This window comes from Thamnophis elegans, chromosome 7 (assembly GCF_009769535.1).
Source record: "Thamnophis elegans isolate rThaEle1 chromosome 7, rThaEle1.pri, whole genome shotgun sequence".
In the NCBI taxonomy this organism is placed as follows: Eukaryota; Metazoa; Chordata; class Lepidosauria; order Squamata; family Colubridae; genus Thamnophis; species Thamnophis elegans.
Window position 1 is genome coordinate 77,937,402 of NC_045547.1, and position 66,171 is coordinate 78,003,572.

Consider the following 66,171-nt stretch of genomic DNA (forward strand, 5'->3'; position numbering starts at 1 on the left):
AAAAGAATCGTTGGCTTTTAAACATCAGATACCTTTCAAGGATCTTCGGCAAGACTTCCCGGCGAGATCAAACTTTCTTCCACCACTTGCTCCGTTATACCGTCCACCAGGGAATGTTTGGTTTGTTCGTAGTCTTTTTCCCCCCGAACTCCTCCTCCCATGCTCACGGGTGCCGCCATTGTGCTGTATCGACGTTTTTTCAGTTTCTTGGGCGAGGTCAATTCACACCACTGACTACGTAACCGAACCCTAGAGGCGGTTCGTCGTCGTTATATTCGTATTTGGAGCCTCGGGGCGTAATTTGAGACAGCCAGTCTGAAATAAAAATGCGTGAGATGCCACAGGTGGCACACGGAGCTATCTCTGAGGGCGCGCGAGCTGTTGTTGTAGGTCACTGCAGAGCACATGTGCACGCCAGCCAGCTGATTTTTGGCCTTCAAAGAGCCGAGGTGGCGCAGTGGTTAAATGCAGCGCTGCAGGCTACTGCTAGATCAGCAGTTCACGGTTCAATCTCACCGGCTCAGGGTTGGCTCAGCCTTCCATCCTTCCGAGGTGGGTAAAATGAGGACCCAGATTGTTGGGGGCAATATGCTGACTCTCTGTAAACCGCTTAGAGAGGGCTGAAAGCCCTATGAAGCGGTATATAAGTCTACTGCTATTGCTATTGCTATAAAGGGCCTTCGAAGAGCCGGGGAAAACAGTTTTCACCCTCCCCAGGCTTCAGGAGAGCTTCTGAAGTCTGAGGCAGGCAAAAATGGACCTACCGGAAGTTCGGAAATGGATGGTTTCAGCTTCGGAGGGCCACCGGGGGAGGCTGTTTTCTCCCTTCCCAGGCTTCAAGAGGGCGGGAGGGTTGTGCACGCAAGTATGGGGAGAGCAGCGGATGGGTCATGTGTGCATGCACGGGGGTTGTGCAGGGGGGATTGAATTATGGGTATGGGCATGCGTGCACGCTATTGCATGCGTATGCACGCTTTCGGCACCCAGCCAAAAAAGGTTAGCCATCACTGCTCTCGAATATGGATCTCGCCGGGTTGTTAATCACAAGTAGCCCTCGACAACAGCCATAATTGAGCCCAACATTTCGTTGCTAAGCAACCGTTATTAAGTGAACTTTGCCCCGTTTGCAGCCTTTCTGACCCACTTGTTAAGTGAATCGCTGCAGTTGTTACGTCAGTAGCAACAGTTGCGAAGTGAACCTGGGTTCCCCATTGACTTTGCTGGTCAAAAGGTCACAAAATGGGATCAGTCGACCTGCAACTGTCATAAGTACATCCCAGTTGCCAACTGTGTGAATTTTGATCACGTGACCCTGGGGATGTTGCAATGGCCAGCCGTGTGCAGCAGCTGCCAAAAAAGCCAACACAGTTCTAGGCTGCATAAACAGAGGGATAGAATCAAGATCACGTGAAGTGTTAATGCCACTTTATAATGCCTTGGTAAGGCCACACTTGGAACACTGCGTCCATTTTGGTCTAGGGGGCTGATGTCGCGGCGATACGACGCGTGATCATGATGTGGAGACTAGAAAGTGCAGAGAAGAGCAACGAAGATGATTAGGGGACTGGAGGCTAAAACATATGAGGAACGGTTGCAGGAACTGGGTATGTCTAGTTTGATGAAAAGGACTAGGGGAGACATGATAGCATTGTTCCAATATCTCAGGGACTGCCCCAAAGAAGAGGGAGTCAAACTATTCTCCACCTATTCTCCAAAGCACCTGAGGGTAGAACAAGAAGCAATGGGTGGAAACTAATCGAGAGAAGCAACTGAGGAGAACTGAGGAGAAATTTCCTGACAGTGAGAACAATTAATCAGTGGAACAGCTTGCCTCCAGAAGTTGTGAATGCCCCAACATTGGAAGTCTTTAAGAAGATGTTGGATAGCCATTTGTCTGAAATGGTGTAGGTTTTCCTGCCTAGGCAGAGGGTTGGACTAGAAGACCTCCCCTTCCAACTCTGCTATTGTATTAATGTTGGTGGGCATGGTGTGCTTGGTAGGTTGGCTTGGTGAGCATGGCAGAGGAAGGATTGCAAAAACTCCACTCCCACCCCACTCTGGTGCCAGCCAGAGGTGGCATTTGCCAGTTCTCCGAACTACTCAACATTTCCGCTACCGATTCTCCAGAACCTGTCAGAACCTGCGGATTTCACCCCTAATCTAAAAGGATGTTTTTGTTTGTTTAGGGAATCTATACATTTGTCTCGGAGAACCTCTTACCGGGTAATAGCTACGCAGTACAACATCTTAAGTGTTCGGAGCTGCAAGCAACCTTTCGCCAAGTATTTTAGTGCTTTGTCGGTAACATTTCTGCAACCTGAAATATCCATAATGCAGGAAATTGCACCCTGAAGCTATTAACTGAATCCCTGCGTCGTTGACCTGTCAACCAAGCAAAACATTACCCAGAATTAAAAGCTGTTGGTAAATGATTTTCAAAAGTCAACATTGTGGAATAGGAAATCCTTGATTTTAGGGAGTATTTAATCTACAAGAATGCATCTCTGTTTTTCAATTCGATCTCTGTCTCGATATAGGAAGAGCACTTAGACTTATATACCGCTTTGCAGTGCTTTACAGCCCTCTCTAAGCGGTTTACAGAGTCAGCAAATTGGCTGAGTCAACCTTCAGCCTGGTAAGATTGAACTGCCAAATTGCAGGCAGCCGGCAGTCATCAGAAGTAGCCTGCAGTACTGCACTCTAACCACTGCGCCACCGCGGCTCATAACTGAAGCTTTCTGGCTGAATGGATATTCTCCTACCAGTTTCAACAAATGCCTTAAGCTAACTCTTCATAGTACGCGTGGATCTTGCAAACAAGACGCTTTCCCTGCTTATAGAGAACATGAATACTTATCTGTTTTTCAAATTCGATCTCTGTCTCATAATTGAAGCTCTTCTGGCTGACTGGGAATCGTCCTACCAGTTTCAAGATATGCCTTGTGCTAACTCCTGAGATAAAGAGTGGCTCTTTCCCCTCTCTTCACAGAACTTTTGTTTAGATTAGGGAAGGGGCGTCAAACTCAATGCAGAAAGTTACAGGAGGCCATCGCCTAAAACAGAGCTCACGAGGCCCACATGCGGAGCTCGTGAGCTCCATTTTTGCTAGCAGAGGGTTACAGGAGGCCATCACAGGCTAAAACGGAGCTCAGGAGCCCATTTTTGGCTGGCGGAGTGCTCGGGCCATCACAGGGGCCCCCAACATGAATGATGTCATGCTGGCCATGCCTCCCCGTAGCCATGCCCCACCCCCGACGTCAAACACAACCCTGATGCGGCCCTCAATGAAATCGAGTTTGACACGCCCGGATTATGGTATCTCATCTTGGCAACTTTAAGATCTGTGGATCTCAGCTCCCAGAATTCCCTGGAGTTGAAGTCCAAAAATCTTAAACTTGCCAAGATTGGACATCCCTGTTTTTAGAAAGAAGGGGCGAACCACAATGTCTCACATTCCCATGATCTACATCAGTGGTGGATTCCTACTTGTTCGGCCAAAATGGTAGTGGTATGGCGGCCTGGGTCTCTGGAACTGGCAGCGACCCAGGCCTGCCACACTCCCGAACCTGTTCTTCGGTCTCTTCTGCTATCACTGGTGTTTCTGCGCATGTGCAGAACAGTTTTAAGTCAACTGCGCATGCGCAGCAACACGTGGCGGTGCACGTGAGCGAATTGTGCAGCGCACGCGCAAAACGCCCTCTCAGCAAACTGGTAGTAAACCGCTTAGCAATCCACCACTGATCTAGATTCAACCACAATTTTTGGCAAAACATGTAGAACCAAACGTGGACTCAACAATAATATTGTCACACAGGAATCTCTACCTGAAAAAAAAGAGGAATTTACAAGAATCTCCATGTGCCAAAATTATTAGTAACAAACATTTCTTAATCACTCTGGATGGGGCAGACTTGACAAAATTCTGGAAAGGTTTTTTATTACTCGTGACATATTCAAAAGGGAAAAAAGGTATTAGTTATCGTAGTTTTTCTACATACCTTGAAACAGCCTACCAGTATGAGACATGTGATTTTGCGACAATTCAATGACAAATATTTTAATGTAGAATTTGATATGTGCCGGCAGAAAGACAAATCGAGGTAGTCTAGTTTTTTCAAGTCAGCGCTCAATATCTGGAACATAAGTTACAAAGACGTATGATTTAGATGTGTTTGTATGTAATTACTAGAGATCTTATGAGTTATGTTCATTAATGCATCCTTTAAAATAACTGGCTTTCTCCTGATATACATATATCAAATATATACCTTTTAGCAAATCCGTGGTAGTAAGATGATATCTGAGGATTATTTCATCTCTCATAAACGATGCTTTCACACCCCCACAATTCGATGCATTTGATCAATTTGATTTGATATATTAATTCATGTTCTATGTTTTAAAACTGTAACTAGACCCTGGACAGATAATTTCAAAATTACTAAACCAGCTTAGATACTCGCATCAAAACACAGTGGGAACACAGACTTGACCTGATGGATTCATGGCTTCCCCCGCCCTGCCCCCTAGTTATTCTGTGGTTGAAAAAAAAATGACATATCAAACTTGCAATTAGTAAACAACAACATAAAACAGTTTATAAAGAACCCAGTCACATCTCCTTGCTCCTTAAAAAAAAATGCAGGAAGTAACATTATTTCCAACTATTTTTAAGAATAACACCATATAGAGTAGTTATTACTTCTTAAATATAATAATTAAGTATTTTTCAGAGTATAGATGCTCCAAAAACAGAGGTGTGTTGCTACCAGTTTGCATCGGTTCAGGTGCTTTGGAGAATAGATCATCCCCTCTTCTCTGTGACAGCTTCTCAAATATTGAAAGACACCTTCTTTTCATTAGACTAGATATACCCAATCAGGGGTGGGTTTCAACCGGTTCGCGGCGGTCCCTGCGAACCGGTTGGTCGGCGAACCCAGAAGTAAGTAACTTCCGGGAACGGCAAAGGCCCCCCCCCGCCCCCGCAGTCCTTACCCGGTTTTGACGAGTTCTGCGCTTCCCCGCATGCGCAGGACACATACAGCGCCTGCGCGATCCTCCAGGAGCAGCTGGAGCGTCATGCAGACACTAGTACGCATGCGTGCACCGCGCGCGTGCACAAGGACGCTGCCGGCCCCGTTCCAACCGAACCGGTTGGAACGGGGCGAGAAACCCACCCCTGTACCCAATTCTCAACATTGTTAAGAAGAAACTGGACATCCATCTCTTGAGGATGGTTTGATTGGTCTTCCTATGCAGGGCAGAGGGCTGGATTAAACAATCTATGTAGTCTGTTTTACCTCCACCCTCCTAACAATAGATTGTATGACTTCATAGAACATTTCCAATTTAAATTATTGAATTAAATTTAAACATTGAGACAGATAGAATCGTCTGGTCTACCAGATCTCATCCTGGCTTTCTAAAGCAAGATAGGGATGAATTTGAGTGTTAGAAATTCTGTTTATATATCAGCACAGAGCAAACAAAGAGTACAGTCACCATGTGCTTTACTGCTCAACTGTAACAGGAAACAGGAAACTCTACTTAGAACAAAAGAGGATAGAGTATATACCACGGATCCAAACTTGTAAACACTGCCATCTACTGGTTGAATATTTCTGTAGTTGTTGCATAGAAATACCTTCCAACAGTGAATTTCAATATTCAGTCCCATAGATAGCAAGCATAACACTTGAATGACAAGGAATTTTATGAAATGAAACCTCAACGTATTAATACAGAAAATTCAAAAGTCATAGATGTTACACCTGTATGTTATTTTACCTTCATTCCTGTATCAGTAATCTGCTTACACTCTGACAGAATAATCTCCTTTATTTTCAAATGCTTGCCAAGGCTCTCCAAACCCTATAAACATTTTAAAGCAATGTTAACATACTAGCAGTCTAATATTTTTTTTAAATGGTTAAGCTGATTGAATTGTAAAATACACCCCAACACTGTAAATTGGGGAGGGGGGAGGAAATTGGTGTTGAAATTAAAAAATGGAAATGGGCAGGAACAGGTACAGAATTAGATTGAATTTTTTTTTAATATTCTCAAAAAGGGGAAAAAAGGTTGTCTGTGACAGAAGACCCACAATACACAATGCTACTGATGAAAGAAACGTCCTGCTGGTTTCGGCTCCAAGTGGGGAAGAAGATACTGGAGACATGGAGGCTGCTTGGAAAGATGGTTTATTGGTGGATAGGGCCACATGGCTTGAGCCCTGAACAGAAAAGGTGATCACATGCTTCAATGTTGGTGGAGAAGAAGAGAAGGACTGAAGGAGGGGCTTGCTAGGCTTTTTATAACCTGTTTAGTCCCACCTCTCTGTTTCCTGTTCCTGTGTAAGAAATGTATTCTGATTGGTTGTCAGACTCCCATGGGGCCATGCAGGGAGCTACTCTCTAGGCTGTGTTTTGAATCCAGGTATGGATGAGTTCTCAGATGCCATGTGGTCAGTTGAGTAAAGTTCCAACATTATCATGCCTTTACTCCCATCCCCCCTGGGGCTGCAGTGGAGAGGTCTTTATTATGTAAAGTGGACTAGCCTGGCCTTCTCAATGGCCCATTGACAAAGTGGGGGGGCAGGAAGCTACAGGCAACTATTCTGTGTTTTAAAACATGTTTCTTTCTTTTCACATCCATACTGTATTGGCCAACTGTGATCCGACACACAGGAAACATTACGATGATCATCAAAACACGTGCATCTTCACGAAAGCACACCTAGCGATACATTTCCAATCTTCTGGGTCCTCACCTGATCAGAGATGCCTGTTCCGGACATATTGAGGTAGGCTAACGAAGCCATCGCTGTCATAGCATGGATCCCAGTATCCGTCACAATTTGACAGTTACACAAATTCAAATAAATTAGATTTGGGCACCTAAAGACAGGATAAGAAATGTTGAAATGTTTCTTACTTCCCCAACTCACAAACACACTTTGAGCCCCATGTTTCTGTTGCTAAGTGAGATGTGGGTTAGGTGAGCTTTGCCCCGTTTTGCGTCCTTCCTTGCCACAGTTGTTCAGTGAATCACAGCAGTTGTTAAGTTGGTAAAACACCACTGTGGCCCCACGCACACGTCCCCCCCCACCCCCGCAACTGTGCGAGCGGCCCTCGCATGCCCCACGCCCTGCGCATGTGCATGTTCCCCCTCATTTCCCCCCATCCCAGGCATTCAGGTGTAGGCCCCATACATGCCCGTCGCGCATGTGCACTCCCTCACACATGCCCTGCCCCCCCCCCCGCATGTGCGTCAGAGACCTGACAACCAACTGGCTGGCGGGAGGCGTGCGCATGCTCGGTGGAGCTGAACTAGGGCGACGACTCCCGTGCCCCCAGAGGATGCTCCGTGTCACCTGTGGCCCGTGTGCCACGCAGGGGTGCGTTCCGGCTGCCGCTACTGCTGGTTCGCTCAGGGATGCACCCCGCACGCACGCTGCATGTGTATACTCAGTGCAACAAAAATTGATCTGGCAAAAACAAGATGGCGCCGCCGAGAGAACCGGTTCAGAGGCGTGGCAGGCCTGGGTTGCCCGGTGCAGTGATCCAGGCCAAGTTACTACTAAACCATCTGTTTTGCTGAATTAAAGATAACTCAGTTTAAAATCCTGAGTGACAGCCTGGCTTTGTGTATGTGAGGTCTATGCTATTTTGCAACACTGAGGCATCTTTGTGTGCTGCCAGTGAAGCGTCACGGAATCATGTTGAGTTCAATGTTTTCACAGCTAGAGAGAGAGAGAGAGAGAGAGAAATGTTTAATGCCCACGATCGGTGTAAATGATGCCAGGGCTACATGAATGGCTTTCATTCAGTTTTCTGCTTCCATCTTGGGAGCGATTCAAAACTAAATATCTGACGGCTTCATTAAGCCCCCAGCCAGTTTTGTAAAATAGTTATGAACTCTAACCCCGAGCATGGTCCTTGTTGACTGGGGTGATGACCAATCTGTCAAGGATTTCTGGAAATGAAGCCTCGCTATATTTTTCTATGGGAGAGAGACTGTCTGGCTCCTCTTGGTGAGATCTGTCCAATATGGTGGAATGTGTGGCATTGATCTTAACTTCCTCAAACCATGCAATCATGCGAAGGTAGTGCTTTAGCAGGGAATTCTCTCCCTGCCTCCCTCCCTATCCATCCATCCATCCATCCATCCATCCATCCATCCATCCATCCATCCAGCCTTCTTTAAAAATTCCTATGTTAAATACCAGCAAAAAAAATTGTGATACCTTTCAGATATTTTCACCAGGGCAATGTCGGAAACATAGCAACAATTAGCCAAGTTGAGTTCTTTTAATTTTGAAGCTGACTGACCATCAACAAATGCTTTTATTCCCGAATCACTGATTCTGAAACATGAATAGAAAATATTTATTCTTATTTTAGTCACGATTCTAAAATTAAATGTTAATAATTTTAGCATTGGAATGCAAGGCTGATAAACACTTTGAATAGATAGCAACCGACGTCAATCTTCAGAGATATAGATTTCTAAAAGAAATGCTACCAGGCCAATTTTTATTAATATTTCAAATAAGTTGGTCTACTTTATAAACTAAACATAAAACTGATTGGAACTTTATTTAGCCAGATTATTAACAGCTTGATTCATATTTATTAAACAGACAACCCTGCTAATCCCATTTGCTTTCAGGGAATATTTAAGATTGCAGCTACAGACCTGTTTCATTAAATCTTTAGAGGACAATGTAATAAAATACCATTAATTTCCCCCCACAAAAGCTAATTGTAATTGCATGTAGCAATCAATAGCCAAAATTCAGTAAGCATAACCAAAATGTCACTCTGTTGCTATTCTATGAAGACCACTCAAAATCCTGTATGTAATTTAGGGTCAATTTAATTATCACGTAAAGATCCCCTCGCCTGGAATATTTATTTTTAACATAGCATTCTTGTTAACTAGGGATAGGAAAACTTATAACTATGTGTAGACCTGTTATGTAAAGAGGAGGAGAATTTATCAACGATTGATTGATTAATTGATTGATTTTTAGCATCCAGTTGGGGTGCATTCTACCGTGACCCGTCAAAAGCGCGTTCCACAAAAGCGTGGTCGACGAAATCGCGTATGTGACGTCATCACAACGTGACGAAAAAGATCGAAAAATTGAAATAAAAATTAAATTACAGCAAGCCGATTCACATAAAGGTAAGGGTTAGGGTTACAGCGTTACGTTTAGCATTAGGTTAAGGGTTAGCGTTAGGTTTTTCGTTACGTTAAGGGTTAGGTTTAGGGTTAGGTTTAGGGTTAGGTTTGGGGGGGTTAGGGGAAGGTTTTAGCTTTATTTTTACATTTTTCGATCTTTTTCGATCTTTTTCGTCGCGCTGTGATGACGTCACATACGCGCTTTCGTCGACCGCGATTTTGTCGTCCGCGGTTTTGTGGTAGAACCGCATTCTACATGTTTAATGTTAAATTTATTTGATGTAGGGGTCATTTTTCCCCTTTTTTGTACACAATTTTTTGTTGTTAGTGTTGGAGGTAAGTTTTTTCTGTTTTGCATATTATTCTTGTTGATAAAAGTTTGTGTGTTTGTGTGTGTCTGTGTGTGTCCTATAAATTTATTTTAAATGAATATCCATTGAGCATGGCATTCAGGTGATGTATATTTAGTAGTCTTGCATCTTTTGCTCGGTGAAATTGGTGCCCTACATTGGATGAAATAAGGTTCTAAGGATTTAATCTTGGTGTCCTGTTGTGCTGAATCAGTATTTGTTTATAAAATAAGAACTGATGATCTGCCCTTCATTGTAAAACATCCCCAGGTTAGTACTTCGGTATATAAAAGGCAATAAAACTTCCCCATGTATTTAAAAACCCAAGAAAGGGAAAACAAAAAGCATTCTTTCTTTCTTTTTATCTATCTATCTATCTATCTATCTATCTATCTATCTATCTATCTATCTATCTATTATTCCATCTATCTATCATCTATCTATCTATCTCTATCTATCATTCATCCATCCATCATCTATCTATCATTCCATCCATCCATCCATCTATCCATCCTTCATTCCATCCATCCATCCATCCATCTACCTATTATATCTACTATATCTATCTATCTATCTATCTATCTATCTATCTATCTATCTATCTATCTATCTATCTATCTATCTATCTATCTATCTATCTATCTATCTATCTATTATCCATCTATCTATCTATCTATCTATCTATCTATCATCTATCTATCTATCTATCTATCTATCCATCCATCCATCCATCTATCTATCTATCTATCTATCTATCTATCTATCTATCTATCTATCTATTATCCATCTATCTATCTATCTATCCATCTATCTATCTATCTATCTATCTATCTATCTATCTATCTATCTATTATCTATCTATCTATCTATTATTCCATCTATCTATCTATCTATCTATCTATCTATCTATCTATCATCTATCTATCTATCTATCTCTATCTATCTATCTATCTATCTATCTATCTATCTCTATCTATCATTCCATCCATCCATCCATCCATATCTATCTATCCATCCATCCATCCATCCATCCATCCATCCCCATCTATCTATCTATCTATCTATCTATCTATCTATCTATCTATCTATCTATCTATCTATCTATCTATCTATCTATCATCTATCTATCTATCTATCTATCATCTATCTATCTATCTATCTATCTATCTATCTATCTGTCTGTCTGTCTGTCATTCTATCAATCTGTCTATCTATCTATCCGCACTCCCAACAGTCTGGCAAATTGTATATTTCTCTGAAACATAATCCTTTTTTTAGAATAGAATAGAGGTGGAAGGGACCTTAGAGGTCTTCTAGTCCAACCCCCTGCTCAAGTAGGAGACCCTATATCGACTGGCTGTAGAGTTTCAAAAACTTCCAGTGTTGGAGCCTTCACAACGTCAGGAGGCAAGTTGTTCCACTGATTAATTGTTCTCACTGTCAGGAAATTTCTCCTTAGTTCTAGGTTGCTTCTCTTTGATTAGTTTCCACCCATTGCTTCTGGTCTTCTGGTGCTTTGGAAAATAAATTGACCCCCTCCTCTTTGTGCAGTCCCTCAAATATTGGAATACTGCTATCATATCCCCCGCAGTCCTTCTTATCTCTAGACTAGCCAAACCCAGTTCCTGCAATCGTCTTCACATGTTTTAAGCTGCAATCTTTGAGAAAAGTGCAGAAAAGACCAACAAAAATGATTAAGGGACTAATTCTCCAGTCCCCTAATCATTAAATTGTTCTCCTCTGCATTTTTTCCAAAGTTTCAACAAAACTGGATGCAGTATTCCAAGTGTGGCCGTTTTATAACGCTTCACGTGATTTTGATTCTATGTTTTATGTAGGGCTGACTTGCAGGCAAACTGTTTTGCATATTTTGGCTTTATGAGTATCCTGGGTTTTTTATACAATTGTATCACAGCGGCCAGTTGTTTCGCCGGATTTGGCATTGGTTACTAGTCGGGGCCCCACCCAGGGGCCTAGGACGTCGTAACGTATTTTCGTAATATGCGTGCAGATCCAAGCAGTGCGGCTTTTTGCATTTGACTGATGGTGATTTTGTCAATTTTTAACTGTTTTAAATGTAATTCCAGTGCTTTTGGAATAGTACCCAGTGTGCCAATTACCACTGGAATTATCACTGCTGGTTTGTGCCATTATATTATTATTATTATTATTATTATTATTATTATTATTATTATTATTATTATTCTTTCTGACCCAGATGTAATGCAACGACCTCCATACTTTGGAATGAATAAAAAAATTAATTCCGTTCAAACGAATGATTTCATCGTCTAACCATACCTTGTGCATCCGGATAGATTGAGGATAACGATATGCTCCAAAGGTGCAATTAACTTGAGAGATACATCTGTTATTTTCTGGCAATTGACCACACAAATATGATTTAACCGGGGCCAGAATTTGCTCATGATTTTGAAACTGACATCCGTAATCCAGTTATTCCCTGTTGGCACAATGAATCATCAGGTTACTCTAACCCAGCACGGAAGAAGTAGTTCAACCCACTATATCCGTGATGGCAAATGTATGGCACCCCTGATCCAACGCAAAAGGAAACGGGAAAGTTCTTTACAAATGACATGCTTTTTATTGCTACGTTTTTATTACTACATGACTGTTCTTACGACTAGTTTAGTTTAGTTTAGTTTATTTGTCTTGTATGCAGCCCACTCCCGAAGGACTCCGGGCGGCTCACAATAGACAAGGGAAGGGGAGATAAATAGACAAAGACAACACTTTAAAAACGCAACATTCACAATTTCCGTGGGGCTAGATGTTTCACAAGCCCCCCGGCCTGCTGGAGCAGCCAGGACTTGGTGGCTTTGTGGAAGGCCGGGAGGGGTCCGGATCTCCACGGGGAGGTCATTCCAGAGGGCTGGAGCTGCAACAGAGAAGGCTCTCCCCCGGGGGGTCGCCAGCCGACATTGGCTGGTAGATGGAATCCGGAGGAGACCTAACCTGTGAGATCTTATCGGTCTATGGGAGGACTAGGGTTACGACTATGTTTTTCACCAACCTTGAATCTTCATTTTAACAAGCTGACAGGCGTTGAATGCTTGGAGACCAATGTCGGACAGGTGGGGAGATTCATTGAATTCAACCGACTGAATCCTTTGGCACTTGGTCACCAAAGCCTTCAAGAGAGGAGGAAGCCGTTCAGTAAACACATGACATCCTTTCTTAAAACGCCTTTGATAAAAAAAAAAAAATCTATATATAAAAACGGCTCTGTGTGTATGTATGTATGTATGTTCCAGCATAACTCTGGAACGCCTCGAGCAATTTCAACCAAACTTGGTACACAGATGACACTCTCTGGAAAAAAAAATACTGCGGGGTTAAGACACCCCTAGAACTCCTTGGGGTGTGTGTTCTGTTACGATACAGCCTGTTGTGCCATAAAATGGCTTCTACTGTGCAGCGCAGTGGAGTTGCCATAGTAACAGCTTCACACTACTCCACAAGGGGGCTCCCTCTGGTAAGGGGGAAAAGCCAACATTAGAAATTAGACTGCAGGCAACCGGAATTAGCCCACAGTACTGCATTCCAGCTGTTACTTGTCCTCACTGTTAGATACAGCCTGTTGTGCCATAAAATGGCTTCTACTGTGCAATGCAGTGGAGTTGCCATAGTAACAGCTTCACACTACTCCACAAGGGGGCTCCCTCTGGTAAGGGGGAAAAGCCAACATTAGAAATTAGACTGCAGGCAACCGGAATTAGCCCACAGTACTGCATTCCAGCTGTTACTTGTCCTCACTGTTAGATACAGCCTGTTGTGCCATAAAATGGCTTCTACTGTGCAGCGCAGTGGAGTTGCCATAGTAACAGCTTCACACTACTCCACAAGGGGGCTCCCTCTGGTAAGGGGGAAAAGCCAACATTAGAAATTAGACTGCAGGCAACCGGAATTAGCCCACAGTACTGCATTCCAGCTGTTACTTGTCCTCACTGTTAGAAAGTTTCTCCTTAATTCCAGGTCGGTTTTTCTTCTTGATTCGTTTCCATCCATTGCTTCTTCCCCCTGCCTTCTGGTGCTTTGGACCAGCAGTAACTGACCGAAAAGAGTTTTTTTAAAAAAAGGCAAAAATACTGTTCCTAAAGTTTCCAATTATGTCCTCGGGGATGTTTGACGGCATCCTTCAAACATTCCTTTCGGCGTGCCCTGGAGCTTTGGAGCTAAGGCTTTAAATAAAGCTTGAGGTACACAAGGGATTTTTGAATGTGGAGAAATCACTCACAGGAAATGGCAGGCGCTGCCGTTCAAACTTTAAAAACAGGCTCATCCGAACCAAAGGTCTGTTTAATATCCAGCCTTCTTTTTCTACAGAGGTCAAGAAAACCTGCATAACCATTGCTTTTTATTCCTGGCATCTGTCAACAATTGGCATTGAGAAATATAACCTATCTGCCTATCACTGCTTCATCTGCTATTAATTTGCTCGGTTCCTTTCTAAAATCTTTATTTTACATGTGTGTGTGTGTGTGTGTGTGTGTAATACAATAGCAGAATTGGAAGGGATCTTGGAGGTCTTCTAGACCAACCCCCTGCCTAGGCAGGAAACCCTATACCGTTCCAGACAAATGGCTATCCAACATCTTCTCAAAGACTTCCAGTGTTGGGGCATTTATAACTTCTGGAGGCAATTTCTGTTCCACTGATTCATTGTTCTAACTGTCAGGAAATTTCTCCTCAGTTCTAAGTTGCTTCTCTCCTTGATTAGTTTCCACCCATTGCTTCTTGTTCTGCCCTCAGGTGCCTTGGAGAATAGTTTGACTCCCTCTTCTTTGTGGCAACCCCTGAGATATTGGAACACTGCTATCATGTCTCCCCTTGTCCTTCTTTTCATTAAACTAGACATACCCAGTTCCTGCAATCGTTCCTCAGGAACTCTGGCATTGAAGCACACAAGTCTTAAAGCTATCAAGTTACAAGACCCTTGCACCTCTAACCCTTTAGAAAAGAAAACCCAGGGGTTTTCAAACTTGACAGCTTTAAGACTTGTGGACTTCAACTCCCAGAATCCCTCCTCTCGCTCTTCATCTTGATGATGTGCGGAGGGGCAGGGGGGAGGGAGCTGGAACCGGTTCTAAACAGCACAGTAGATTTGGGGAACCTCTTCTATAGGAGAGGTTAGAACTGGCAGGAACCCACCCCTGGTTGAAGGACAATGGATGGACACATGTTAAAAAGATCAGGTGCATGATTCAGTTAACAACTGCGGTGATTCACTTAACGACAGTGGCAAAAAAAGTTCGTAAAATGGGACGCAACTCACTTAACCTCTGTCGTGTGTAGCAAGGGGAATGTGGGAGTCAACAGTGGTCGTATATCAAAGACCCTCTGTATTTCCAAGGCCAGCCCCCCCTCCCCCCCCCTCAGTTCACCAGCAAAATTCTTTGCATTCAACTCTCACCACTCTTTTGTAGCTAAGACTTTCGGGCTAAAAGCCAAATTTAAAATTGTTAAAATAAGACTTTCTTACTTGAATGCATCTGTCGGTAAAGGTAGGCATTTCGTTAATTGTCAGGTATTGGATCCTGCTGCAGCTGTTAGCAATATTACTGAAGCCTTCCACGGTTATCTGATTTTTTAAAAAAGGAAATTAATTATAAGCAATTTGCTGGAATGCATTAAGCAAGAATCTAGAAACAAAATATAGGTAGTCTATTCTACTTTCATTAGGACGCGGTGGTTCAGTGGCTAAGACCCTGAGCTTGTCGATCAGACATTTCGGCAATTCGGCAGTTCGAATCCCTAGCACCGCGTAACGGAGTGAGCTCCCGTTATTTGTCCCAGCTTCTGCCAACCTAGCAGTTCGAAAGCATGTAAAAAAATGCAAGTAGAAAAATAGGGACCACCTTTGGTGGGAAGGGAACAGTGTTCCGTGTGCCTTTGGCGTTGAGTCATGCCGGTCACATGACCACGGAGACGTCTTCGGAAAGTGCTGGCTCTTCAGCTTTGAAACAGAGATGAGCACCGCCCTCTAGAGTCTGGAACGACTAGCACATTTGTGCAAGGGGAAGCTTTACCTTATTCTATTTTCCCGTACAATTTCTGTTTGCCTTCCTTTTTGGTTGCTACAGGTAATCCTCGACTTATGACCATGGGACACTGCAACGGTCATAATTATGAGCCCGATGCCAAGCGTCCGAATTTTGATCACATGACCTTGGGGAATGCTGCAATGGCTGTAGGAGTGAACAACGGTCATAAGTCACCTTTTTCAGTCCCGTTGTAACTTTGGACAATCATTAAATGAACTGTTGTAAGTTGAGGACCACCTGCAGTTATATCCCAGAAGTGAGTACATCCCCTCACATTTTTTTGCCAATAGTTTAGACAGTAATGGCTGTGTGTTGTGTTATTTTGGGGGCACAGCACATTTACATTTTTATATAAGTTGTCTACTCACTACTTTACATTGTAGCCAAGTGTCATTTCTTCAGTGTTGTCACATGAAAAGATATAGTAAAATATTTACAAGATGTGAGAGGGTGTACTCACCTCTGTGATATACTGGTATATTAGATTTTACTACTATAATCAAGATTCTTAATAAAAAATTATATGCATGCATATGTGTATAATAATATCTAGATATCTTTACATCTATATATCTAGGTCTAGATAAGATATAGCTATAATACCTATAAATATACGGAATATACAATACAATACAATAGCAGAGTTGGAAGGGACCTTGGAGGTCTTCTAGTCCAACCCCCTGCCCATATTTCTTACACCCAAATGTAGTCCTAGTATTTATAACAACTTTTTTACGTGGCAAATCCGTTTCACCTCTTTCAGGCATTCTGCGTCAGTAAAATACAACACCCCTCACAGGCCTCTAGGCAAAAGTGAAGTTAAAGCAGAGAAAAATACGCATTTATTTATGCCACCTCTTCCAGATCTGTGGGCAGAATACATGTGCATTTTTTAAAGATGAACCTCTCGTTGAAAGGATGAGGAGACAAATTCCGTGAAGTTGAGCTGTTCTTTTCCTAATGTCAAGGGAACAGTGAAAAGCTTAATGCAAGTGCTTAATTAGACTTAATTAGATTAGGGGACTGGAGGCTAAAACATATGAGGAACAATTGCAGGAACTGGGTATGTCTAGTTTAATGAAAAGAAGGACTAGGGGAGACATGATAGCAGTCTTCCAATATCTCAGGGGTTGCCACAAAGAAGGGGGAGTCAAGCTATTCTCCAAAGCACCTAAGGCAGGGATGGGTTCCAGCTGCTGCTACTACCGATTCGCTTAGGGACTCGCTCCGTGCATGCTTGAAGCACACTATGCATGCTCAGTACTTTAAAAATGCTTCTGCGCATGCACAGAAGCAAAAATAAACCAAGATGGCGGCGCCTATGGCGCTGCCGAGAGAACCGGCTCAGGGGCGTGGCAGGCCAAGTTACTACCTACTCAGCCAAACCGGTCCAAACCAGTAGGAACCCACCTCTTACATGAGGGCAGGACAAGAATCAATGGATGGAAACTAATCAAGGAGAGAAGCAACCTAGAACTGAGGAGGAATTTCCTGACAGTTAGAACAATTAATCAGAGGAACAACTTCCAGAAGTTGTGAATGCCCCAACATGGAAGTCTTTAAGAAGATGTTGATAGCCATTTGTCTGAAGTGAGGTAGGGTTTCCTGCCTAGGCAGGGGGTTGGACTAGAAGACCTCCAAGGTCCCTTCCAACTCTGTTATTCTATTCTATTCTATTCCCAGACTTAAAATGTCAGCCTGATTATATTGCACGAACCCACATTTTATGCTTCTAACGTACACAAACAGGACCACAATGTTTTGAAAAAGCTTAATGCTGGATAAAAATAGGCGAAAGACGTTCATCAACTCTGCTCTTCCTGCCAGAGAAATGTTGGCTTTTCGGAGGCGTCGGAAGAGCAGAGGCTGAAAACTGTTTGAGCAAACAGCATGCGCTAAATAATCTATATATCTGTTAAGTCCCTCTGGAGTCTCCTTGTCAGATCAGAAGTGCAGATTAGGCAGAGATGCTGACTCGACACTACCGTCCGTCTCTGGCCATTTCTTCACGGCGGTTAATGATTTATAATGGCTTGGAAAATGGCTCAGCCCTTGCCATGACAAGGATAAAGCTTCCCTGATTTATTTCTGAAGCCAAGTCGCTGGGAGAAAATGCTTCACATCTGTTGGATGATCCAAGCTCCGTTTGGGGAGCAACCACCCATATCTGAATTACAGGTAGACTTTTGACTTATGGCCACAATTGAGCCCCCAAACATTTACGTCACTAAGCGGAGCCGCCGTCGGGTGAGTTTTACCCCATTTTACGAGCTTTTTGCCACAGCAAATCGCCACGGTTGCGAATTCCACCGCCGTTAAGTGGATATGGCTTGTCTGAAGCCACAAAAGGTGACACCCATCAGAGGTGGGTTGCTCCTGGTTCGGCCTGGATCGGGCGAACTGGTGGTAGCAGCGGCTGGAGGCTCCGCCCATCCACCCGAAAACTTCTGCGCATGCGCAGAAGCATGCCACGCCCGCCCAAACCGGTAGTAAAAAGATTGGCAACCCATCACTGACACCCATCGATGTCACAAACACATGCCAGCTGCCAAGCGGCTGGATTTGTGACCATGTGGGGGAACGCTGCAATGGCCGTTAAGTGAAAAACGGTCCGTAACTATTCCCCCGTGCTGTTGTAACAAAAATCACTGAAACGGGTGGCTGGTAGCCGTCAATCGAGCTCTTCTTTCACCTTCCCCACTTTGAAATACTGTTTCGATCCCAGTGAATAAAACAGTCTCTCTACTTGCTAACCGTGTCCTAAAATATATTAAATTGGTAATGTCTCAAAACATCAACTGCACATTCTAATGAGCTGTGTGACTCAGTTCCCTGGAAATAATTGGTAATGATGATTTAACTAGATTGGAGTTAGATTATACCAAGCTGGAGAGAGTGCAAGGTTTTTTAAAAAAAAAAATAATAGGTGAACCAAAATCTGTCATTGACCATATCTCCAGTAACCATTTCTAGTTGATAATTTTTAAAAAATGGATTTTTAATACACAAAGCCTAGAAAGAACCATTGCGGCAATTGGTTATGTCAATACTGAAAAGAAGGACTAGGAGTGACATGATAGCAATGTTCCAATATCTCAGGGACTGCCACAAAGAAGAGGGAGTCAAGCTATTCTCCAAAAGCACCTGACAAGAAGCAATGAATGGAAACTAATCAAGGACAGAAGCAACCTAGAACGAAGGAGAAATTTCCCAACAGTTAGAACAGTTAATCAATGGAACAACTTGCCTCCAGAAGTTGTGAATGCTCCAACACTGGAAGTTTTAAAGAAGATGTTGGATAACCATTTGTCTGAAGTGGTGTAGGGTTTCCTGCCTAGGCAGGGGGTTGGACTAGAAGACCTCCAAGGTCCCTTCCAACTCTGTTATTCTATTCTATTCTAAAACTGGATGCAGTATTCTAGGTGTAGACTTAATTCCCATAATTGCTCACTTTGACCGGGTGACCAGCTCTTGAAAGAGTCCTGGTTGCGCCTAGAATACTGACATCCAGTTTTAGAATAGAATAGAATAACAGTGTTGGAAGGGACCTTGGAGGTCCTCTAGTCCAACCCTCTGCCTAGGCAGGAAACCCTACACCACTTCAGACAAATGGTTATCCAACATCTTCTTTAAAACGTCCAGTGTTGGATCTTATAGAGGCTCCTGTGCTCTTAAGAACCTTCGGTGCAGCAGAAATTTTACTGTAGCCTTCCCCAGATCTGTTCCTCGCAATAACCCTGCCCGTGAGCTCTATGGGTAGTTCCTTCGACCTCTTGGCTTTTGCTCCCCCACATTATGGATTGTCCGCTGTGATGCCTTCTGTAGAGACGTCTGTGTGTGTGTGTGCCTTTCCAAATCACGTCCAATCAATTTAATTTACCAACAGGTCGACCCCATTCAAGGTGTAGAAATGTGTCAGCAACGCTCAAGAGAAATGGGAGCCACAGGAGCTAACTAAATTTCACGTGTTGTTGCAAAAGGTCTGAATACTCATGCCAATCTGATAGTTCAGGTTTTCCCCCCCTTTTTTAAATAAGTTACAGACATTTCTAAAATTCTCTTTTTGAGTCCAAATTGAAGGTAATGATTCATTGGGGGTGGGGGGTGGGGGGGGAATGAATGTCAACTGCCAATTACCTCCACTAGACCGATAAGATCGCATAGATTAGGCCTCCTCCGAATTCCATCAGCCAGCCAATGTCGGCTGGCAACTACCCGGAGGAGAGCCTTCTCGGTGGCTGCTCCGACCCTCTGGAACGATCTCCCTGTGGAGATTCGTACCCTCACCACCCTTCAGACCTTCCGCACTGCCCTTAAAATCTGGCTGTCCCAGCAGGCCTGGGGCTAAAGACCCTAACCCCGCCTGAATGGTATACTGTTGTGCTTTCTTTTAATAATGTATTGTCTTATGTCTATAACTTGTTTGTTATCCCCGTCCCCCTGAATTGTGAGCCGCCCTGAGTCCCCTCAGGGAAAGGGCGGCATACAAATAAACTAATTCCAATTCCAATTCCAATTCAACCACTGCAGAATCAAACCCAGCAGCACTGACAAAAGTGAAGGGGCGCTGAATACTTTCTGGATGCACTGATATATACATCTGTGTATTTCCAGCCTCTGCATAGCTGGAATTTCCAACTTTGTAACCCAGGGAAGTCGTGCATCAAAAAAAATTTAAAAAATTAAAAAAAAAATAGCACGCCTGTTTCAAATCCACTGCACGAAATAATCCATGCTTTCATTATGCAACTAGGGGTTTGTTTATAGTGAAGACACCCACTGGGAAGGGGGCCAAAACCCTATAGTGTTATCCCTCCGGAAAAATTAAAGCAGCTGTGGTAATGTAATTCAAAACCTCTCAAGTTTGCAGCGAGAGCTTGTACTCCTTTAGTATAGCATGAGTCGTTGGGTAACACAAGTCCTCCGAAGGATGGTTTTTGCCCACTGCAGCATGAGAAGGAAAAGCGAAATGGAGACCTGGAGGCAGCCCGAAATATCCAGAGACAGGAGCTTGTGACATCCTCTTCCATTCCCGAGGTAGTGTACCCTTTATCTGTGAAGTTTCTGCAGTAAGCGAGGCTTAAAACTGGAGATTGGGGAAGCACCTTGATCGGAAGGAAAGAGAGAGAGAGAGAGAGAAGTGGGAGAAAAAACAGCTTTTGCAATATTCTGATGCAATCTGATACTCTTCATTGGAAGACTTTTTAACAACCGGAAAGGATGCTAAGACTTTAATGGGCTTTTTTCTCCTCCTCCCCTCAAAATGCTTCTTTTTTCTTTATGCTTAAACTGCTTTTTTAAAAACAAAACAAAACACAACAATGCTATAATCCTGCACACGTTGCTGTTCAGAAACAGCAGAGTTTTTGTAGCAAATATATATATATATATGCCTAAATGTGCTAGAAAGGGTCATGAAATCGGGACGGGAAAGTTACTTTTAAGTTTGGCCCCGAACCAAAAACGCGTCCTAAAATTAGAAAACGCATGAATCACCCGGCGATTTCGGGGATAGAGTTGTAACGTTAACTGGACGAGGGCACTGCGAAATATAATGGCAGTCTGAAACCAGACCTAAATCAAAAGAAATAAGAAGCACGCAGAAAGTTAAAGCCCTTTTCTGTAGCTGCACAGCCTCGAAGAAGGCGACGCTTAATAACAATGCAATCGTGTAAGATTAAATTACATTGAATTATGGAAGGCTGAATTAATGCTGTTGATGTTATCTAGAAGTACGTCCCACTGCTTGTGGTGAGTTTTATTGCTGAATCAACGTATATATAACCTCGCGGGGAGTGACAATCTGCAGAAAATGAAGGACTGTAATCAAATGGGAAACAGTGTAGATAAAATTGGACAACATACAAGGGAAACATTGAGTTCCTAGACACTAACCCCTTCTACAACTGGGTTGCATTTATTTTTACACTCCAGATATAGGCGCTCTCATGCTGAAAACTATTGATTTGATGCAATTATGGTGTAGCTTGGGAGGGAAAAAATTACATACCTCACAATAACCAGAAATGAAAGCTTGCAAAAAGTTAATCACCATCTATTATTAGGAGTAAAGACATTGTGTTCTTAATAGATTTTATCCATTATCCACAACATTTTATGGCAATTTCGTCCAGTCAGCAAAAGCTAAATCAAAATAAACCAAAAGCCGAAAGGAGATTGGACAACCAATTGTTTGCAGTGATGTAGGATACTCCTGCTGGAGCAGGGGGTTGGACTAGAGACCTCCCAGGTCCCTTCCAATTCTATTATTCTATGTTCTATAAATCAGAGGAACTAAAAATCATCCAAAATGAAAGAAAGCATGGACATCATTAGGTGAAGATTTTCCCCCCTTTCTTTAAATGAGAACACAACTCAGATGCAAAGCTTAAATTGATTACATCTTACCATGTTTCCCCCCAAATAAGACAGGGTCTTATTTTGTTTGAGCCCCTGAAATAAGCGCTTGGGCTTATTTTTGGGGAGGTCTTATCATTTTTGAGGTGCAGGAGGCGCGTGAGCGTGGTCACCTAATGGCTGCTGCGTGTTGCAATATTTCCAGGGAGGGCTTATTTTTGGAGGAGGGTTCACTTTAGCGCATGCGCTCAAAAGCCCGATTGGGCTTATTATCCGGGGAGCAGTGATGGATTCCTACTGGTTCGGACCGGTTTGGACTGGCTTGGGCGAACCGGTAGTAGTTTGGCAGCCTGAGTCGCTGGAACCTGCCACGTCCCTGAAACTGGTTCTCCGGGCACCACCGTAGACCCGCCATCTTGATTTTTGCTTCTGATTCTGTGCGGAACAATTTTTTATTGCACCGCGGAGCACCCATGAGCGAACCGGCAGTAGTGACTGCCGGAACCCACCCCTGCCGGGGAGGTCTTATTTGGGGGGAACCAAGTATTTAAATGTAAAGTAGCACTTATGTAAAAACTACATGAAAGTAAAAATGTAAATAACATTAGGGCAAAGTCATTGTAAGAAAGTCAGCGATATGAATATAATATGCACATACTTGCCTTACGCTAAGATTATTTTAAATTTCACAAACTGTATTTTTGCACGCGCACTTCGATATGTTTATAAAGTTACAACCTGTTGGAGATACTTCTTTAATTACTGTAATGCACTCTACATGGGGCAGTTGGTCCAGAATGCAGCCGCGTGAGCGATATTGGGTGAACTTAGATACACCATGTTACACCCATCCTCCGCGAGCTGCACTGGCTCCCCATTGGGTCTCCAGACGTGCTTCAAGGTGCTAGTCGTTACTTTTAAAGCCCTACATGGTTTAGGACCTGGCTACTGAGAGACCGCCTCCTGCCACTTACCTCCCAACGATCAACAAGAGTCGCCACAGATTGGGCCTCCTCCAGGTGCCGTCGATCGGACAATGCTGGTGGCTCCCCGGGGGAGGGCCTCTCTGTAGCTGCGCCGGCCCTGTGGAATGATCTACCCGTAGAGATCCAGACCCTTACCACTCTCCCGGCCTTCCGTAAAGCCCCCAAGACCTGGCTGTTCCCGGCAGGCCTGGGGCTGTGATCAATATCCAGCCCCACTTAGACAGATGGATGGTGTAATTTTAATAATTGCATCTTATTTTAATTTTTAAATGCTTCTTTTATCTTGCCTGTAAGCCACCCAGAGTCCCAAGGGAAGTGGGCGGCATACAAATTTTATTAATTGAAATTGAAATTGAAATTAATGACTATTCAGGAAACATGTTACTCCCTAGAACTGAGCTTATTCTCTACAGTAACACTAAATCTGGCTGGCTATATGAGCTGCCAACATACAGGTAGTCCTCGATGTACAACCGTTCATTTAGTGACCGGTTCAAAGTTATAACGGCACTGAAGAAGTGACTTACGACCGTTTCCTACACTTATGACCATTGAAGCATCACCATAGTTCTGTCATTTAATTCATATACCTGTAGTCCTCCACTGCGTCACACAACTGAATCCAACATTTCTGTTGCATAGTGAGACAGTTGTTGGGGAGTGAGCTTTGCCCAAATTTTACGACCTTTCCTGCCTCACTGTTAAGTGCATCGCTGCACTTTCTCAGTACAAACACGGTTGTTAAGTGAATCAGGTTTCCCCATTGACTTGCTTGTCAGAATGTGGCAGAAAGGGGATTGCGTGAGCCTGGGGCACCACCACCGCCGTAAAGTGAGTCAAGTGGTCAAGCATTCAATTCTGATCATGTGACCACAGGGATGCTGCAATGGTCTCTAAGTGTGAAAAATTGTCATAAGTCACGTTTTTTTCAGTGCCGTTGTAACTTTAAATAGCTTATTTTATTTATTGCTATGGGTAGCAAGTAAACATTGAATTTACTTGACTTTGTCAATACTCAATGCAGTTTTTACTGGCAACAGTGGCAAGTGATTTTTTCCCCCCCATTGCCTATTTTGGGAGAACGTTGCCCCGTCAAACTGACATCCCTGGATTCCTGGTGTCTCCCATCCAGCAATAAAATATAACCTAGCTATGAAGTTTCAAAAAGATGCCCTAATTTAATTCCCTGACTATTATCAAGTTGACACTAGCCATGGAATAAACCGGGAGCGGGGATTTCTTGAAAGAAGCTCTATTCCTGAAGCTAAACAGTAAACAGTAACAGAGTTCGAAGGGACCTTGAAGGTCATCTAGTCCAACCCCCTGCTCACGCAGGAGTACAAAACCTCCCCTTTGCCCAATGTAGAATCCATCCAGCCATGAGGTGACCACTCTCTTCACTCTCTTTTTTTTTTAGATAGATAGATGGATGGATGGATGGATGGATGGATGATAGATAGATAAGATTAGATATAGAGAAAGATAGAGAGAGAGAGAGAGAGAAGGAGGAGAAGAAAGAAAGAAAGAAAGAAAGAAAGACAGACAGACAGACAGACAGACAGACAGATAGATGATAGATAGATAGATTAGATATAGAGAAAGATAGATATAGAGAAAGAAAGAAAGATAGATAGATAGATGATAGATAGATAAGATTAGATATAGAGAAATAGAGAGAGGGGAGAGGAGAGAGGATAGAGAGAGAGAGAGGAGAGAGAGAGAGGAGAGAGAGAGAGAGAGAGAGATGAGGAGAGAGAGAGAGAAGATTAGATATATAGAGAGATATATCCAGTAAGGGTATGGCTAGCTGATGAGAGCTAAATAGCTTGAAATAGATCTATACTAGTCTCCCTTTATTTATTTATCAGCACAAATAAAAAACAAAGATATATATATATATATATATATATATATATATATATATATATATAGAGAGAGAGAGAGAGAGAGAGAGAGAGAGAGAGAGAGAGAGAGAGAGAGAGATGAGATAGAGAGAGAGATGAGATAGATAGATAGATAAGATTAGATATAGAGATAAGATAGATAGAGATAGATAGATAGATAGATAGATAGATAGATAGATAGATATAGATATATAGATATAGATAAGATAGATGATAGATAGATAGATAGATAGATAGATAGATAGATAGATAGATAGATAGATAGATAGATGGATGGATGGATGGATGGATGGAGTTTAACGATAGATAGATAGATAGATGATAGATAGATAGATAGATAGATAGATAGATAGATAGATAGATAGATAGATAAAGAGATAGAGATAGACAAACAGACAGGCAGACAGACAGATAGATGATATAGAAATAGATAGATAGATAGATAGATAGATAGATAGATAGATAGATAGATAGATTAGATAAGATAAGAGATAGAGATAGAGATAGATAGAGAGATGGATAGAGATAGAGAGATGAGATAGAGATAGAGATATGCATGATATAGATTAATTATACATACATCTATACAATTAAATACAAATCCAATGCGAATAGCCGTGCATATTTACAATGTGTCTGTAGTTCATTGGTCTCAATTTGGCTGCACTTCTAAAAATATTTATCTAAAAGGAAGTTCAGTTGAAATCGGGGGTGCTGGGCTCTGGATAAACATGGTTAAGAACACGCTTGCAAGTTCTCGAGGAGAAGGCGAAATTAAATAAAGAGCAAACTAAATATTTGTCTCTACGTGACTTTTTTTCTTAGTGACAATCAACGTCCTCCGGTTTAATGAATCTGTTGATGTAACTCCAGAGATGGCCAGAAACTCAGGGCTTCCCTATTTCATTACTGTCAAGTAATAATTCAGGGTTGTTTTTTTAAATTTGCTGACACACGATAAACAAAATCTTGCTAGTCTTAACATTTACTGCTTTTGGGAGAACAGCCAGCTGGTATGGTGGCAGGGGTGTCAAACTCAAGGCTTACGGGCCAGTGGCGGGCCAGCGGGCCAGCCTGGAAATAGCATAGGATCGGCACTCAGTGCCTCTGGCAGCTAAAACGGTTTCCACCTGGATGGCCTCCTGCAACATTTTGCTGGCCAAAACGGGGCACATTCCCTCCCCTGCTTCATTTTGGTCCGCAGATTGCTGGAGGCTGTCCAGGCCGAAAATGGGGCACAGGAGGGGGGGGCCACACGAACCCCCACGTACCTTGTTTTGGCTGGCAAAGGGTTGCAGGAGGCGCTCTGGGCCAAAAAACATGCCATGAGGGGCCCACACATGTCCCCCCGGGCCCCGTTGTGACCAGCAGGGTGCTACAGGAGGCTGTCCAGACCAAAAATGGGACGGGAGGGGGCACACGAGACCCTACACAAATGGTTTTGGCTGGCAAAGTGTTGCAGAAGGCCATCCAGGCCAAAAGTGTGCTGCGGGGGGACCACACGTACCCCCCATGCCCCCGCTTTGGCTGGCAGGTGCTGAAGGAAGCTGTCCAAGCTGAAAACGGGACACAGGGGGGCACACAAGGCCTCCTGTACCCCATTTTGACTGGCAAAGTGTTGCAGGAGGCCATCCAGGCCAAAAACGTGCTGTGGGGGGACCACACGTGCCTCCCCCGTGCCCCGTTTTGGCTGGCAGGGTGCTGCAGGAGGCTGCCCAGGCTGAAAACGGGGCACAGGGGACACACACAAGGTCCCATGCACCGTTTTGGCCGGCAGGGTGCTGCAGAAGGCGTCCAACCCCTCTCCCCCCTGCCCCAGCCCAACCCACAGAGAAGAACTATAATGCTGATCCGGGCCTTGAAGAAATCCAGTTTGACACCCCTGGCCTAGTGGTTAAAGTATCGGGCTGGAACAGCAATGGCAACCTTTTTTGGCTTACATGCCATAAGTGGGGGGAGCGCAGGAGGGTCGTGCGTGGGCATGCCGCACCATAATGCAATGCGCGACATACCCCAGCGTGCATGTGTGCATGACAGGTGTGACCCCTCCCCATTTATTGCATGCTTTTTCACCCTCCCCAGGCTCCAGAGTTTTATAGGACCTGGGTTGGGCGAAAACAGCCTTCCCCGCTCCCCCGGAGGACCTCCGGAGGCTTCAGGAACTTCCCCTGAACGACCTACAAGCAAACCGGAAGTCACTTCCGGGTTGCTTGTAGGGCCGATTTTAGCCCTCCGGAGTGTTCAGAAGCCCTCAGGAGGCTTCCCTGAAGGCTCCGGACAACTAAAAACCGCCCTACGAGCAAACCGGAAGTCACTTCCGGTTTGCTCGTAGGGTTGTTCTTTGTCCTCCGGAGGCTTCGGGGAAGCTCCTGAAGCCTCCGGAGGGCGTCCAAGGGGTTCGGAGGCGGCTGTTTTCACCCTCCCAAGGTCCTATAAAGCCTCTGGTGCCTGGGGAGGGCAAAAATGGATTTTAAAAAGGCTGAAGTCAGCTTGGCAGCGCTCCTCGTGTGCCCTGACAAATGGCTCCGTGTGCCACCTGTGGCTCCGCGTGCCAGAGGTTCGCCATCCCGGGGCTAGAAAGTGGGAGATGGTGAGTTCAAGTCCAACCATAGCCATGAAATCTAAATGGGTCTGTCTTCTCCCTTCCTCCCTCCCTCCCTCTCTCTCTCTCTCTCTCTCTCTCTCTCTCTCTCTCAATAAATGTTATTTAATTTATTATTAAATAAGAAGTTATTAATAAATAATTAACAGAAATTAATAAAGGCGGGATAAGAATAAAGAGCAGACATACCAGGCAGTCTGTGACTTACAACCTTTCTGTTGCTAAAGGGAAACGTTTGTTAAGTGGCATTTGCCCCATTTTACCACCTTCAGTTGCCGCAGTTGATAAAGGGACTCACTGCAGTTGCTAAGTTAGTAACATGGTCGCTAAGTGAATCTGGCCTCCCTATTGATTGTCAGAAGATCACAGAAGGGGTGGGGGGTGTCACAGGACCTCTGCAATTGCATTTGTCATTTATAAATTATTATTTTTCTGCAGATTTCTTGCCAAAGATATTTATCACTGTACGTTATAAATATTGTTTCTGTTTATTAAAGCAATGTCTTCCCTGCTTTGGGATTAACCATAGTTGGGCATGCTTTGTATATTTTTGCAGAAAAATTAATACAGACTTGTAATCTTTCAGTGACATCTCTAAGTAAGAGACTCTTAAAGTGGAACTGAGTCATACTAATCATTCAAAGGGCAGGAGTTGAATTTATATTATAAGACAGAGAAGGCACACTGAATAACAGAATAAGAGACTTGGAAGGGACCTTGGAGGTCTTCTAGTCCAACCCACTGCTCAGGCAGGAGACCCTATGCGATTTCAGACAAACAATCTCTTCTTAAAAACCTCCAGCGATGGAGCACCCACAACTTCTGGTGGCAAGTCGTTCCACGGGTTAATTCTTCGGTCAGCAAATTTCTCACCTTAAAGACAAGCCAGCTGCCAAGAGAGCTAACATAATCCTTGGTTGTATTAAGCGGTAAAACCGCGGCAGTCCGTACAGACTATTGCTTTTCAACGTAAATACGGTATTTTATCTCTGGATATTACCTAGGCAGCAGTGTTAAAGTTCCGTTTGAAATGTCCGTGTGAGATAAATCCAATGAAGGAGAGCCGAACAGCTTTCTGCCATAAGTCTGATTAACTTATCCTGTTCGGGAAGAAAAGCCAGATTTGGTTTTATTTTTCAAAGTGGGATACAAACATATCAATTATAGCTATAGCCGTTAGAAATAGCAGTTAGACTTATATACCGCTTCATAGGGCTTTCAGCCCACTCTAAGCGGTTTACAGAGTCAGCATATCGCCCCACAGTCTGGGTCCTCATTTCACCCACCTCGGAAGGATGGAAGGCTGAGTCAACCTTGAGCCGGTGAGATTAGAACCGCTGAACTGCAGATAACAGTCAGCTGAAGTGGCCTGCAGTACAGCACCCTAACCACTGCGCCACCTTGGGTTCAAAAATTTTAGCAGCCTGTTCTCTGCCCGGTAGCTGAGTGAGCGTGGCCATGGTGGGTGTGGCCTACTTGGCCTCCTGCACCACAGGGGGGGGGGCTTCACCCTCCCCAGGCTCCGGAGGTTTTCCTTGAGCCTCCGGAAGGGCAAAACTGCCTCCCCTGGGCCCCGGAAGGCCTCGGAGGCTGGAAACAGGCCTGTTTTTTTGCCCTCGCAGAGCCTCTGCATCGGCCCTGCGCTTACCTGGCATCCAAAACAGGCCGTGTGGAGACTCCGGGAAAGGGATGGGAGGGGTGGACGTGGCCAACCAGTCCCTTGCAACTACTGGTTCAGCGAACCAGATGTAAAATTAGCATCTAGTTCACCTGAATCGGTCCGAACCGGCTGAATCCCACTTCTGGATCCAACACTTTAATCCTAAGAAATATGTTAACACACACACACTCACTACTACTACATTTTGAATTAGAATCAGAGTAGAGCTGGAAGGGACCTTGGAGGTCTTCTAATCTAGCCCCCTGCTCAAGAAGGAGATCTTATACCATTTCAGACAAGGGGCTGTCCAGTCTCTAGGCCTTGAATCATCTTAGTTGCTCTTCTTTGCACTGTTTCCAAAGTCTCTATGTCTTTTTTGTGATGTGGTGATCAAAACTGGATGCAGTATTCCAGGTGTGGTTTTACTAAGGCTTTACAAAGTGCTAGTAATGCTTCATGTGAGTTTGATTCTGTGCCTCTTGTTGATACAGCCAAGGATTGTATTAGCTTTTTTGGCTGCTGCCTCACACCCCTGGCTCATGTTTAAGCGGAGAAATTTGCTGGCAGAAGAATTAATCAGTCGAACACCTCTAAGACTTACGACCATTTTTCACACTTGCGACCACTGCATCATCCCCATGATCAAAATTCAGATGCTTGGCAACTGAGTCACATTTATGATGGTGGCAGTGTCCTAGGGTCACACATTCCGCTTTTGCGACTTTCTGACAAGCTAAGTCAATGGGGAAGTCAGATTCACTTAACAACTATGTGACTAACTTAACAGCTGCAGTGATTCACTTAACAACTCTGGCAAGAAAGGTCATAAAATGGGACACAATTCACTTAATAAATGTATTTCATTTTGTAAGCCGAGGACTACCTGTTATATGTATAAAAACGATTGTTCCTGTCTATCTATTGTATCGCAGTTCTCTTGATTATATGGTCAGTTTTTACAGGAAATTGTTTCACTTAGCAACAGAAAAGTTGGGCGCAATTGTGGTCATAAAACGAGGACTACCTGTTTACGTATAAAAATGATTGTACCTATGTTCTAGAGACGCGGTGGCTCAGTGGCTAAGATGCTGAGCTTGTCGATCAGAAAGGTCGGCAGTTCAGCGGTTTGAATCCCTAGCACCGCGTAATGGAGTGAGCTCCCGTGACTTGTCCCAGCTTCTGCCAACCTAGCAGTTCGAAAGCGCATAAAAAATGCAAGTAGAAAAATAGGAACCACCTTTGGTGGGAAGGGAACAATGTTCCGTGTGCCTTCGGGAGTTGAGTCATGCTGGCCACATGACCACGAAGAGGTCTTCGGACAGCATTGGCTCTTCGGCTTTGAAACGGAGATGAGCACCGCCCCCTAGAACCACTAGCACATATGCGCGAGGGGAACCTTTACCTTTACCTATGTTCTATCTATTGTACCTAAGTTCTCTTGATTAGCACATATGGTCAGCTTTTGTACCCAAAGCATATTTCACAGGATTTCTGCAGACTTCCAAATTCTACATAAATTCTGCAGAAATCAAAATTAGAACTTCAGTTTTCCGCCTTGACATTTCTAACTTCCTTGTACATTTGTAATGGTAATACTTACATTTAATCCTTCATATTTGGAAACATTTAACTCTTGCAAATTCATACACTGGCCTAAAAACAGGAAAAAAAATCTGTTCTATGAAACCAATCTCCAACTGGGCAGTGTGAGAGATATAAAACAATATAAATTTCCCTTACTGAAAAGTATGAGTAATCAAATTTGACCCGAGAAAGGTTTATATTACATTATTTAGAGGACGATCTATTTTAGGCATCAACAGTAGAAATTATTTAGTGTTAGTTATTTAAGGGTACTTACCATAAATTGGATACAGATTTAGCTTGGCTTAGAGAAAGAACAGCGAACGCCTATGCTATGCATTTTTTTCCCCTTGAGTGAATCTGCATATGTGTTCACTTAATTAAATCAATTGGAAAGAAGAAACACAACAGATTACTCCAACAAAGTGAGTGTTCTAACCTAGGCTTCCTGATACAGTAAAAAGCACACGCTTAGTCCCAAAAACACTCTTTTTATTTCAAAGGCTGTTCATTCAAAGCCCGTAATGAGTCACAGTTTGTAAAGAGTCCGACAGAAGTCTGCCAAAGTCTTTCGGGATGATAAGCACCCGCCTTTATCTTCCCTGAAACGTTGCCAAGGACCTAACTGGCAATTAGCTTGCAAGGCCACACAGAGCAAAGAATCAAAACAGAGCTTCAGAATTTAAACTGACCAGCACGAACAAAGTTGCTTCCTGCAAAGATTCATGGCCAATCACTGCCAAGCCTTACTCCCAAGTTGTCCCTTTTGTCTTAACTGTTCTTGCCTTCTGGCAGCTCTGCGCATGCGTGCACTGGGAACAGGCTCCCCCTGTTCTTCTGCCTCACTGATGTCAGACTCTGGAGGCTCTGGAGGCAGCACATAACTCCCAGATGGTCCTGGACCCCTCTCTGCCTCCAACACAGAGCCCTCATCCGAGCCTTCCCCAGACTCCAAGATTGGCCCATGTTCCTCCCCAACCTTCTCACTGTCCGACTCAGCTGCCAGCTCTGCGGGCCGCTGGCAGAGTACAACAGTGAGAAGATTTACCTTAAGCAGGGGGAAAAGAATTAAAGGGACCGGTTGCGTGGAGAGGGGTTTTTCCGTGGACAAAAGGGGGTATGGCTTTGTGTGCTCCCTGCATCCCATGGATGGAGCTTTGGCGGTTTGAGTAGAGTAGAGTAGAGTAGAGTAGAGTAGAGTAGAGTAGAGTAGAGTAGAGTAGAGTAGAGTAGAGTAGAGTAGAATAACAGAGTTGGAAGGGGCCTTAGAGGTCTTCTAGTCCAACCCCCAGCTTAGGCAGGAAACCCTAAACCACTTTAGACAAAATGGTTATCCAATCTCTTCTTAAATACATACACATGCATACATTGTGTTAGTGGCTAACACAACTGCCTAATATGTAATACAGCACAGGTTCAAATCCCAGTAAGGGTATGGCTAGCTGATTAGAGCTAAATAGCTTGAAATAGATCTATAGTAGTCTCCCTTTATTTATTTATCAGCACAAATGCAACACACACACACACACACACACACACACCTATATATATATATATGCCTTCTGAGAGAATGTTAAGTTGGGTACTTGAGAGACCGCCTGCTGCCAATTACCTCCAATAGACCGATCAGATCCCACAGATTAGGCCTCCTCTGAATTCCATCCGCCGGCCAATGCCGACTGGCGACTACCCGGAGGAGAGCCTTCTCTGTGGCTGCTCCGACCCTCTGGAACGAGCTCCCCGTGGAGATTCGAACCCTCACCACCCTCCAGGCCTTCCGCAAAGCCCTTAAAACCTAGCTGTTCCGACAGGCCTGGGGCTAAAGAGCTTTTGCCCCCCCCTCCTCGAATGGTATGGTTGTTGTGTGTTTTAAATTGTATTGTTATGTTCGTCTTTTTTATCCCCCTGTCTGTACCCCCTTCCCTGATTGAATTGTGAGCTGCCCTGAGTCCCCTTCGGGGAAAAGGGCGGCATATAAATGTAATAAATCCAATCCAATCCAATCCAAGTTATATAATACATACAGTCCTCAGCAATTGTCCAAACATTTATTACCATTTTTAAACTTTTATTATATTTGGGTGTATTTTTAACTTCTGCGGCACCCAGAGTCATTACGATTTGAGCAGCCATGTAAATTTGGTAAATCAATCAATCATGATTGCATTGCAGCTAGCTGCCATCTTAGCTCTGAGCACTGGGGGTGACAAATATGTGACGCCAGGAGCAATGGAAAACATATGTAATGTTTTAATTCTAGAAATGTTTTATATGATCCCAGTGGAAGACCATTCCGGTTATGACTCACTGCAGGGAAAATGAATGATTGATTGATCATAATGTATGTGGCATGAGCTCATCTGTTATTTCCTAATGTATACACACATTTTGGTATGTCATTTGCACTGTCACGTTTTTTATAAATGGAATTTGAAGTATAAAGTAGAGCCATTAAACTAAGGTGTCATGGAATCAGAGGGCTGGAAGGGACCTTGGAGGTCTTCTAGTCCAACCCCCTGCTCAAGGCAGGAGACCATATTCCTATCCTCGATAAATGGTTGTCCAATCTTTTCCGGAAAACCTCCTGCGATGGAGAACTCACAACTCACAACAAATTGCTCTCACTGTCTTCGTTTTAGATTGGATCTCTCTTTTAAGAAGCAGAAATTCTTCCTGTTCCTCCTTCTCTGGCCCTCAGGTGCTTTAAGTCAGTTCCCTCTTCACTACGTAAGATAAAGGTTTCCCTCGCTCATATGTGGTAGTCGTTCCCGACTCTAGGGAGCAGTGCTCATCTCCGTTTCAAAGCCGAAGAGGCAGTGCTGTCTGAAGACGTCTCCGTGGTCATGTGGCTGGCATGACTAAACACTGAAGGCACATGGAACGTTGTTGCCTTCCCACCAAAGGTGGTTCCTATTTTTCTACTTGCATTTTTACGTGCTTTCGAACTGCTAGGTTGGCAGAAGCTGGGACAAGTAACGGGAGCTCATTCCGTTACGTGGCACTAGGGATTCGAACCGCCGACCTTTCTGATCGACAAGCTCAGCGTCTTAGCCACTGAGCCACGGCATCTTCTCCACGACAGGGTTCACTGACAAATGCGCGCTTGACAAAAGCGCGCCGACAAAACCGTGGTGAGAAAACTGCGAGGTTGAAATCGCGCCGGCGAATGCACACATAAGCACGCCGACGAATGCACACATAAGCACGCCGACAAATGCGCGCCGATGAAAGCGTGCCATCAAAAAACAACGAAAACAACGTAATAACCCTAACCCTAACCGTTACCTTAACTTAAATTGTGCTTTTGTGGGCGCGGTTTTGTCGGCGCGTTGTTCTGGGCGCGTTTATGACATCGCGGTTAGCCACGGTTTTGTCGGCGCGCTATTGTCGTGCACCCATTTGTCGGGTCACGCCACGACAGCCCCTCAAATACTGGAAGAGTGCCGTTATAACACTCCTGGTCCTTCTCTTTGTTAAGACTAGACATGCCTAATTCCCTCAACCAATCGTCATACGATTTAGCCTCCAGGTCCTTATCTTCTTCATAGCTCTTCTCTGCACACTTTCTAAACATCTGTTTTTGTATTGTGGTGACCAGAACTCCCCCTTAAAGTCACGATCCTGCATTCATTATGCTGGATGTAATAGCTATACTTTTGGTTTCAATTTCTCCTGTCAACCTTCACCTCAGCATCTTTATAATATTCTGCATTTTCCCCCCCTAACAGAGAAATTTCGTATACCCCAGTTGTGCCTCCTTCACACAGAATCTCGGAAGTCAGATTTCAAAGGAACAGTCTTGCACTCTTCCAGCTGTCGTATAAAGCAATTGGGGGCCAGCTGGATGTCAGGATGCAAGTGGTTACTATTATAATATTACTTTTCTTCAGTCAAGTAGCTGATTTCAGGAAAGCAAGAAATGGAAATTCGAGGAAGAAAGGAAACAGCGCGAGGACGGGCCGCGTAGGAAAAGCATCTGGCTTAGTGAAGCGCTTTACCCCAAACCCTCCGTGCGACATCTACACTTACCAGTTTGAGAAATATTTAGATTGTCAAGGAAGGAAACTGACTTTTGTCTTGCCCGAGTGGCCGGACGATTTAAAGCACATGCTGTTAGCTCAAAACTCATTCCGTAAACTGAAGAGCAACATGTTCTCCAAATTCCAAAAACTGAAAAGTCTCGACTTGCAACAGAACCAGATATCGAAAATCGAGGATCAGGCGTTCTGGGGTTTGAACAAACTCACCACGCTGTTGCTACAGCACAACAAACTCAAGGTTTTGTCGGAGGAGGTGTTCATCTACATTCCCCTCTTGAGTTACTTGCGTCTGTACGACAACCCCTGGCACTGCGACTGTCAGATGGAATCGCTCGTCACGACACTGCAGCTTCCAAGGAACAGGAACTTGGCGAATTACGCCAAGTGCCTCCATCCGGAAGAAGTGAAAGGCCGAAAGCTCAAGGAGATACAAGTCGAACAGTTCTGCGGCGGCGACAAAGCAGATTTACCCCCAGCGCCCAAACCTGAAATTGCCAGGCCTGAATTTGACTCTTCGCTTTGTCACACGTATGTGTTTCCGGTAAAAACCCTGGACTGCCGGAAGAAAGGTTGGTACATGCCAGTTGCAGGGTATTTATTTATTTCCTTCTTAGGGTCCCAAAGGCAGGGGCGGGCTTCAAACATTTCAGCAACGGGTTCTCTGCCTGGTTGCTGGGTGGGCGTGGCCATGGCCTAATCAGCATCCTGCACCACGGTGGGGTGGGGTGGGAGTGTTTTCACTTTCCTCGAGCCTCTGGGAGGGCAAAAACTGCCTCCCCCAGGCTCCACAGGCCTTCTGGGAGGCCCGTTTTCCCCCTTCCCCGAGCCTCCGCGTGGGCCCTGCATTTACCTCACATCCAAAATGGGCCGCGTAGAGACTTCTGAGAGGGGAGGGGTGGGCGGGGCCAGCCAGGGGTGGGATTTGGAGGTTCTCCGATCCAGTCGTAATGTTAGCTATGGGTTCTCCCGAACCCAGGCGAACCTGTAGCAACCCACCTCTGCCCAAAGATCCTTTTTTTTTCGAGAGGCAACTGGACTTTCTGGTTTTTCTCTGAAGGCATTTTGCTTCTCATCCAAGAAGCTTCTTCTTGTTGTTACTTATTAGGACTTCAATGCTACTCTCGTTGTGTAAAAACTTTTTGAACATTGTCCCATCCAACTTTGCTAGTAGAATACAGAATGTAAAATATTTTTTTATGGGCCAAGTGTGATTGGACATACAAGGAATTTGTCTCTGGTGCAGAAGCTTTCAGTGGACATACAAACAACAAAGTAATGTGGTATAATCATAAGATACCAATAGGAGAAGGTATTCAGCCGGTTCGGACTGGTTTGGGTGACCTGGGGATAGGCCCGTCCACCCACCCCAGCTTCCGGGTTGCTTGTAGGACCAATTTTAGCCCTCCGGAGTGTTCATGAGCCCTCAAGAGACTTCCCTGAAGGCGCCAGAGAACTAAAAACCGCCCTATGAGCAAACCGAAATTCACTTCTGGTTTGCTTGTAGGGTCGTTCTTTGTCCTCCGGGGGCTTCAGGGAAGTGGTGGGTTTCAAAAATTGTTCGAATCTACTTTGTGGGTGTGGCCTCCCTTGTGGGAGTGGCTTGCCACCTATGTGACAGGATGGTAGTGGCTTGCCGCCCATGTGACCGGATATGAAGATGCCGACGACACTTGTCAGGACCACCTTAAATTACCTCACACACAGCACTGGCATGCATAAGAATATGATGCAAACTTGTTTTTTAAAAGGCATCTTTGGTTTGCGTTAAAACAACTTCAACACACGCAATGTTCTGATTGCACCACAAACGCAATAGTCATCCTTACCTTTCACAGAGGCACTGAGTTTTATAAACATGAGCATGATAGTGTAGAATAATCATATCCAAGGACCAGTGGTGGGTTTCAAAATTTTTTGGAACCTCTTCTGTAGGTGTGGCCTGCTTTCCGGGTCCACTGGTGGAACCTCTTCTAACGGGTTCGGAAGATTTGACAAACCGGTTCTACCGAATAGGTGCGAACTGGTAGGAATCCACCTCTGCTTCAGGGAAGCTCCTGAAGCCTCCAGAGGGTGTCCAAGCAGTTCGGGGGAGGCTGTTTTCACCCTCCCCAGGTCCTATAAAGCCTCTGGAGCCTGGGGAGGGCGAAAAATGGCTTTAAAAAAGGCTGAACTCAGCTTGCCAGCTTGCCAGTCCGCACATGCCACGTTTTCTAAGCCACACGCATGCTGTGCAAGCCATCCATGCGAGCACAGCGCATGCCTAGAAGATGCACACACTCACGAAGCGAGCCTGCAAGTGCGCTCACAGTCTCGGTGCGTGGCGAACCGGTGGTAAAAAAATTATGTGAAACCCACCTCTGGAGAAGATAATAGGAAAGATGAGAAGGATACTAGTAACACAGTCCTACTTCATGAGTAAATCTCTTTAGGCATTAAGACAATGCTGTGGGACTTAGGTGTTCAGCAGAGTGGTGGCACGAGGGAAAAAACTATTTGCAGGATATGGAACATCAAGTTTATAATGTAAATGTCTCCCTGATAATTGCTATTTTTTTTTCCTCTCAAGATTTAAGAAAAGTCCCAGGCAGTATATCTCCAGACACAGTTAAACTGGATCTTTCCAATAACAAAATCAATGTACTACGACCTAAGGAGTTTCAAGAAATCGATGACGTGAAGGTGTTAAATCTCAGTAGCAATGGACTAGTCCACATAGATCCAGGTAAGCAAACTTTCTGAACATCACAACCGTAATAGTTAGTCATCACTGCCTTTCATCTCTAATTTAATGATGCAACATTCCTTCATGATTTTTTTTTTAAATACACTTGATAGTTTTCTTATCGGTTAGGATCCAATATGTAAAATATCTTGTTGGAAATAGACAAGGTTTTGGAATAAATCTAAATTAATTCTTTAGATCAGTATTTTTCAAACTTGGGTGCTAAAATTTGCCGACTTCAAATCTCAGAATTCCTCAGGGGGGCTGCCAGTGGGGGGATTCTGAGATGGTTCAGGCATCTTAAAACTGCTTTAGACAGAGAGGTAAATCTAAACAAGATATATATTTCTAAATATATTTATACTTATAAATATGATTTGAGTCATAGTTCCTATCACACTGTATCCAACGTTCTTTCCAATTCAGACAACTTTGTGCTGTATGGAAGAGTTACCATATTTTTCACACTATAAGACGCATTTCCCCCACTCCATAAGTGGGTGGAAATGTCTTTGCATCTTAAGAGTGAATATTGTGGGGGGGGGAGGCGATTGGTGCACTGCCACCATTCGCCGCCGTCGGGGAACGCTGGAGCCTTTACTGCCAAGCAGCTGATTGGCGGTTGGATCGGCTTTCTGGAATACCACCTATCAGCTGTTCCAGAAGGTGGGGATCGCCGCCACTGCCACCGATCACCACCCCCGTCATTCGTCACTGCCAATCGCCAGCTGGGGCAACCGGCAGTGACCACCGGTGGCAGCAAATGGTGAATGGCTGTCTTCACACGCGAATGGCCATTTTGGGGGCCATTTTGGAGGGCGTTTTCAGGGTGATTTTTGGAAGTTTTTGAACCACTTTCAGGCCATTTTCTAGGCTGTTTTTGGCCCCAAACAGCCCCCAAAACCAGCCAAAAATGGCCTGGAAATAGCCTGCAAAACGGCCCCAAAAACAGCCAGGCCATTTTTAAGTTGTTTTCCAGCACCCTGGCGCCTGTGAAGACCAGCTGGTGGGCGCGCATATGCGTGCTGGAAACCAGAGGAGCAGCTGACAATGGGGCACATGGCATGCCCACAGAGAGGATTCTGTGTGCCACTTCTGGCACATGTGTGCCATAGGTTTGCCATTACAGCCTTATAGTGACTCCAGCTGCTGGGGCTTGTAAATCATAATTGTTGATTAACCCACAGATATTTAGGTTTTTGTAGCCTGAAACAAGATCTTGAAGCCACAATGACATACTAAGCCAAGTCAGGGAAAGTGTAGTACAACACCATGCAAAATATAAAATAATCTCAGAGATTTACACCCAGCCACCGTCTTTGATTCTGTCAGTTGCTGTCATTTCTGCTCCTTTCGCGAAAATCAGAATATTAACCGCCCTGTCTCGCTCTAAAGACATAAGACATAAACGCTGCCCGGTTTTTAATTCAAGAGAAAAGAAGCCGCTATGATTGGTATTATTGGTTGATTACCGCAAAAAATGCCGACTCTTCCCAGGAAATTTCAACCAGTGTGTGCAAACAGATACGCCGTTTATTTGTTATTTCTAATTGTTATTATTTTTTCATTGTTTTGAACAGCTGCTTTTGCAGGCCTCATCAATCTGGAAGAATTAGACCTCTCAAACAATTTCCTACAAAATATTGAATATGGCGTCCTGGAACATCTGTATTTTTTGAAAATACTGCGGCTTAAAGACAACCCTTGGAGATGTGACTATAACATCCATTATCTTTTCTACTGGCTGAACCATCACTACAACGTCCACTATAATGGCCTAGAATGCCGAAAACCTGAAGAATATAAAGGATGGCCGGTTAGAAAGTACGTCAAAAGTTATTTTGAGGAATGTCCCAAAGACAGGCTACCGATTTATCCCGACGTGTTTGAGGAAAACGAAACAGAAGAACCGACTCCAAAACATTCGGTCATTGTCAGAGTAATAGATTAATTGGCCCGCTAGTATCATCCAAACCTTTGTTGTTTTTTTATATATATAAGAGGAAGGATCATTTATATATTTTGATACTGTAATTGTGGTGTTTGTTCATGAGGGACTATCTGCTAAACTATTTTTCAGTACTAATCATGAGGCAGCATCATCCGATTACGTTGTTCTTTTATAAACGTGCTATTTTTAATTGGTTTGGGGTCGTTTTTGCCCTGTTTGGTAATCATCTATGAGAGGAAGCAGCTAAACCGCTTCTTGCGAAAACATAAACCTCTGGAAAAATGTGCAGTTTTTCCAAACATAATAATGTATGTTTACACAGTACAGGTAAAAGTCCTCAACTTACAAAAGTGACCGTTCGAAGTCACAACGTGGCGGCTGAGTGGTTAGAATGCCGTATTGCAGGATAACCCTGCCCACTGCCAGCAGTTCGATTCTCACCAGGTCAAAGTTGACTCAGCCCTCCATCCGTGTCGGTAAAATGAGGACCCAGGTTGTTGGCTGACGTATGACCACTTTTCACACTTACGACCGTTGCAGCATCCCCATGGACACGTGATTTATAGCTGGACACTTGGCAACTGGCTCATAGTTATGACGGTTGGAGTGTCCCGGGGTCAGGTGACCTTCTTTGCTGACCTTCTGGCCAGCAAAGTCAACGGGGAATCCAGGTTCACTTAACCACCGTTGCAAGAAAAATCGCAAAATGAGGCAAAACTCACTTAACAAATTTCTCACTTGGCCACACATCAATTCGGGGCTTAACTGGGGTCATACGTCGAGGATTACTTGTACTTCGGTGGTGGTTAGCCATCTAAAAAGGATACACGGCCCTTCCAAAATGCATAAAATCCTATGCAAGAATGCTAGGAAGGAGGTTGTGTTGAATTTCAGCATTTTGTTTAGTCCCTTAAAAGGGGGGGGGGGGATGACTACCTCAGAATCCATTTTTCTAGTCAAGTTCAACATATACTGTATTTTTCTGAGTATAAGACGCACCGGAGTATAAGAAGCACCAAGATTTTGAAGAGGCAAATTTTAAAGTTTTTGCGCTCTGCAGATCTCCCCAAAACTGCTCGTTTTTTGCAAAAATGGGTTCATTTTTTGTCAAAAACAGGGCATGCATAGCCTTTAGGAAGCTAGTAGAGTGTTCCTGGGGGGGGGGGGGCAAAAATGAGCAAAAAACAGCCCATTTTTCATGAAAACTGGCCCATTTTCTGTCAAGAAAAGGGCATGCATAGCCTTTAGAAGGCTTATAGAGTGCTCCTGGAGGCTGGGAGGGCAAAAACGAGCAAAAACCAGCCCGTTTTTTTGCTCATTTTTGCCCTCCCCAGCCCCCAGGGGCACTCTGGAAACCTAAAGGCCTATGCACATGCATTTTTGCAAAGGGGGCCAAAATGCTGCATTCAGTGACACACCCAGATTTTCACCCTCTTTTGTGGGAAAAGGTGCGTCTTATACTCTGAAAAATACAGTAGTTTTTCTCTCTTCTAAAGTTCCTCGAACCTTCTGTATTAGGAAATCAGAAATTATTTGAATGTTTTTACTTTTAAGCAGAACAGTTATCAGAAAGGCCAGAGTTAGCATAGGCAAATATTAATTCACCTGAGAGAAAAATAGAAGTCCATTAATAAATAAAACAATGGCTGTACATTTTACAGTCTTACTCATCTTCTTCATTTAACAACCCCCATAATCCTTTGTGGGATGGAGACTGGGCAACTGGATGGAGCTAGCAGAGTATTTACTGGCTGGATGCCTTTCCTGTTGCCAATGCAGAGTTTGGTTCAGCAGATATATTCTCATTGTGCCCAGAGAGAGAGAAATATCTGCCTCTACCTAGGATTGAACTCACAACCTCATGATTGTGAGGTGAGAGCCCCACCTCTAGGCCACCGCGCCACTCCATTTTACATTCCTACTGAACACAGATAAATACCTACAGTTGCCAAGCATCCAAGTTTTGATCACATGGCTACAGGGATGCTGCAACAGCCATGAGTATGAAAAAGGGTCATAGGTCACTTTACTCGGTGCTGTCGTAACTTTAAACAGTCACTAAATGAATAGTTGTATGGGTTATCTGTATTGGTCTTTAGCCGTTCTGTTTATTATGGACAAAACTGAGCGAAAACACGTGAAGGTGCAAATAATTATGAGAACAGCTAAAAGATATATACATATGATTTCCCTCCATGTGGTAAGTGATTTGAATAATTCTTTTCTACCGTTGACAAACTACCATATTTTTCGGACTATAAAACGCATCGGAGTATAAGATGCACCGGAGTATAAGACGCACCAAGATTTTGAAGAGGCAAATTTTAAAAAAAAGTTTTTGCGCTCTGCAGACCTCCCAAAAATGGCCCATTTTTTTTTTTTTTTTTTGCAAAAAAGGGGGCCTTTTTTTCAAAAAAAGGGCATGAATAGCCTTTAAGAGGCTTGTAGAGTGCTCCTGGGCTCCCCAAAAAACAAGCAAAAAATGGCCCGGTTTTTGTTAAAAAAAGGGCATGAATAGCCTTTAGGAAGCTTATAGAGTGCTCCTGGGGGCTGGGGGGCAAAATTGAGCAAAAAAGCCCCTTTTCGCTCATTTCTGTTCTCCCCAGCCCCCAGGAACTCTCTGGAAGCCTCCTAAAGGCTTTGCACAGCCATTTTGGTGAAGAGGCAAAAAAGTGCTGTATTCAGTGTATAAGATGCACCCAGATTTTCAGCCTCTTTTTTGAGGGAAAAAGGTGCATCTTATACTCCGAAAAAAATACGGTAAGTCAGACAAATTTAAAAAAAATAAAGGTGTATTTCAGTTGCAAATGAAGAATTGGGTTGTTGAAAAGCAAACTGTTCCAAACACCAGCTAGTTGTCCTTAAATGGGGATAGGAGAAATGGGAATATAAATACAGATGCAAATAGATGGGGAAGAAATGGAGGTAGTGACAGATTTTATTTTTCCTGGGCTCCAAGATCACCGCAGATGGGGACTGCAGCCAAGAAGTTAAAAGACGCTTGTGTTCTGAACTAGGCTTCCGGAGACAGTAAAAATCACATACTTAGTCCCCAAAACCCTCTTTTTATTTAAACGGCTGTGAATTACGTTCATTCACAGCTCATAATGAGTCACAAACAGTTTGTAAAGAGTCTGACAGAAGTCTGCCACAGTCTTTCAAGGTGAGGCTGATAAGCAACCACCTTTATCTTCCTTGAAACGCTGCCAGAGACCTAATTGCCAATTAGTTTTGCAAGAATAAATGGAGCACAGAGTCAAAACACAGCTTCAGAGTTTAAACCCATCCGAACGAACAAAGTTGTCTCCTACAAAGTTTCACATCCATTTGCTCCTCTTTTATTGGAGGGGGCCAATCATCTCCAAGTCTTACTCCCAAGTTGCCCCTTTTGTCTTAACTGTTTCTGCCTTCTGGCAGCTCTGTGCATGCGCACACTGGGAACAGGCTCCCCCTGTTCCTCTGCCTCACTGATGTCAAACTCTGGAGCAGTGGTGGGTTTCAAATTTTTTAGAACCTCTTCTGTGGGTGTGGCCTGCTTTGTGGGAGTGGCTTGTCAGCCATGTGACCAGGTAGAAGTGGCTTGCCAGCCATGTGACTGGGTGGGCGTGGCCAGCTTGTAAAATGTGGTGAAACTCACTTAACAATGCTCTTGCTTAGCAACCAAAATGTTGGCTCAGAAACTCTGGCATTTGAAGCACACAAGTCTTAAAGCTGTCAAGTTACAAGACCCTTGCACCCCTAACCCTTTAGAAAAAAATCCAAGGGGTGTTCAAACTTGACAGCTTTAAGACTTGTGGACTTCAACTCCCAGAATTCCTCCTCTCGCTCTTCATCTTGATGATGTGCGGACAGGCGGGAGGAGGGAGCTGGAACCGGTTCTAAACGGCACTGTAGATTTGTGGAACCTCTTCTATAGAAGAGGTTAGAACTGGCAGGAACCCACCCCTGCTCCGGGGGCTCCAGAGACAACACATAACTCCCAGATGGCTCTGGCCCCTTCTCTGCCTCCAACACAGAGCCCTCGTCCGAGCCTTCCCAGACTCCAGGACTGGCCCATGTTCCTCCCCAGCCTCCTCACTGTCCGAATCTGGCGGGCCACAACCCTCTGTTTCCCTATGCACACAGGTCAACCTACTCTACAAACTCATATTAAGCTGTGAAATCTTTCCACATGTATGCCAGATCTACCAGTACTGTCCACAGACACAGCAATCCAGATTTTACAAATTGGCTAGGCTGCTTTCTCAAAAAACAGCCAGTTTCCCCCCCGCCCCCGTTCCCTCCAATCCATGCAAAATCTGTGAGTAATGCGAGATTTGTTCCAACACAATCAGAATGACCCACTTAATCGCAGATCCTCAGGAGACTAATAATAAAGCCTACAGTATGCGAGAGCCGATGTTGACATAACAATCTCTTCCCCACCCTGTGTGTGTGTGTGTGTGTGTGTGTGTGTGTCACGCACTGCCTCCCAAACGCCGGAGGTTTTTCAGTAGTCTTGGCGTGGCTTAGTAGGGAATTGTAACGAGCAGGCCACAGGTAGAGAGGAGGGGCTGATTATATTCCCAGCTCCGGTTACTGGATTTAGCACCGTTATAAACACAGTTTGATCTCCTGCTGGTTGTGTGACGACGCCTCCATCTTTGCACGCAAAGTCAGGAAGCAACTTATTCCGTTCATACTCGGAGAGAAGAGACTCGGGGAGGGGGGGGTAAGGGGAGAGTGGATGCTTTAGATGGCTAAGGGTAGGGAACGCGCAGCAGTATAACCATTTCTTTTGGAAAAGAGCGGTGAAGTCCAGTCCATGGATTGAAAAGAAGCAGCACAGGACCCCAGCAAAAATTGTAGTGAGACTATAGGCAAGGCATTCGGTTTGGTCGCCACAATACAAAGGAGAGGATGAGGAGTGCAAGAGAAGAGCGACAAAGATGATTAGGGGACTGGAGGATAAAACATTCGAAGAACGGTTGCAGGAATTTGGTATGTCTAGACCAGGGGTCGTCAACCTTAAACATTCAAAGTGCCACAAAGGTCCTAACCGGAAGTGCCCTGTTCAATTCTGGAATCAAGCGGAAGTCCGGTTCCCTCACCATAGAGTCTCTTCCTAGCACAGCTTCCTTTTACCGACCGGACGTTCGGTTCCCCCACCATAGAGTCTCCTCCTGGCACAGCTTCCTTTTACCGACCGGAAGTCCAGTTCCCCCACTATAGAATCTCCTCCTAGCACAGCTTCCTTTTACCAACCGGAAGTCCAGTTCCCCCACCATAGAGTCTCCTCCTAGCAGTTTCCTTTTACCGACCGGAAGTCCAGTTCCCCCACTATAGAATCTCCTCCTAGCCCAGCTTCATTTTACCGATCGGAAGTCCAGTTCCCCCACCATAGAGTCTCCTCCTAGCAGTTTCCTTTTACCGACCATAAGTTCAGTTCCCCCACTAAAGAATCTCCTCCTAGCCCAGCTTCCTTTTACCAACCGGAAGTCCAGTTCCCCCACCATAGAGTCTCCTCCTAGCGCAGCATCCTTTTCCCTCTACTTGTCCTAACCGAAAGCCCTATCAATGGTTGAGCCGACCGGCGACAGGGAGCTGCAGCAGAGGGATGAAAGAGCCACATGCGGCTCCAGAGCTGCAAGTTACTGACCCTTGGTTTAGTCTATCACAAAGATGCTTTTTCAAGAGGCAGCTGGACTTTTTCTGGTTCTTTTTCCTTGAAGACGTTTCGCTTCTCATCCAAGAAGCGTCTTAGATGAGAAGCGAAACTTCTTCAAGGAAAAAACAAGGAAGTCCAGTTGCCTCTTGAAAAAGCCCTTTGGGACAACCATGACCTGGATGACTGAGAATCTCCATAGACATTTAGGTCTAGTCTAGTGAACAGAAGGACTATGAGTGACATGATAGCAGTGTTCTAACATTTGAGGGGCTGCCACAGAGATGGGCTGCTCCTGGTTCAGCCCAGTTCGTCCGAACCGATAGTAGAATTCAGGCCTGGGTTGCAGAATCGGCAGCGACCCAGGCCTGCCATGCCCCTGAACTGGTTCCCTCGCTATCCCGGGGCCACCGCCATTTTGGTTTTCAGTGACTGTGCATGTGCAGTTCACTGTAAATTGTTCTGTGCATGCGCAAAGCACAATTTACATTGAACAGCGCACGGGCGTGCAGCGTTGCACGCAGGTTGCAAACTGGTAGTAAAGCCGGCAGCAACCCACCCCTGGGCTGCTGCAAAGAAGAGGAGGGGGGGTCAACCTATTCTCCAAAACACCTGAGGGCAGGACAAGAAACAATGGACGGAAACTAATCAAGGAGAGAAGCAACGTAGAACTAAGGAGGAAATTTCCTGACAGTGAGAACAATTAATCAGTGGAACAACTTGCCTCCAGAAGTTGTGAATGCCCCAACACTGTTAGTCTTTAAGAAGATGTTGGACAGCCGTTCGTCTGAAAGGGTATATATGGTCTCCTGCTTGTCCCAATCTCGCTTTTAATTTCTTTGGTTTGAGCAGAGGTTGGACTAGAAAACCGGCAGAGTCCCTTCCAACTCTATTATTCTGTGCTCTGTAAGAGCTGCAGCAAAGGAGAACTTATTATTTTACATTACAGCATGTTCTGCTCGCTGACAGCTTGTGAGGAATTTAGTGGTCAAAGATCACTCTTAACCTTCAGGAGAGCCAAGGAATGCCCAGAGATTGAGAACAGAGCAAAAGTAGACAGGGCTGTTTGGGAGAAATGAGTGAGTCCTTTGTTGTTGTTTTGGAAAGAAAAAAATATATGCTTATTTTAGGATCTATAACAAAACTTTCATCTGCTTCCCATCGTAAAATGAACTATTCCCTTCAGCTGTTGATGTCAGAGTGGTCTTGACTTGGGAGGAGTCACGAAAAAGAGGCCACAGATTGTTCACCTGTGTTCTAAATGTATCAGCCAGAACTGGGTGCCTGGAACCAATCTGCTTCCTCCAATCCTTAAAAATTTAGCGTTTGTTTCATTTGCAAACTCAAAGCAAGTTACTTCATGTGGTTATATAAGTCATTTGTCTGTTTCTTAATGATAGGAGGGAGGGAGGGAAGAATGAAAAGCAAAAGAAAGGAATATGGAAAGAAGGAAGGAAAATAGGAAGGAAGGAAGGAAGGAAGGAAAAGGACTATAAAAAGAGGAAGGAAGGAAGGAAGGAAGGAAGGAAGGAAGGAAGGAAAAGCAAAAGAAAGGAATAAGGAATGAAGGAAGGGAAAGAAAAGGGACTATAAAAAGAGGAAGGAAGGAAAAGAAGGAAGGGAGGGGGGGAAAGGAAAGGGAAGGAAAAGGAATATAAAAAGAGGGAGGGAGGGAAAGGAAAAGAAAGGAATATGAAAGGAAGGAAGGGAGGGGAAAGAAGAGAGAGGGAGGAAAGGAGGGAGGAAAAAAGGGAAAAAGGAATATAAAAAGAGGAAGAAAGGATGGAAAGAAAAGCAAAAGAAAGGAATATGAAAAGAAGACAGGAAGGAAGGAAGGAAAAAAGGGAAGGAAGGAAGGGAAGGAAGGAAATGAAATTATGAAAAAAGGAAGGAAGGAAAGAAAGTAAAATGAAATACTCACCTATACCTTTAAAAGTAAGCCAGTGTAATCTAGCATAAGCACATCCATGAAAGTCCAACTGCAGCACATTAGTGTGCCACTTCTGCAAAATGCGTTGTGCCACATGATCGTTTATGACGTCCTTCACTTCAGAAAAATCAATCTGAAAAAAAAAAAAAAATAACACAACATTTCACCTACACAGTCATTAATGTTAAGAATGTTACCCGAAAAACATTCTAGCCGTTAAACCGATTGGGATTATTTCTTAAGTAACAGGCACGCCTCATTTAGCAACCGTTGGCAAATACAAGGGTAATAAACAATAATTTTAAAAAATCAGACCAACAGGTGCATTTATGATGAAATTTCACATTTACAAATGTCACAGGGCCAGCATGCAGGAGTGGGATTCAAAAATTTTAGCAACCGGTTCTCCGCACGGTTGTTGGGTGGGCGTGGCCATGGCCTACTCGGCCTCCTGCACCATAGCGGGGGCGGGGGGAGTTTTCACCTTCCCCAGGCCCCAGAGGTTTTCCTCGAGCCCCCGGGAGGACAAAAAGGGCCTCCCCCTGGGCTCCAGAGGCCCTCCGAAAGCCGGAAATTGGCACATTTCCGGACCCCTGGAACTTCCGGGAGGCCCGTTTTACGCCCCCCCTCCCGCGCCTCCACGTGGGCCCTGCACATACCTCGCATCCAAAAGAGGCCACATGGAGACTCTTGGGAGGGAGCAGGGACTGGCTGGCCCTGCCCACTCCACACATCCCCTCCCAGGAGTCTCCATGCGGATGCAACCGGTTCGGCAAACCAGATATAAAATTATCAACCGGTTCGCCTGAACCGATCTGAACCAGCCGTTGTGGTCATACGTTCAAAATTTGGGCCCTTGGTAATCATCATGTATTTATGACAGATGCAGCATCCTGGGGTCCATGTTCACCGTGAGTGAGCTCCCAGCTTCAAACAAGCAAAGTCAAGCGGGGAAGATAGATTCGCTTAGCAACCAGGGTGATTCACTTAACAACTCAACAGAAAAGATCATAAAATTGAGTGCGACTCACTCAACAACCACCTGGTTTAGCAATGGACGTTCCAATCCCAATTCTGGCTATAAGTAGAGGACAACCGATACTGCATGTTTAGGATGATGCAGGGGTGGGCTTCAAAAATTTTAGCAAGGGGTTCTCTGCCCGGTTGCTTGGTGGGTGTGGCCATGGTGGGCGTGGTCTAGTCAGCCTCCTGCAGTAGGGGGGCATTTTTGCCCTCCCTGCGCTCCAGACGCTTTCTTTGAGCCTCCGGGAGGGCGAAAATGGGTTGTTTCCGGCCTTCCCAAACTTCCAGTAGGCCTGTTTTTCGCCCTCCCAGAGCCTCCGAACGCACCCTGCACTTACCTGGATCCAAAACGGGCTGAGTGGGGACTCCTGGGAAGGGCAGGATGGGTGGGGCAAGCCAGGAGTGGGATTTGGGGGTTCTCCAAACCAGAGGTGGGTTCCTACCAGTTCGCACCTATTCGGTAGAACCGGTTCGTCAAATCTACCGAACCGGTTAGAAGAGGTTCCACCAGTGGACCCGGAAAGCAGGCCACACCTACAGAAGAGCTTCCAACTTTTTTTGAAACCCACCACTGGTCCTTGGATATGATTATTCTACACTATCATGCTCCTATTTATAAAACTCAGTGCCTCTGTGAAAGGTAAGGATGACTACTGCATTTGTGGCGCAATCAGAACATTGCGTGTGTTGAAGTTGTTTTAACGCAAACCAAAGATGCCTTTTAAAAAACACATTTGCATCATATTCTCATGCATGCCAGTGCTGTGTGTGAGGTAATTTAAGGTGGTTCTGACAAATGTCGTCGGTATCTCCATATCCGGTCACATGGGCGGCAAGCCACTCCCATCCGGTCACATGGGTGGCAAGCCACTCCCACAAAGGAGGCCACACCCACAGAGTAGGTTCGAACATTTTTTGAAACCCACCACTGGTCCTTGGATATGATTATTCTACACTATCATGCTCCTATTTATAAAACTCAGTGCCTCTGTGAAAGGTAAGGATGACTACTGCGTTTGTGGTGCAATCAGAACATTGCGTGTGTTGAAGTTGTTTTAACGCAAACCAAAGATGCCTTTTAGAAAACAAGTTTACATCATATTCTTATGCATGCCAGGACTGTGTGTGAGGTAATTTAAGGTGGTTCTGACAAGTGTCGTCGGCATCTTCATATCCGGTCACATGGGCGGCAAGCCACTCCCATCCGGTCACATGAGTGGCAAGCCACTCCCACAAAGGAGGCCACACCCATAGAGTAGGTTCGAACAATTTTTGAAACCCACCACTGCTCCAAACTGCACAGTACCTTAGCTACAAGTTCTCCCGAACCCCCTGGGACGATGTGTTCATTTAAAATGAATAGTTCATTTCTTCAGCTTTCCCCCAAAGGTTTTTAAATATATATATATATATATATATATATATATATATATATATATATATATATATATATATATATATATATATATATATATATATATATATATTGTTAACATTTCAAGAAACTCTACTTACGTTACTCCATACTGTGACCACTTGTGTCATTGCCTTCCAGCCTTGGCAAACCTGAGCACATCTAGCCAAGTCAACTAGGTTTAAGTAGCGGAAAATCTAAATTCGAAACAAAGAAGAATGTTAACGTGCGACAATATTCGTCTCTGAAAACACTCGGGATCTCCAAAGGTACTGCCATATTGAACAAAAAGAGTACTTTTCCGCAGCAACTTCTTAAAAGGCTGTTTTTTACAATTGACTCTTACTACCATTAGGGAATTGTATTAAGAGTGCTATAAAAATATTTGCCGGACTAATAAAATGAACGAGTCTGGGGTTTTTTTTGCTAGCAATTACTCATCTTATTTTGTTTAGCTAATGAGTCGATACAGGCAGCCCTATACTCTCGCCGGTTGCTCTTCTGGTTGCACATGCACAGTTGGTCTTCGCGGGCACTGGGGCACTGGAAAACGGCTTGAAAACGCCCCCCAAAACAGTCAAAAACCAGGCTGTTGTGGGGCTGTTTTTCCAGGCAAAAACAGGCCGAAAAACAACCTGAAAACGGCCCGAAAAATGGCCCCAAAACCAGGCATGTGCGCGCCAGCTCGTCTTTGGTTTTCTGGTGCTCCGGCTTGCGCACATCTACGCATGTTCTGGTTTCGGTTCGGCGTCACTGCCAAATACCCACAATTTCCTGGAGGCAAGTCTCACCACTTTTTATAGCACTCTTAATACAAATTCCCTAATTGTTGTAACTGTTGGGAAATTTCTCCTTATTTCTTGGTTGCTTCCCTCCCTGTTTAGTTTCCACCCATTGCTTCTTGTCCTGCCTTCAGGTGCTTTGGAGAATAGGTTGACCCCCCCCCCTCTTCTTTGTGGCAGCTCCTCAAATATTGGAAGACTGCTATCATGTGAGCTCCAGCACGCATGTGCGCACTGGCCAAATGACTTCGGCCTTCATTTTTGGCCATTTTCCCCCCTTGGAGGCTTCAGGGAAGCCTCCTGAAGGCTCCAGAGGGTGAAAAACGGCACTACGGGGATACCGGAAGTCTGTTCCCAAAGCCTCCTGAAGCCTCCAGGGGAGTTCCAGGGGGGTGGGGGAGGCCGTTTTTGCCCTTCCCAGGCTCCTAGAAAGCCTCTGGAGCTTGGGAAGGGTGAAAAACAGGTCGTCGTGAAAAGCAGGGGTCGCACGCGCATGCATGCGGGGGGGGTCACAAACATAGAATTATGGGTGTGGGCACACCCGCGCAAGGTTCCCCCCCTGCACTCCCTCCACTTTTGGCATGTGATGGGAAAAGGGTTAGCCATCACTGTTTTACAGTCTCTTTCTCCTGCCACGCCCACAAAGCCACGCCATGCCCACAAAGCCACATCACACCCACCAAGTCACACCACGCCCACAAAGCCATGCCACGCCCACAAAGCCACGCCCACCAAGCCATGCCCACCAAACCATGCCCACCAAGCCACGCCCACAGAACCGGTAGTAAAAAAAATTGAATCCTACTACTGAAACAAACAGACGAACCAACCTGGGCTAACGGTAGCAAGGGCATCTTTGTAAAATACTCTCTGCCTGTTTTCGGGTTGAATGCGGGTAACTCTTCAATGACATGTTTGGGTAGCAGACTCGAGCGGCGTTTCTCCGAATGTCGTCTCTCGCGGGCTTCCGGTACAACCGTAAGTAATTCCTCGGGTTCCACCACAGGCTGCTAAATACAGATATACGTATAACATGAGTCAAACATCAGGTTTTTTTTTTCACCCAAACAGCCGTGTGATCGGGCTGCCTACCCTAATTAAGGGAGAAAAAATGTGTTCAATTAAGAGCCGAGGTGGCGCAGTGGTTAAATGCAGCACTGCAGGCTACTTCAGCTGACTGCAGTTCTGCAGTTCGGCTGTTCAAATCTCACCGGCTCAGGGTTGACTCAGCCTTCCATGCTTCCGAGGTGGGTAAAATGAGGACCCGGATTGTTGTTGGGGGCAATATATGCTGACTCTGTAAACCGCTTAGAGAGGGCTGAAAGCCCTATGAAGCGGTATATAAGTCTAACTGCTATTGCTATTGCTAACGTCACAGGGCTGGGGGATGGAAGGATAGGGACTGGCTCTATGGAATGGGATGGGAGGGTAGGTACTAAATGGAAGGATTTGTACACCATGGAAGGGAAGGGAAGAATAAGTACTATAGGGAATGAAAAGGAAGGATAGGTACTGACTGGAAGGGTATCCACTCTATGGAATGGAAGGATAAGTACTCTATGGAATGCGATAGAAGGCTAGTGTCTTACTCTATGGAATGAAATGGATAGGTACTGAATGGAAGAACAGGTACTCTATGGAATGGGATGGAAGGATAGGTACTTACTCTATGGAATGAAATGGATGGATAGGTACTGAATGGAAGGATACGTACTCTATGGAATGGGATAGAAGGATAGCTATTTACTTTATGGAATGGAATGGGATAGAAGGATAGCTATTACTCTATGGAATGAAATGCAAATCTAGGTCCTGAATCGAAGGATAGGTACTCTATGGAATGGGATAGAAGGATAGCAATAGCAATAGCAATAGCAGTTAGACTTATATACCGCTTCATAGGGCTTTCAGCCCTCTCTAAGCGGTTTACAGAGTCAGCATATAGGTACTGACTCTATGATGCTGGGGGGGTGGAAGGATAGTCACTACCTATCCTTCTATCCCCCAGCATCATAACTGATGAAGCTTCTTGGATGAGAAGCAAAACATTGTCTTCTTCTTTCTTAAGGGGAAAAAAATCCTCTCCAGTTGCCTTTTGAAGCATGGGGGGGGGGGGGAGCACTTTTGAGACATTATTTGGAATCCCAAACATACCCAGAAGCCTGGAAAGGCTGCTTCATTTCACATTAGGGAAAGAGAGATGATCCTTTCCACAGATCTATGGAGTGGAAAAGACTGCAGCTCCACGCTGTAGATAAGGGACGTTAGGCTCTTTCGTTGAAATGCTTTCAGAGATACAAAAATAAAATCTCAGAATCGCTGGGCGAAGGAATGCATTTTTTTTTTTCAGGAGGAAAATCAAGGAACACAATGTCATCGCGAAGAATAAAAGCCAAAGGAAAGATGATTCATGAAAACGCAGCTGGTTCATAAATAAGCTTTTTCTTTCTTTTTTTTGCATCTTCTAAAGCCTTGGGGAAAAACAGAAGGAAAGTCGGCATAATTTACAAACTCCCGAAAACATAATTAAAGGAATTAGCAGTGAATCCTGAGCTGCGGTTCAAATAAGGGCAACGTTTAATGCCGAGGGAAACAAAGCTATTAAACCTTGGAAGATATTCGTCGGAAACCAACCCAGTTCTCAGTTCTGACCTCCTATTGCATTCTACATGGAGTCCTCGAGTTACGGCCACGAATGAGCTCAAAATTTCCATGGCGAATTGAGACAGCCGTTAAATGGGTTTTCTTCCATTTTATGACCTTTTTTGGCTGCAACTGTTAAGCGAATCACTGTTAAGTGAATCGTGCAACAGAAGTTGTGGGCGCAATTGCGGGTCGTAACTCAAGGACTATCTGTACTGCAGATAGTCCTCAACTTACATCAGCGCGTTTAGTGTCCGTTTGAAGTTACAGCAGCACTGAAAACAGTGACGTACGAGTGTTTTTCACACTTACGACAGCTGCAGCATTCCTGTGGTGAGGTGATCAAAATTCAGCCATCCGACTCATATTTATGACGGTTACAGAGGTCCCCTTTTAAAACCTTCTGACAAGCAAAGTCAATGGGGAAGCCAGATTCACTTAACAAGTGTGTTACCAACTTAACAACTGCGGTGATTCACTTAACAACAGTGGCGAGAATGGTCGTAAAATGGGGCAAAATTATCTTAATAAGTCGTTTAGCAATAGAAAGTTTGGCCTATGTTTCGGTCATACCTTGAGGACTATCTGTGTTCCATTTAATTAATCAATTAATCAATTAAATGGCTTAATCAGTAGCTGTCAACTTTGAGGGTTAAAGATATCAAATGAAAATAGATTTTAAAATGAATTTATACCAATGCTTCTTTTGGAAAGTACAACACAAACTAAAATATTCTTACCTGAATCGACATTTTAGGTTTTTTGCTTACGACAGTAGTTTTTCGCCAGGCCTTAAACACCACTTTCTTCAAAACTTTGTTGAAGGTTTTTTCTATATGTTTCGCCGCGCCTAGGGCAAAATAATTTGAAAAACACAAGATTTTTCCCCCAACAAATCTGCAGTACCGTTTGGTTCGCATGAAGAAGATGGATTAATAAGTAAATGTATCGGTCTTTTAATTCCATTTCTCTATAAAGATGAATAAAAGGAAATGTTTTTTCATTTTGATCTGACTTTGTTCAATCAAAAGGTTAAAATCGTAGATCCACCGAAGCGTTTTTTTAACTAGGGCTGAGCCAAATTTTAAAGTAGTTTTACGAACATCAGGGGATATTAGATATAAAAATAGACCATAGTAATATACAATATGTTATTACCAGGGGTGGCATTGAAAATTTTAGCAAAGGGGGCTCTGCCTGGTTGCTGGATGGCCATGGCCATGGGGTGTGTGGCCTACTCAGCCTCCTGCACCATGGCAGGAGGGAGGGCGTTTTCACCAGTGGTGGGATTCAGCCAGTTCGCACCTATTTGGGAGAACCAGTTGTTAACTTTCTGAGCAGTTCGGAGAACCGGTTGTTGGAAGAAATCTCCTTTTGTTTTTTTCCCACTTTACAGGGCTAATCCCGTAAGGAAGGCAGGAAGGAAACATCCTGGTGTTGTTTCTAGCCTCATCTTTATTGTCCTGCTTACAGAAACTGCCTCTCCGGTTAACCCTTATTACATTGTAACAGCTAAGGCGAAGCGCCCATTGACGTGAGTGACTTTGAGTTGGCTATGCCCACATGGTCACATGACCCCTGATCCACGCCTACCCAGCTGGTCATTAGGGCAGAGAACCAGTTGTTAAATTATTTGAATCCCACCACTGGTTTTCACCCTCCCCAGGCCCGAAGGTTTTCCTTGAGCCTCAGAGGGGGTGAAAATGGCCTACCCCGGTCTCTAGAAGCCCTCCAGAGACTGGAAAAAGGCCCATTTCTGGACTTCTGGAACTTCCAGGAGGCCCGGTTTTCACCCTCTCAGAGCCTCCGCGTGAACTTAGCTGGCATGAACAGGCTGCGTGGAGACTCTTAGAAGGGGCGGGCGTGGCCAGCCACTCTTTCCAATTTCTGGTTGCAAAATTAGCATCCTCTTCGCCTAAACCGGTCCGAACTGTCTGAATCCCACCCCTGGTTATTATCAGATATTCTAATATTAATTTGGCTTTTATAAAGACCCCTATATCAAAACGGCGCTGACCGAATGAATGGTTCAGGCACAATATTATGGCAGCCTTTTAAACTGAAGCCTCAACACATTGTAAACAGAAGAAAATTTGTGATGTGTGCCAGTGATAACTAAATCTGCAATCCTATATGCAGACCTACTTTAGATACAAGATTCATTGCAAGCAGTTATTGAATTAATTCATACGATTTCTTCAGGTACATTCCTTAAATGTTACAGTTATTTAAGGAAGATGACAAAAGGTCACAAGAGGTCAAAGATATGAGGCACCAGGTTAGAAAATGGGAGACTGTGAGTTCTAGTCCCACCTTGGGCCCAAAAGCCGGCTGGGTGAATTTGGGCCATTCCCAGGGTTGTCATTGTGGGGAAAACAGCAGGAGGAAGGTGTGTTGCATATATTTGTCCCTTTAAAATTACAGGTAGTCCTTGACTTACGACCACAATGGAACCCAACATTTATGTTGTTAAGTGAGACATTTGTTAAGTGGATTTTTACAACCTGTCTCGCCACACTTGTTAAGTGAATCACTGCAGTTATTAACTTTGGATCTAAGGTTGCTCGTTCACAATTCTTCATGACGTTGGAATTGAGACTTTGAAAAGAGCTTAACAGATTAACCGGACGAAGCAGTGAAAGGAATCTTTAGAAAATGTTTTATCAGTTCGCTCGTTTCTGAACCAGGTCTAACGGCAGAAATTCTCAAAATGACTTGCAGATGATACCAAGCTGTGTGGTTTGGCAAACATCCTAAACAACAGCAGCGGCGTTCAAAACACTTTTGATACATTAGAACAGTGGGCTGAAAACGAGAGAATAACAAACAACATTTTGGAAAGATCTGCCAGTAAGAAAATGAATAGAAATCGCGTAGCCAAAGACGGGGAGAAACCTGGGTTCATAACAATGTGTGTGAAAACGGCCCTGAATTTGTGGTTGGACAGAAAGGCATCTGAAGCACTGTGGAAACCAATTTTCCTTAGGGATACTACAGGGATGTCCTTTAAGACCTATTGTTCTGACTTAAGCTTCCTGAGAAAGCATAAATCACAATCTTGGTCCCAAAAACCCTGTAAATTATACAGCTGCAAATTATGGTCATTCACAGCCCACAAGGCTTCACAAACAGTTCGTGAAGATTCCGACAGACGTCTGCTCGAGTTGCCATCGTCTTTCAGGGGAATGTTGATAAACACCCATCTTTATCTCCCTGGGAATGCTGCCAGAGACCTAATTGCCAAATGCAGAGCAAGGCCGAACTTAGCACAGAGTCAAACAGAACTTTTCAAAGCTTCAACCGACCAGAATGAACTAATTGCTTCCTGCAAAATCTCACGTCCCGTGCGCTCCTCTTTTATGTCTTATGGGAGGGGCCAATCATCTCCAAGCCTTACTCCTGAATCGACCCTGTTTTCTTAATTGTTCTTGCCTTCTGGCAGCTCCATTTCTAGGTCACCTGGTATTGCGAAGGTTATGATTGTAACCTTATTTTTCTCAACCAGTGTGATGTCTGGTGTATTATGCGCCGGTATTTTGTCCATTTGTATACGGAAATCCCACAAGATCTTGACCATCTGATTTTCGGTTACTTTTTCAGGCTTATGTTCCCATCAGTTTGTTGCTGTTTTAATATTATAATTTTTGCACAAATTCCAATGGATCATTTGTGCTACTGAATTGTGCCGCAATTTATAATCATTCTGCGTGATTTTTTTTACAGATTATTATTATTATTATTATTCAATTGTATCACAGTGGCCAGTTGTTTCGCCGGATTTGGCATTGGTTACTAGTCGGGCCCCACCCAGGGGCCTAGGACGTGGTAACGTATTTTCGTAATATGCGTGCAGATCCAAGCAGTGCGGCATTATTATTATTATTATTATTATTATTATTATTATTATTATTATTATTATTATTATTGGTGTCTTATTCTTACAATTGGCCACTTCGTGCCGAGACTTTATCCACTCGCACCATTTCCTCATTGTTAATTTTAATTGCTTGCAGTCATAATACTGTCTTGCAGCTGCCAATCTCTGCTCTAGAAGGTCTTCGGCTTCTTTCTTGCCCTCACAATATTTGATCCACGCCCTGCAATGGTTGAGCGATGATCAACAATGTGTTAAAGGTTTTTTTTTTAATTTATTTTATTTTTTCAAAACAAACACAACACATAAAATCTTCCTTTTTTACATACTGTAGAAAGTGTATCAGTTGGTTACAAAAGGTTTTTCGTGCCTCTCTTCCACAGTCATCGAGCATAATTCATATTAACTCAAGTATTTTAACTCAAATATTTATACATGTTACCCTTGTACCTCCATTTATATTGGACTATAATTATTTAAACGTCCTTCTTCATAAAATATACCAAAATTTAATACATAACCACATACTGGAATTTCATTTAATATTTCAAAAATCCTCCAATAACACTGAATCCATATAATATCCATTAATATTTAGCTAGAACAGGACATATGGACTTTTGATAACAGACTTTTCTAATCCTCCCTTCCAAATCGCTGTTGGCAATTTTCATCTAGTTTCCTTATATTATACTCATATATATGTATATAGGTTGTCATCATTATCCCTCCTTTATTTGACTATATCCTGTATCATAACATTTTACCTGTAATAATCAACACTTAACTGTATCTAACTTAATTCTTTTTTATTAACTTTTATATATAATCCAAAAAGATTTCTAATCTTCCTTTCATGGCTACCATTCAATATTCATTTGATTTGATTTGATTTGAAATTTATTTGTATGCCGCCCTTTTCCCTGGGGGGGACTCAGGGCGGCTCACAATCAAAAAGGGAGGGGGGAGACAAACTTTTAAGACAATACATAATTAAAAACGCAACATTCATACCATTCGGACGGGTTACAGTCTTAGCCCCAGGCCTGACGGGATAGCCAGATTCTGAGGGCTGTGCGGAAGGTCTGGGGGGTGGTGAGGGTACGAATCTCCACGGGGAGATCGTTCCATAGGGTCGGAGCTACCACCGAGAAGGCTCTCCTCCGCGTAGTTGCCAGTCGGCATTGACCGGCAGATGGAACTCGAAGGAGGCCTAATCGATGAGATCTAATAGGTCGCGTGGAGGTAATTGGCAGTAGGTGGTCTCTCAAGTACCCAGATCCACTACCATGTAGGGCTTTATGGGTGACAAGTAGCACCTTGAAGCGCACCCGGAGATCGACAGGTAGCCAGTGCAGCTCGCGGAGGATAGGTGTTATGTGGGTGAAGCGAGGTGCACCCACAATCGCTCGCGCGGCCGCATTCTGGACTAACTGAAGTCGCCGAATACTCTTCAAGGGCAGCCCCATGTAGAGCACATTGCAGTACTCAATTCATATCCAATTATTACTTATCATAACGCTACACATTGTATACATTATTATCATTATCAATTATTTGTTTAATTATATCTATTATTACTAAATTTCACTAAATTTCACTAGTTTTAAGTTATATTCCTCCATCTATCAACCTGTATCTTTCCAATAACAAAACAATCTTGTATTTCCTGCCATAGTATTTTAACTCAGATATTTATACATGTTACCCTTATGCCTCCAATTTTTATTTGACTATAAAGTTTTTTTTTTTAAACCTATGCTTTCTTCGAAGCATAAAACGGCAACTGGAAAAGCATTCCGTTGAACCGCATTAAACTATTTTACATTTGGAGGGGGGGGTGTTAAATAAAAAAAATTAAAAAGCCAAATGCAGGCACAAGTCCTCAACGTCACAAAGGTTATAAGTAAGAAAATTGTCCTCTTTTTTTCATTGCCGTTGTAATCCAAACAGTCACGAAATGAATGGATGTAAGTCGGGGGGGCTACCTATATTCTCTCAAGACTAAGGAGAATTGATATGGTGGATTTGTGATAAATCAACTTTAACTAACCTTGGCAGACAAAGAAGAGATGGCGGAGATGTAAGGCCACACTTAAAACACTGCATCCAATTTTGGTCACCACACTATAAAAAAGATGCTGACGCTCGAGAAAGAGTGCAGAGAAGAGCAACCAAGATGTTTAGGGGACTGGAGGCTAAAACATACGATGAATGGTTGCAAGAACTTGGCACGGCTAGTCTAGTGAAGAGAAGGACCAGGGGAGACATGACAGCAGTCTTCCAATATTTGAGGGGCTGCCACAGAGAGGAAGGGGGTCAAGCTATTCTCCAAAGCACCCGAAGGCCAGACAAGGAACAATGGATGGAAACTGAACAAGGAGAGATTCAACCTGGAAATGAGGAGGAATTTTCTAACGGTGAGAGCAATCAACCCATGGAACAGAAGTTGCCTTCAGAAGTTGTGGGAGCTTCATCCTTGGAAGCTTTCAAGAAGAGACTGGACTGCCACCTCTCAGGGATGGTATAGGGTCTCCTGTTTGGGGTTCGACTTGATGACCTACAAGGTCCCGCCCAAGTCTGTTAATCTGTTAAAGATGTCCCCATCTACATTTGTTTGGAGAAAACTTTGCATCCTATGTTAGATGGAAGGCTATCTGCAGGAGACTCACAAAAAAAGTCAAGTTGGTGATCACAACTGTGTGATGAAAGGCCATTGTTTGAACGGGTACTTCGCACAAAGGGTAAGAATTTGGATAGGAGTGTCACTTTCTGATCTCCACTGTGGATACTCCTAGTTGTACGTGTGAAAGAAGTCTGGCATGTTTGGATTGGTTTTAATGGTTACCTCAGTCAACTAATCCTTAAAGAATATTATTTTCCAAAACACCAGCGAGCAGGACAAGAAATATTAACTAATCAAGGAGAGAAGCAACTTGGAATTAAGGATAAACTTCCTAAAAGTGAGGACAATTAACCAGTGGAACGGCTTCATCATCATCTTTTAACGACCCCATAATTCCTTGCGGGGTGGTGTCTGAATGGAGCTAGCAAAATGTTTACTGGCCAGATGCCCTTCCTGTCGCCAATGTGGAGTTTTGTTCAGCAGATACATTCTCCTTGTGCCCAGAAAGAGAGAAATATCTCCCTCTACCTAGGATTGAACTCACAGCCTCCTGATTGTGAGGCAACCCCCCCCCCCACTCTAGGCCACCACACTATTCTTAACCAGCTTTGGTGGGTACTCTATCAATGGTTTTTTTTTGTTTTTAAGAAGAGTCTAGACAGTCACTTATCTGAAATAGTATAGGTTTTCCTGCCTGAGCAGGGGGCTGGACTAGATGACCTCCAAGGTCTCTTCCAGCTCTATTCTATGATTCTATGAATACAGCCTTAGTAGCGATTTCTGCCAGAATGAGATTGGGAGGTTTTATTTTGCCCAACCTATAGTTTCTATGTCAGCAAATGAATACCTAGAACTGAACATTAATTCTGTTTACAATAGCAGCCGGGCAATGTTATAAATTCATTACATATCAGGGGAAAGTGGAAATATTATTAAGAAATAATAAAGGTAATTGTATACGTACTCAAAGCACTTTCTCTTAAGATTAGTGCTATACAAGTCCCATGCTTTATCACATAACTCGGTGGTCATCTGAAAAGTAAATATAAAAAATAAATGTATGACCTTATGCCCCTTTTTTCCACATTTATGATCATTTATGAAACATCCCCAGGGTCACTGATCAAAATTCAGATGTTTGGCACTGACGTACATCTGAATTTATACTTTTCAGATGAGTACTAAAGAACCATCAGGTTCTTTAATCCTAGAGGCCACCAAATTAAATTTCTCTTTCCCCATTTTACTTACGTATTTTACTTCATCGTATTTCCCTACAGTGGGAATTTTATTTATTTACTGGTGGATAACCCAGCGTTTCTTGGATATTTATTTATAGGAGGGAAATGTCTGGACCAAATGTAATTTCTAAGGTTGAATTTTCCCCCTTAGTAGAGGGATCCCCCTTGTGGAGTACTGTGATGCCGTTACCATGGCAACTCCACTGCACTGCACAGTAGAAGCCATTTTATGGCACAATAGGCTGTAGATTAACAGAACACACACCTAAAGGGATTTTAGGGGTTTCTTACCCCCATACAGTAGTGCAATTCAAAGAATTTTACTAGCGGTTCTGTGGGCATGGCTTGGTGGGCATGGCATGGCATGGCTTGGTGGGCGTGGCAGGGGAAGGATACTGTAAAATCTCCATTTCCTCCCAATCAGATGGGACTCGGGAGGCAGATAATAGATGGGGAGGGGCCAGTCAGAGGTGGTATTTACCAGTTCTCTGAACTACTCAAAATTTCTGCTACCGGTTCTCCAGAACTGGTCAGAAACTGTTGAAAAACACCTCTGCCCCACAGTATTTGTTTCCAGAGAGTAAGTCATCTGTATTCCAAGTCTGGTTGAAATTGCTCAAGGCATTCCAGAGTTATGCTGGAACATACATACACACAGCCATTTTGATAGATGATAGATGATAGATGATAGATGATAGATAGATAGATAGATAGATAGATAGATAGATAGATAGATAGATAGATAGATAGATAGATAGATAATGGATGTGTGATAGGTAGGTAGGTAGGTAGGTAGGTAGGTAGGTAGGTAGGTAGGTAGATAGATAGATAGATAGATAGATAGATAGATAGATAGATAGATAGATATAGAAGAAGAACAAAGAAGAAAGGAGGAGGAGGAGGAGGAGAAGAGGGGGAAGGGGAGGGGGAGAAAGAAGATAGATAGATAGATAGATAGATAGATAGATAGATAGATAGATGATAGATAGATAGAAAGAAAGAAAGATTTAAGTGCATGTATACATACAGAATGCAGAGCACCAAGTAACCCAGCCTGAGGCAGTTAATTTTTATTACATCTGAGTTTGATGAAATGTTACTTAAGTGTGTTTAGGTTATAAAATCTTCAGGAATAAGGATTAAGGAATATAATCTTTCCCACGACTCTAGTTCAAAAATGGATTATGAAGAAACATTAAGCAAAATTCTTCCCAGACTATCTTGGGAGAAACCTATTATTCTACATGTTTTTACAGAGTTTTATTAATAATTACCAGCTGGTCGTCATCAAGTCCTAAAAGTGTATGTAAATAAGTGTCTGAAAGGACTCTCAGCTTCAGACTTAACTCTGGATCGATACACATGTTCCTAAGAAAATATATATACATATATATATATATAAATGTTAGATTAAAAAAAAAACAAATTACTATATTACAGCTTGAGCTAGTTTCTTTTTTCTCAAGTTTTTAATTTTTTTACAAATATATCAAATCAATGCGTAAACCGTGTGGCACATATATTCTAATACAAATAAAACTAATACAGTTAATCATAATTATTACATTCAATCAACATATATTTCTAATAATGATACACATTTATACTAGGTTGCAATCTCTCATTATTCACTTATTCCATATTTTCTCTTGTTATTAGTTTCATTTTACTATATAAAGGTATATATACTAATGTCCCCCCTTCACTTATTTCTATCACTTATTCTAGCTTTTAATCATGTTTCCGTTATTAAAAGACTTTTTCCTTTCTATCCTAGCTAACTTCTATATCATTTCATGTCATGTCATATTATAAACCTTATAATAATTTATAAAATCATGTTTTGAAATCGTTATTTCTCACTACTGTCGTCAGATAAATTATCCTGGTTCAAAGCACAGAATGTAAATGATATTACACTGTGATTTTTTTTCCCTACTAGAAATCATATTTTTCAATATTACTATTTTTATGTTCCTTATCTCTCAAGAGTCTATTTTTTTTCCACAAGTCTGTGGGATTTCTTGCTTTCCAAGAAACGTGGAGCGTTTCTTGAAAATAGTTTCCATTGCTTTTTATGTTATAACTAGCTGATGACTTGGCATTGTTCCAGTATTCATTTATAGGGGGGAAATGTATGTTGTTGCATGTAAAAGTTTAATATCCCATAACAATAAACATTTACATTTTAATTAACTTCTGAACCAGCTACTGTGATCTGTGCACTGTATAACGTTAAAAACTTTTTTTCCGTATATGTGAATGCTTACTAGGTTCAAAATAAGAAAACAGTAAATATGACAAGTGCAGTATGAAAATTTGAAAATCCTTGTATCCGTTTTTGGTACCACTGATTTCATTTCTACATTTAAGCAATTCACATTAAACTCTGGCTCACAACAACTAAAACATTTTGTTCACATTTTCCTATTTCAGTTCTGAAGAACCTGAAACATGAAATAATATTAATTCAGATTACTTAAATATCTTACTAACAGACATTCAGAGTATTTATTAGCTACTGGTATTTTCTATTCTATTATTGATCTTAAAAACTCATTTAGCAATAGCAAAGCAGTTAGACTTATATACCGCTTCATAGGGCTTTCAGCCCTCTCTAAGCGGTTTACAGAGTCAGCATATCGCCCCCACAGTCTGGGTCCTCATTTCACCCATCTCGGAAGGATGGAAGCCGGTGAGATTTGAACCGCTGAACTGCAGATAGCAGTCAGCTGAAGTGGCCTGCAGTACTGCATTCTAACCACTGCGCCACCTCTGCTCTATTTATTAGGAGTTTACATTGTTCCAATCAACCTGATTTATAAAAATATATATATATATTTCCTCATATTGATTTCATATTTATTATCAATATTTTTAGGCCATACAAACCTCTTATACATACCATATAATGCCATATAAACCTTTTTCCATCATTTCTTTGATTTTTTCTTCTAAAAATGTGAGTGGATCTTCTGGACACATAATTAATAAACCACCTAACAAGGCCTGCAAATAAAATCAAGAAAGAGAGTGTTGATTAATAAAAGATATATTTCATAAAAGGGTAAAATTGTTTTCAGGTGCTAGTTCTTCTGTTAAAAAGAATGTTTTATATTTCTATTAAAACAATTCAAAATTTTATTTTGATTTTACCTCAGGATTTATTCCGCTTCATTGCTGAGTTTATATAACAACCTGGATTTTAATTCATCAAATTTTAAGCCATCAGAAATTTGCAAACATGTTAGATGCTACAAACGAACTAGATTGTTGCAGTGTTACTAAAACTATAAGAATCGTGAAATTGTCCTTTTCTTAGAGTATTAGCCAAGATTATAATTATAAATGCTAGGAAACGGTTCTGACCCCCTCCTCCATCCAGTAACGAAAGCCGAGGCAAGCTTAAATGGAATGTCCTTTAATAACAAGACCAGAATCTCGGTGGAAGAAAGCCAAGTAAACAAACAGATAAGGACCTTGGCCGCAAGTCCGACAAACCTTGGCAGCAATTCAAACAAACCTTGGCAGCAATCCAGCCTGCCAAGTTCGTTTCTCTTTACTAAAAGCGTTGACTTCTGCAAGAAGGGCGTGGCACAAGCAGTCTTTTTTATAGTCTGGAGAGGAGCCTAATGACCATCAGCTGAGCGTAATTATCTCCTGTAATTACGTAATTGCTCCTGACGCTGAGTAGCTCTTCGATGGCGTGCATCCAGGAACAACTCACTGTTGGTTTCTGGGTCACTCTCCCTTGCCTCCTCCCCACTGATCCAAGGCTCAGGCACCACCTGGTAGCCAACCAGTCTCTCTGCGCCCTGCACGGAGTCGGAACCCTGTCCAGGGTCCTCCACATCCTACAGGGCCGACTCATAGGGCCCCTCACCGTTGGAGTCTGGTGGCAGCTCCAACGGCTCCTGCTGGGCCACAACAGGAAACTAAGGTATTATCCAATCATAGAAGTGTCAAAATAGTTTATTTCAAATATTTTAATTTTATTCCTTAATGATTGCTTTTAATTGGTTTATTATAGGTACCCAGTGTGGCTCTGTTCCTTATTTTATTTACCCAATGAACTAAAATCAAGACAATTTTTTTTTCTTTTTACTTGTACATTTTCTGAAAAAAGGCGACGTTTACTTTTCACCTTATTTCTTAGAGATATTACAACACCTGAAAAGGCACCATCATTTCGACAAAACCCATCGGTTTAATTATATCACTTGACAGGCAAAAATGACATATTGTTCCCATGTCAAATTTCACTTGTAAGTATAGCCTCAAAAAATTAATAATCCTAGCAAAATAGAACAGTAAAAAGACTAATAATACATGATAATTTTAAGTTCCCATTGATTTCAATAGGAATGAAGTACTCTTCCCGTGAAATGAAGAATTAGCAATAGCAATAGCAGTTAGACTTATATACCGCTTCATAGGGCTTTCAGCCCTCTCTAAGCGGTTTACAGAGTCAGCATATTGCCCTCAACAACAATCCGGGTCCTCATTTTACCCACCTCGGAAGGATGGAAGGCTGAGTCAACCCTGAGCCGGTGAGATTTGAACAGCCGAACTGCAGAACTGCAGTCAGCTGAAGTGGCCTGCAGTGCTGCATTTAACCACTATGCCACCTCGGCTCAGAATTCAAAGGCGATCTTACAAGCGTACACATACTTCTTAAATATTAATTTACAGATAAGATGCTTTAAGAGTGTCAACTGTGCCCTCTACTGGACTGGATCATAAATTTTGCTTTTTGTAATTGCAATAGTACTTCTCCAAATAATCTACAACAGCTGTGTCAAACTCGATTTCATTGTGTTTGACCTGGAGGAGGGCCCTGGGAGGCATGGTGGGGTGGGCATGGCCAGCTCGACGTCACTTGTGTTGGGGCGCCTGTGGTGGCCCAAGCGTGTGAGATTTTTCACACTTATGACTACGTCATGTGATTTACATTCAGGTGCTTGACAAATGACTCACATTTATGACGGTTGCAGTGCCCCAGGGTCATGTGATCCTCTTTTGCGACCTTCGGGTCTCGAACCCAGGCTGTAAGCTCAGTGACTTTAACCACTGAACTATCCTGCCCCTGGGACCGATTCCATGGAGAGAGGTTTTTCCACGGGGTGTGGTTTGACGTGGGGCCTGCATCCAGCAAATGTGGTTTCATTTGTTTGCACATCCTGATTTCTTCCCTTTTTTTTATAAATTTTTATTTATTTATTTTCAATTTTAAAAAATATAAACATTCCATCTTTCCATAAGCAGTGTGTCATCTGGGTACAAATATTTCTGTGCAGCATTCTTCCATATGTTATAATACATCGAACATTTAAAACATTGTAAAGCTCTACATTTCCTTCTTAATATATCTTCTAATAAAAATACAATAGTAACATTAAACATAGTCATTCTCATAATACTAGTACTAACAATTGTCATTTTATTCTTATCTTCATCTAGATATATTTTCTATTCTTCTTTTTACCTTCTTCTATTTCCAAATTCCATTTTTATTCTCTAACCATTGATAAAACACTTCCCATATCATACAATGATCTGTTTGTTCTTTCTCCTTAATTGCCAA

General features: G+C 43.4%; 1 protein-coding gene across 1 annotated transcript; it reads left to right on the forward strand.

The window, feature by feature from the left end:
* Window positions 1-6,688: 6,688 nt before the first annotated feature.
* On the forward strand, window positions 6,689-39,556 carry LRRC17 (leucine rich repeat containing 17). Its single transcript, XM_032221690.1, has 4 exons — window positions 6,689-6,802; window positions 34,426-35,306; window positions 37,304-37,459; window positions 39,040-39,556. The coding sequence occupies exons 1-4, from the start codon at window positions 6,780-6,782 to the stop codon at window positions 39,408-39,410; spliced, it is 1,431 nt and encodes a 476-aa protein (XP_032077581.1). The 5' UTR covers window positions 6,689-6,779; the 3' UTR covers window positions 39,411-39,556.
* The last annotated feature ends 26,615 nt before the right edge of the window (window positions 39,557-66,171 follow it).

Excerpts from the sequence above, each read along its gene's own strand:
- LRRC17 (XM_032221690.1), top strand. The coding sequence starts at position 6,780 with ATGCCTGTTCCGGACATATTGAG. Across the intron at positions 6,803-34,425 it reads CCTGTTCCGGACATATTGAG|AGAAATTTCGTATACCCCAG; the intron begins GTAGGCTAACGA and ends CCCCCCTAACAG. Across the intron at positions 37,460-39,039 it reads ACTAGTCCACATAGATCCAG|CTGCTTTTGCAGGCCTCATC; the intron begins GTAAGCAAACTT and ends TGTTTTGAACAG.